General features: G+C 38.2%; 1 pseudogene; it reads right to left on the bottom strand.

The window, feature by feature from the left end:
• Positions 1-14,916: 14,916 nt before the first annotated feature.
• Positions 14,917-53,755, bottom strand: LOC122478791 (annotated as a pseudogene).
• Between the last annotated feature and the right edge of the window lie 18,334 nt (positions 53,756-72,089).

Below are 72,089 nucleotides of genomic sequence, written 5' to 3' on the forward strand. Positions count from 1 at the left end.
CTACCTTGTGGTTAAGCTAGGGCCATATGATTAGGTCTGGCCAACTGGTTACAATCAGAAAAGGTGATACTTTCAGGCTCAAGGCAATGAGGAGGGTTTGGGTCTTGTCCTCTTCTGTAGTAACTAAATATTCCAGACTGTGTGCTGAAAGATGTCAGGTCTCTATCAGCCACAGTTCTAGGAGGGCGGAAGGAAGCAGAGTCCCTGTAATCCACATGTACCATGAATAAAAGTGCACTTTGGTAGTATTATCTCAAAGTTATTATATTCAGAGTACAGGGTTTTACTGTTTTGGAGTAATCTGATATTATTATAAGAAATTAGACAAAAACTCTTGGAAAAGGCATGAAAAATATTAAAACTTCCTGGTATCCTAAACACCATATTGAACTTAAAACACTTTCTTTCATTTTGTTAGGACTTTTGGAGGAGGAGAGCAGAACTTGCAGTTTGGTGTATATATTATCAATACTGGGTGAATAGACAGCCGGAACTAAGAGAAATGGAGTAAATGCTAAGAGAGTGAAATATATGCAGCAATTGAGGCATTTGGAAGCCCCGAGAGGCATAGTATTGTGGACTTGGGGTTTGTACGGGACATTTTAATTGAAGCCAGCCAGACATAGGCTTTTATAGTTACACAGTTGTTTGTAATTCTGAAGCCTGAACTATGGTGGAAGAAAACACGGCTCCCCACACCCAAAGCTATCACGTCCTAATCCCTAGAACCTGTATGTTACACTACATGACAAGGAGGAATTAAGGTTGCAAATGGTCAATCTGATCAGCTGACTTTTAGATGGGGCGAGTAGCCTGGATTACCAGGGTGGATCCAATGTAAGTAATCACAAGCGTCCCTATAAATTGAAGAGAGAGGCAGCCAGGAAACCCCAACACAGAAGCAGAAGTCGGAGTGGGGCGGTTGCCGGTTTCCAGATGGATGTGCTAACCCACACGGAGGAACGAACGCAGGTAGCCTCTGGAGGCTGGGAAACCTCAGGCGAGGGCTTCTCCCCCTGAGCCTCCTGAAAGAATGCAGCCCTGCTGATGCCTTGATTCTAGCCCAGTGTGACCTACTGCGGACTTCTGATCTCCGGAACTGTAAGCGAGTAAATTTCATTTGTTATAAGCCACTAACTTACTGGAAACTTGTAGCAACAGTTTGTAGCAACTGTAGCAACAGTAGGAAGCTCATTCACAAAGTCTTTAAGCCCGCTCTGTACAATAGCTTAATTTTGCAGTTGGCGAAAGCTCGTAGGGTTTTGGTTTTGCCGGCAGGGGTGTTCTTATAACCTGCAACAGGGGCCCCTTGTGGTCTTCTAAGCCTAAGGCTGCAGGAAGGCCTCGCCTGGGGCTAGGAGAGTACCCTGAGGCTTTAGTAAGGTCTCACAGCTGAGTCACTGATTTGGGGTGGGGGATGAAGACCTTAAAATAGCTAGCTAACTGGGGCACCTGGGTGGTTCAGTCCTTAAGTGTCTGATTTTGGCTCAGGTCATGATCTCAGTTCCTGAGCCCAAGCCCCATGTTGGGCTCTGAACTGACAGCAAGGAACCTGCTTGAGATTCTCTTTCTCTCTCCCTTCCCTCCTCCCCCACCCACCCACCACCCCATGGCACTCTCAAAATTTTTTTTAAAAAATAGCTATGTTCCTAGCAAAACATGGGGTTTTGTAGGCATAGCAGAGAATTGCAAATCAGACCTGCAAGTCCGAAGTGCCTGAAGGAAGGTCAGCTCTTACTAAGCTCTAACAGGAAATGGGGGGGGGGGGGTGGGGGGAGAGGGTAAGGGGTTGAACAGAAGTTTATTGGAGAACAAGAGTTTGAGGCTGTGGAAGTTTCTCACTGGTGGCAAGTAGTGACTAGTGTGTTGCTGCTGGGGAAGGGAGCGGTCTTCCTTTTTTTCCTTCAAGGTAAGGGATAAATTCCTGCATGAGAAGTGACTTCCTTTGTCAAGGTAAGAATGGTTTTCCTTCTCTGAGCTGGTTATACACGCTGCCCAGGAGTACATGTGTGAGAACTCTCCTTTCAGAGCTTCTGGACTCCAAATGAGGCTTTATTTTTTACTGGCTTTCATGGTTGGTTGGGGGGCGGGGGGAGGTGGGTAGAAAATAAAACCATCATTCCCCCATCCCCAGAGCTTCTGACTTACGTGGTTGTGGAACTGCTTCTTAAAAACCCGATAATCCTGTTCAGATGAGGTCAAAGGATGGAACCAAAGAACCAGGTTAAGAGCAGCACAGACACCAGGTTTGTTAGGGTGAGAATGAAGAGACTCCCGCTACCCGGGAGGGGCTCCTTAAGAAGGCTGCTAATTGGGGTGCCTGGGTGGCTCAGTCGGTTAAGCGTCCGACTTCAGCCAGGTCACGATCTCGCGGTCCGGGAGTTCGAGCCCCGCGTCAGGCTCTGGGCTGATGGCTCAGAGCCTGGAACCTGTTTCCGATTCTGTGTCTCCCTCTCTCTCTCTGCCCCTCCCCCGTTCATGCTCTGTCTCTCTGTCCCCCAAAAAAATAAACGTGGAAAAAATTAAAAAAAAAAAAACTGCTAAGTGGAGGGAAGGCTTATGTGGGTTACAGTGGCGGGACCTTTTGACGGGGAGTTACTGTGTAGCTGCTAAACCAAGATAGGGTCCAGGGCGTTTGTTCCAGGGAGCAGGTGTGTCAGAAGGTCTGGTACTTTCTGCTTTATTGTTAATAAGGGGCCGTTCCTCCCTATCTGCCCAAGGTCAGTCTGTCTCCTCAGTTGCAGTGTAGCTGGGGCGTGAAGGTATTTAAGAACTCCAGGTGATGCTAATGTGCAGGCTAAATTGAATATTCCTGATTTAGAGGGTACAACGGTCTGTAGGTCTCTTAGGAAAGCCAGGTCGAAAACCACGAACTATTGCTTGACAGCCAAGATGGTATCAGATCCACAGTACCAGGGGCTTCCTGAGCTGTAAACTGCTAGTTTGAGACCTAAAGAGAAGCATTAGCTCAGCTGACCCTCTACCTCAAATCTGAGGAGAGTGGGTCATAATGAACCTGGGATTTCCTTGGCTGGAGATGGAGTGTAAGAGGGGTGGAAAAATGTTACTGTGAGTTCAATGTGACCCAGGTTTTACAAGTATGTGTATAGGTTTTTCCTGTTCAGGCAAATATACCCGAAAACATGGAATTCAATAATGGTGGAGCAAGTGCCTTAGAGAAGTACGTATCCTCTCTAGTCTGAAGAGACTTGAGAAGTACCAGCAACTTCATCTTGAGGAAGGAACCCATTGAGAGTAAATTCCCAGGTGAAATCAATGCCTGAAGCAAAGAACACTAGGGCAGGTTTTAATAAGACCAACCTGTGGCTGTTTTGTGTGCATATGAGTCACCTGGGGCATTCTAGGACCAGGCACTAAGCCAACCCAGCTGAGCTTGCTTGGAGTTGGTCTTTAGGTGCCTCCAGTGACTTTGAGGTGATCTCCATGCACAATTGAGGTGGAGATCCCCCTGCCCAGACTGCCAGAGCAAAGCCTGCTAGCAGTAGGCTCTGTGGCACAGAACCAGTAAGGTCTAATCACAAGATACTGTGAGGCTGTTTTTATTCCACAAACAACTTCCCAAGGATCTAAAGCAAAATCTTAACAAAAGCTGCTTTATATAATGAGTTAGGAAAGCCATATCTCCAATTGTCCTGGAGACCAGGCTTCCCTCTGCCAGTTCACAAACTGCAAGAAGAACACTATGTCAAAGCCACTTATTAAATAGTGGGTTTGATAGGTTTTATCATATTCCAAGCTCCTCACCCCCGGGATATGGGAGTAATGCCAGAGTACCTTGGCCCAAAGATTCTTCTATGGGAGTTGATTCTGCACACATGCATAGGCTGGGCATTCCAGTGAGGTTCAAAACAAGATGACTTTTTCCTACTATGTGCTTGGATGGGGCGATGTGCTGGGTATTACGGAAACCTAATTTAACCTGAGATCACCCCAGTAAGAACTTCACATTTACTTTTCTAAATTAGATGAAAATGGAGTCTGTATAGTCATTCCTTTCACCGTTTGGACTCTAAAAGGAGGCTATAAGGTGTTAATCTAGATTCTGACATTAAAGGAGCTACTCCTGCAAAAGACCATATATGGTGGCTGAAAATAGCTTCAATCTACACTAAACCACAAGAACTTCTCTAGCTGAAATTTCTAGAGAATAAGATGGAGGACTTTGATTTTATTTATTTTTGGATTCCTGATACCCAAGGATAATAACTACTTTCAAGGGTGCTTGTTTGAACTTTACTACTGGGAGTAGGACAATGGAAAGATTTTTAGGACCTGTTTTATCTTGGAGGGTTTTTATATGTTCAGGCACTTTATTTCAATCCCTTGATGTCTTGACTTTCTAGAAGATCTCTGACTTTAATTATATTGAACAATGACCACCTAATTATGATGGAAAATAAGGAAAGAAGTTGGTTATATAGTACCTTTGTGTAGATGTCATGTATTCTACTGACCCGTAACCGTTCACTGAGAAAAACCTAAGCTGCTCACCAGTCCTTTTCCTAAAAGCCAGTGAATAGCACATATTTCCCGATGTGAGGAGTTCTGTCCCATTTTTACAACCACCTTAGGACTTGATAGCGGAGTCTAATGAAGTTGTCATTCTTGCACACCTAAGACTATATCCTCTATTCTAACTTTAAGAATACTTCCCATACTTTAGACCTCTATGTGCTATTCTTGCATTATTCCTTCCAAACATGGGAGATGATATGATTGAGCTTTCCCCTAAATGTTCAACATGTCTTAATGAACTGTTAAAGGAGCAATGATTTATGTATCCTGGTAGACCTCTTCTGTATACTAAGGATTTTTCTGGATGATTCCATTAGCCCCAATAGTAGCATTACTTCTGTTAAGTAGAACTTGTTAGAATATTTCCATGTAAACAAATCCAGCAGAATTACTTGAGACTACATAGTTGACCATACTTTCAGAACTTGATCAAACTTGCTCAAAATATTGATAAGTCAAAAGTACAAAATAGTAGAATATAATTCTGATAAAGAAATCCCTGAAATCCTTACATCTTCAAAAGATAGCTGGTAATCTACAAGGAGAATTCTAAATTGATTTCCTCTGTGAATTGCAGTGTATATATATATATATTTTTTTACTAGTACCTTGATATTCAGCTTTTTTAGAAAACTTCAAAGTAATTTGAAGGTTAATGCTTAGGCATGCATTATCTTTATGGAATTTGACCCTCAAAATCTTCTACATAGCATTTCTAAAAGATTTGAGGATATGTAAAATACCTAATTCATCTAGATCCTTAATAAAATCCAGCGCAAAACCTTCAAATAGGGATAAATTGCCACTGAAGTTTTACACTGAGGTAGTACAAATTCCAACATAAAGTGTGCTTGAATGTTAGCCTAGTGGAAGTAACTTATGTCCCTTACAATGTCTGGAGCATCTGCTGTTTTACAGATATTTTTGTACTTGATAGCAGTGTTCTGATACCTGGAAAACCTATCACAACTTCTAGTCTTAGGTCAATTTTCATAAAGCTAGATATTGAATTATCACTTAACACTTGGTTTTGACTGTAACAATTCTTGAAATAGTGGGAAGGAACTTTTAAAAACCTATTTTACAAGTGACAACAGTGATTTACTGAAACCAAGATTTCTTAGACCAATAAGGGGATAGATCTGCAAAGGGACATTTCTCATAGTATTGACCTCTAGATTGAAATTAGAACTAAATCTGGGTCATTGTGCTTCTAAAACTTTAAAGTGCTTCAATAAAAATAAGTAGAAATACTTAGACTTTTGAGGCCTTTGTTTATCTCCACTTCATATGTGTGACCTTACCAAGTTTTAAAGAATGAACTAGAGCACTTTCTGGTTTAAAAAAAAACCTCTGCTTTATCAGTACTACTTTAGTAATGTTTTGTTTCACCCATAGAATGGATCTGAAACTTCGGGTCTTAAGTGAGAGAACTGTTGTAAAATTCTTGTCATTCTAAACTCTTTCCCCCATGGAAAGTAAAGTGGTAAGGAAATAACCTTCATGCCAAGTCTGCGGCGATGTTCAACAGATTCATGTTGGTGGCAAAGACGATGCCTGAATGGAGTAAAATGTTGGTAGCTTTCAGAATGGAGTCCTGAGCCCATCCCCATTGCCGAGAGAAAGCTGGATTATGTATGTGAAGATTCCGTGAAAAAATTAGCTCACTAAAACTCCCTATGTGTACCAATTTTCTTCCTTGTAAATTCTACATTTAAGGATAGGCAATATTTGTTAGAAATACCTGTTCTGACCTAGTACTTCACAACAAGATATAAAGGAAATGCAAAAACATAACTTATATGAATATTTCAATGAATAACTTGAAATATCTAAATATTAAAACTAGTGAACTATGGTTCATACAAATATCGGCCATTACTATTCTCTAAACTTCATAGTGTTCTTGTGGTACATCAAAGGGAATCTTGTTGGAAAGGGTGTTAAAACTATACTTCATGTACTATCTGGTAATAGGTTTCATTTTCTAAGTTTTTATAGTCCGGAGGTCTGTGAGATCTAGTATTTGCCTGGTGATAATGAAGAATGGGTAACTGTAGGAAACATGAACAGAAAAGACCAAAGGTTCAGACATCTCCAGGTTGAGGGTGAAGACCACCCCAACCTAGAAATTATGTAGACCAGAAAAGGTAGAAGAGAAGAATTAACTCAAATTAATAGCATTGAGTTGGTTGCAGAGGTACTGATGTAGCTTACAGTTTGGATTGCATTTTGACTAAGTTTGAAGTCAGCCTTAATATCAAAGACTGATAAAGTGAACACAACTGTATCTGCATAGAAAAATGGAATGTAGAGAACCCTACTAACACCCCAGGTTCTTGCTCTCAACCCCATCTGTTATCAGATCTTAGACCATTTCTTTCAAGCTCAGAAAGAGCTTGAAAGAAGAGCCTCCTTCCACCTCCTACATTGACCATCTTTTGCTGGGTTTTAACTTTTGCTGAGGAGCTAATTACCTGCTGGATCTGTACACAAACACAACCCTAAAGTGTTAGGGATTTACTGCTCCCAGAGTTAGACAACACCCGCTGTATTCCACCTGGCTGTTCTATACCCAGATTTCTAGGAGTCACTGTCAATACTTTCAGAGGGCCTAGAGCAGGGTTGGTCCCCATTTTCCACATCAGTAGCTTTGAAACACTTCTTTGGCTTACTTCCCTAGGTTTCCCTACTCTTGAATCTCTTGCCAAATACACTACTTAGGCTCTCCTTGGGGAACTCCAAATAAGTCACTAACACTAATCTTAGGTGGTTACTATGATCTTAATTCTATAGTCCTACCTATACTGAGATGTTACAACTAAATGAAATACTAATTAAAGTACATTAAAAAGACTTTATCCTGGAGTGCTCTCAGGAATAGATACTAAATGCTGAAGTCCCATTTTTTTTAAAAAATGCTTGTCCTCCCTGCATAGAAAATCAAATACAATGAAGACCAAGGTTTTCAAACAAACTAGTTCAGGAAGATTGCTACATTAAGTCCTAGTAGTCTTTGTATACAACTAGTATTAGAAAACATAACTTAAGGACCACTCTTATGTCTATAGTAACTAAGTTAACCAAAGCAGAAAGGGACCATGTTTATTAAAAACATAACCAACTTAAAATCTTAATGAACAGTATTAAGACCTGAATTTTGTCCATAAATTCTATCAAATCCTATTCTAAATTTTAGCAAGTATTTTAAAAAGTCTCAAACTGAACATAAAACTTAAAAATGCAAATAACCTGAGTGGCTTAGTTGGTTTAGCATCTAAATTCAGCTCAGATCCTGATCTCCTGGTTCATGAGTTTAAGTCCCGTGTCTGGCTCTGGGCTGACAGTTCAGAGTCTGAAGCCTCCTTTGGATTCTGTCTCCTGTGTCTGCCCCTCTCCTCACACTTGGTCTGTCTCAATCTTCAAAATAAACTTAAAAAATTCAAAGAACCAACAACAAATAGGAGGGACCTGTCCTTCCAGGTAGGACATGAAAAGTTGAGTGATACACTGTATCATGTAAACACAGGAAGGTTCGAACAGGAGCTGGAAAGATCCTGGAACAGAAGTGTATGTATGGGCGCTATTAAGCGGGACCTCAGGCAAGGATGGACTAGTGGAGACCAAAAATTGGCTCCATGTATGGGGAAGAAGGTCAGAAAATCCTAGAAAAAGTTATACGGAGTTGAGTTATGGTAATAGAAACTTAAATAGCTAATAAGAGATGTTCTACCTCACAAGTAGAGAAATGGAAACGAAAACCACCAACTTCACACACTTCCATTTTGTGATACCTAGGTCTACAGTGTTGCCAAGGAGATGGACGAACAATCCAGCTATGCTATTTAAGTACAAGATGTTCACTCTAACCTTTAAAATATTTGATTACTATGCAGTATGATAGAAAAAACTAATAGTTACTGAGCCAGATACTAACATAAGCATTTAAATGCTTTATCAGCCTACCAATCCTTTGAAGCACATACTGTTCTATAAGTAAGGCTTAGAGAAGAAAAGGCTTCAAATTATGTACCTGGTAAATGGCAGTATCAGGACTGTAGCCTAGGATTGTCTTGGAATTGACATTTTACGGTGTGAGGCTCTAGGCTGATGCTGGTCCTTCTGGTTTATTGCTACTGTGCAGAGGATTTTAATGTGTGATCAACTTAGAGGTCTCTGATCAACTTTTAAGGATTTCCTGTTGCAATAAATGACTATAGTGTAGGCTGCACAATAGCAAATGTAGTTATCCACAACTAGCTCTCCCCTGCCAAGTGTTTAGCACCCTGTAGCAAAAATGCTGAATACTTTTGAATGGAAATGTAAGGGAGCTTTGTGAAAATATACCTATCAAAATTGCTTCCACTGCTCCTGTGCTACCACCTACATCTATACATCTGATCAGAAAAAGTAGGTAAAATATCCCCAAGTACTATCACTGTGATTATTTTTTAGTGTTCTACGTTACATGGCTCTTTTCATACAGTGGGTTTGGACTCTGGGCAAATATGGAAAAGATGTTTCTAAATTCTCTGATCTTAAGGCTTTCTGTACTGGCTATATAAACACAACTGGTATTCTGAATTTTGTATATGCATGAGCTGGTTTGGCCTTTGAAAAAATACTTTGTATATTAAGGATGGTGATAGGTGGTTCTCAACATTCACAGTAGGTATGTAATTTGTTAGGTTGACATCTTATCCCTATTGTCACTGTATAACATCTAATCACTAAGAAGATACTGAGCTAGCTGATTAAAATCAAAGAATAAATCTGGATTGACAAGGTATCCAGAAAAGAAAGTAGAAATTCAACCCTCTAAATGGACCTTAATTTATTGTTGGCATGGGTACTAAATAGAGGAAACTGGATTCTTCCTATCTTCTTGGTAGCCTTTTAGAGATCTTTCAATACCTGAGCTTTCATGGGGAAATATTTTTATGCTGGGAAAACCTATTCTTCCTGCCATCATCTCCCATATGAAAGTCGAGAACTATTATTTTTCTTTACTTTTCTGCATTAAAAGGTGGAACTCCTCTTGATAAGCAGTAACCAACCCACTAAGGTGGTTAGAGATCATCTCTAATGAGACTAGGGTCAGAGAGTAAAGCAGCATACATGCCAATTAGCTTGATGCACAGAAATACATCATCCCATGACTGCCCACTGGGTTTCTACCTAGGCCAAAACTTATAAGGTGGAGTTAATTAGGATGCGATAAGTCAGCCGAAACCTTCCACCATTAGATGAAGCAGTGGGGTGAGGGGGGATTTCAAGTTCATGTTGTCTTGTATGTTGGCCAGTTTTCTTAAGTAAAAGAAACCTTGAAGAGGTCAGGCATTTGCTTTTGTGCTGGATAGGTGTAAATTGGAAAATGTAAGAGCTAAAACACTTTGAAAAAATACAGTGCAATTGTTTTCCCAATCAGCCTCTGCACTGCTTCAATAAATGTGTACTTATGTTATGGAACAAAACTCCAGTTTCCAAAGAGCATACGTGAAAATTATTTCACCCTTTCTTTCCTATTGCCTGCACAGTTCCCTCTGTGTGTAAATTTAACAGCTCTACCAGCTTCTTGTTCATTCTTCTAGAGAAACTGAGTATAAAAATGTAGGTTATCTCATAACCAATTCATCCTTTGAAATATTCATATGATGGTGTCGGGGAAACTACCTTCCCCACATCATTGTCAAATAATCTTTATAAAGGTTATTCCATGTAAAAAGTGCTGAATCAAAATCTGTGTTGCTGAGGAATCCATCACCAGTTCAGTCCTCTAGCACTAACTTAACACTTAACATATACATCAAATACTTGACTATATATTTACTTTGCATTTCCTAGTAATCTATGTGCTACACAGATTGGTGTAATGACTCTTACTAAAATCTCACGTCAGTTAAGTCCTACGTTACATTGCCACTTGAATGTTTTATAAAATCTAACACTTTTAATTATTGCAGTTCACACTGGAATACCTTCCAGTGATGTACTTCAAACATGTAAAGAGAACTTGACACCTAATGCGTATAGATAATATTACTCCAAATACTTGACGAGCACAAAATCTAGTTTATTATCAGCTTCTTTGTACCCAGATGCTTTTATGGTAGTCATCTTGTTCTCTAGTTATCCTCGTGAAAATATCTGAACACTATCCATGAAGACTTTAGGAATTAAGACTTTTAGTAACATGCCAATCCATCAAATACAGTTGTGCAGGTTGTACGTTGAATGAATCTGTCCAGCCAAGAAGACATCCAGAACTGCAGCTTTCTCCCCTCTACTTTTCATTCTTCTACCTTGCTGTACAGCTGGGTACACTTGGAGGAAGGCGCATCATTTTCTGAAGTGAACAATAGTTCCCAATGCTGTGTCAGCCTCGAGGAGTTTGGTTACAAATCTAAAAGTGGGGCAGCGTAATTTTGCTGTTCTTTCCAAAGGTAGAGTTTGTTTCCCTAACCTTGAATCTTGGCTTTCCTTGTGTATTGACTTGACCAATCTAGAATGTGGCGGAAGGGACATCTTGTGAGTTATAAAATCAGGCTTTAAGAGGCTTTGTAGCTTTTCCCCTTGGCCTCTTGAATCATTACCTTAAGATCCCCATGTAAAGAAAATAGTCTAGGCTCTGAGAGATGAGAGACTCACATGAAGATGTGAAGGTGCCCTCAGCAACATCCAGCACTTAGTAGTAGACAGGTGTGAGAGACTAGCTGATCTGCCAGTTAGATGCAGTCTCAAGGGAAGGCAAAGTAAACCACATAAGGAACTGCCCAGCCAACCCACAGAATCAGGGTAGGGTGGGTTGGTGATTGCTGTAAGCCATAGCTTTTGGGTGGTTTAAAAGTAATAACAGATATGTGTCTTAATCCTTTCAAGCCCAATATCCAAAGACACAAGCATGGGGCTTTTCTCCATTCTCAGAAAGCCTCCATGTGTGCTAGCACTGATACTATAATGAAAACCATATGCAAAGTGTTAAAACATATTCAGATAGTATGAAGCCCAGCTAAGAGCATCAGAGGGAGTTGTTCATGGGTGACCGCATTCCTTCTGATATCTTGTAGAGGGATAGTGGTCTTCCCTCCTAATTAAGTCATAATCATTCACTTGCCAAATAAAAGTTGTAAGTTTAGTCATTATAAGGAATAAGTTGGAATACACACTAATGGAATTGAGTAACAAATACTGCTGGGGTGCCTACGTGGCTCAGTTGGTGAGGTGTCCAACTTTGGCTCAGGTCATGATCTCGTGGTTCATGAGTTTGAGCCCCGTGTCAGGCTCTGTGCTGACAGCTCAGACCCTGGAATCTGCTTTGGATTCTGTGTGTGTCCCTCTCTCTCTGCCCTTCCCCTGCTCATGGTCTGTCTCTCGAGAAACAAAAATCAAAAACATTAATTTAAAAAATGATGCCAAAATTTATATCCAACATCTACCCTTGGACTCAGACAAAACACTTTTTTAGGTCTTGGTAATTTGGCTTCTGTCCAAAGTTGTTTTGATTTGGGAAAGAGAATATTCTGTTTGTTTCTGTAATGGAATAGACCATCCAATGAATGAGCTGATTTTCATTATAGGCTAAGAAAATGCTACGGTGTTTTTGAATGTAAGTAGAATGATCATGTTCAATGAGTAATTCACATAAACTTAAGATGATAGAGTAGTAACCTTACTGTATTAAACTTACAGCATGTGTGTGAAAACAGAACACCTTATTTTTCATATTCTAAAACCTCTACTTCTTTTTTTTTTTTTAATTTTTTTTTTCAACGTTTATTTATTTTTGGGACAGAGAGAGACAGAGCATGAACAGGGGAGGGGCAGAGAGAGAGGGAGACACAGAATCGGAAACAGGCTCCAGGCTCCGAGCCATCAGCCCAGAGCCCGACGTGGGGCTCGAACTCACGGACCGCGAGATCGTGACCTGGCTGAAGTCGGACGCTTAACCGACTGCGCCACCCAGGCGCCCCTAAAACCTCTACTTCTATCTGCCTATAAAACTAAACGAACAAGTTAAAACAGCTTACATATTATGTGCTTGTGATAGTTATGTGATTTGATATTCTGATATTCATATAGAAATGTCTATAACTGGGCAGTGTTGCTTTTAAACCTACCTTAAATACTTGCCTTGAATATTTTCACTGAAGTTGACCTATGATATGTGTCAAGAATGTGATTCAACAACTCTATACATTGCTCAATGCCCACCAGAGTAAGAGCAGTCCCCATCTGTCAGTCACCATATGTTACGTCACACAATGTTACAATACTGACCATGTTTCCTATGCTGTACACCTTCGTCTCTTGTAACTGAAAGTTTGGACTTTTTAATCTACTTCATCTGTTTTGTCCATTACCCCATCCCCCCTCTGTCAACCACCAGTTCTCTTTAGTTGTGCTTTACATTTTATACCTAAGTAAAATCCTAAGGTATTTATCTTCGACTTCTTTCACTTATCCTAATACCCTCTATGTTCCATCCATCTTATCACAAATGGCAAGACCTTGTTCTCTTTCATGGCTAATCTACCATTTGTGTGTGTGTGTGTGTGTGTGTGTGTGTGTGTGTATAATCTATCTTTATTCATTTATGGGTGGATACTTGGGTTGCTTCCGTAATCTGGCTGTTGTAATTAATGCTGCCCTAAACACACGGGTACACGTATCTTTTTCAAATTAGTGTTTTTGTTTGGGTAAATATACAGTAGTGTAGTTATTGGATAATATGGTATTTCTCTGAAACCTTGAAGAAATTCCATATTTTCTTGTGGTTGCACCAATTTACATTCCCACCAGCAGTCCATGAGGGTTCCTCTTTTTCTCCACATCCTCAACACTTGTTCTTGTCTTTTTGATACCTCATACCTCTTGATCCCATTCTGACTGAGGGGTGATCCCTCATTGTGGTTTTGATATGCATTGTGAAGCATTAGTGATGTGCAACATCTTTTCATATGCCTTTTGGTAATCTGTATGTCTTTAGAAAAATGTCTATTCAGGTCCTCTGCCTGTGTTTTAATCAGACTTTTATTGGCATTGAGTTTTATAGATTCTTGACGTATTAGATATCAACCCCCTATTGGATAGATCATGTACAAATCCCTTCTCTCAGAAAGTTGCTTTTTCATTTTGTCGGTTTCCTTTCATGGCAAAGTTTTCATTTTTGTGTAGTCATAATGTATCTTTGCTCTTGTTTCCCTTGCCTGAGGAGACTTACCTAGAAAAACATGTTGCTTAGGCTTTAGAGATTGCTGCCTGTTTCCCCCCTGCCACCCGAGTTTTATGGTGTCAGGTCTCCTATTTAGGTCACTAATATATTTTGAGTTTATTTTTGTGTGTGGTGTAAGAAAGCAGTCATTCCATCCTTTTTCAGGTAGTTGTCCAGTTTTCTCAACACCATTTGAGATGTTTTTCCTCATTGTATAGTCTTGCCTCCTTTGCTGTAGATTAATTGACCATCAATCTACTTTTGGAGTAAGGATGCTAAAGAAAGTATGGATAAAACTTGGAATAAATGAGATCTTTAAAAGCAGAAAAAAGTATATAATCGTTTTTGTAAACTTGAATAACAAATTTAGAAAACCTATTTTATTCAAAGTATGTCTTACAGATTCTTTAAAATTTTCACACCAAAACTAATTAGGAATGCTGAACTACTGATTCTGCTTAACAGCACATACATATGAAATGAAAGGCTCTTGATACATCTAGTTTCCTTGCTCAAAATAAAAATAAGCCTTTCACATAAGATTAAAGACCTGTAACAAAGTTTCCTGAAAGCCCAACATAATGACAGCATTATCCACATAGAAACATCTAGTCTGATTTTTAGGGAAAAAAGAATATATGGTTATTAGTAATACTGAATTGCCAAAATCAAGGGTCCTTACCTAGTTTGGACTTAAAACCATGCTGGCTTAAAACGATGCTCAGAATTGCAAATTAAAATTTTAAAAAATTAAAATAAAAATACCTAAAGCCATTTCAATAAGTATATAACTGGTTCATGCTCACAAAGAGGGTTTCTGTGCTAGTTTTAGAATTAGTTGTGTACTTTTTGGTATACTCCGGAAGTACCGGTCACAATATAACTATCGACTCTACTGGTCTTTTTTTTTTTTTTTTTTTTTTTTTTTTTTTTTTTTTTTTTTTTTGACACTTATTCAACATGATCAGACCACTACATTTAGCAATCAACAGCTTAGGTACAAAAAAACTACATTAAAACCTTTTCTTGGAATACTTTATACTTTCCACAGAACAGAAACTAAGATAACCTATAAAACCATCACAAATACAGTTCTCCAGGTTTTTCCCAGGCACCTAGGTATTGCCTAAAACATGGCATCTTCGTAGCAGCTGGGCCCTGCCATCACTGTGCTCAGCTGAGTTCACAAATCTGTTGTAATCTGTATCTTCCCTGTCACTTCTCTGGCTCTCCTCTCCTGCTAAGCTTTGTTTCCTGGCAGTAATTAAAACCTTCTGCCACTGCCGTAGCTACAGCTGTTGTTGCTGGAACCGCCATAGCCACCTTGGTTTTGTGGTTTGGCAAAGTACTAGCTTCTATCACTATAGGGACTAGAGCTTCTGCCTCTAAATTTCCACCTTTCATGGGTCCAAGATTTCACGATTGATTGTTGTCATTGCCGAAATCATCATAGCTTCGGCCACCTCCCAAATTGCTTCCATTGTTACCAAATCTGCTACAGCCAGCCGCACTCCCACTATATCCACCACCATCTCAACTGCCGCCAAAGCCACCCCACCTACCTCAGTTTCCTTCCTGATGAAAGTTGTCATTCCCATCAAAACCACAACCACTTCCATGACGGCCACCGAAGTTTCCAGAACGACTTCTGAGAAGGAAGAAGTGCTTGTCATCTCTTGCTTAACTAGGACTCTCCTTCACAGATGTGGCCATTCAGTGTGGCATTTTTGAATGACGATCTTGCCTGCGGAGTCACTGTCCTCAAGTTATAAAACCAAAGCCTGTCGTCTTGCCACTTGTCCTCTCAATCACTTCAATTTTCCCATACTGCTCAAAATTATCTCTTAGATGATGGTCTTCAGGGTCATCTTTAGGGCCACCAACAACCTTTTTCACGGTTAAGTGGGCACCAGGTCTTTGAGAATCTTTTGAGACTGCCCTCTTTGGTTCTACAACCCTTCCATCTACCTTGTGTGGTCTTGTATTCGTGGCTGCACCTACCTCCTCCACAGTGAGTTTGGGTGACAAACCCAAAGCCTTTGGGGGCACTTGCTGTTTGGATCTCTCATAACCACACAGTCCATGAGCGTTCCCTATTGCTCAAAATGGCTCCTCAGACTCATTAGTTGTTTCAAAGCTCAAACCTTTGATGAAGAGCTTCTTCAGCTGTTCAAGCTCTTTGGGAGACCCTGACTTAGACAATGATGGGGAGTGGGTGGGGAGACCATGCTTCCTCAGGCAGCCAGTGGCGTCTGTGGGCAGAAAAGCTACCTGATCCTTTGGATACAATCAATATGCCACTACCTAAACAAAGCTATGTGATTCGTTTTTGTCGTCTTGGTTGTGACATGTTTTAGCACACAGGAAGGCACTGTGATTTTTTTTTCTATTAAAATGAGCTATAATGGAGAGATAACATTGCATTAATTTCAGGTGTACAACATAATGACTTGATATTTGTAAATACTGCTAAAAGATCGCCACAAAGTCTACTTAACCTCTATCCCTGCTTGTTGTTTATTTTCTTGGGATCAGAATTTTCACATCTACCTTTAGTAACTTTTGATTATACAATACAGTACTAACTATAGTCACTATGTTCTTTATTACATCCCTTGGACTAGTTTTATAACAAAGACTGTACTTTATTTTTCTACCTTCACCCCAACCTCCAGCAACCACTAAAGTGTTCTATGTTTATGAGCTCTTTTTTATTCTGCATGTGAGATCCTACAGTAATTCTTTCTCTGACTTCTTTCACTTAGTGTTATTTCCTCAAGGTCTACCCATATTAGAAATGGCAGGATTTCCTTTTATGGCTTAATATTCTGTATGGATCACATTTTCTTTATCCATTAGTGGGCACTTAGATTGCTTCCATCTCCTGGTTGTTATAACCAAGGACATACAGGTCTATTTTCCATTTAGTGTTCATTTCCTTCAGAAAAATAACCAGAAGTAGATTACTGGATCCTATAATAGTACTAATTTTTAAGGAACTTTCATAAAGTTTCCGATAGTGGCTGTGCCCACTTATGTTCCCATCAGCATTGTAGAAGTGTTCCCATTCTTCCACATCCTCACCAACACTTGTTTTCTGATAATAGCCGTTCTAACAGGTGTACAGTGATCTCATTGCAGTTATGATTTGCATTTCCCTGGTTAGTGATGTTGAGCCTCATTTCACATACCTGTTTGCCATCCGTATGTCTTTGGAAAAATGTCTATTCAGATTTTCTCATTTTTTAACTGTATTTTTGAGTTGGAGTTCTTTATATATTTGGGGTATTAGATACAAGATTTGCAGACACTTTCTCCCATTTGGGGGTTGCCTTTTAATTTTCTTGGCTTTCATTGTGTGAAACTTTAGTTTGGGGTCCTACTTTTAGTTTCATTTGCTGGTAGCATAAATCCAAAAACCTTAATCTTTAGTTTTATACCATTGTGCTTAGTAAAAGATGCCTGATGTATTTCAACCTTAAACTTCTTAAGGCTTGTTTTATGGCCTAACATTTCTGTCCTGGAGAATGGCCAATGTGCACTTAAGAAGAATGTGTTTTTGGCTGGAATGTTCTGTGTATGTCTGTTAAGGTTATGTGCTACAATGTGTCAGTTAAGGCCAATATTTCCTAATTTTTAAATTTTTCTGTCTGGATGCTATATCCATTGACTTGAGGTACTTAAGTTTTCTACTATTCTCTATTTCTCCTGTTGGTGCATTAATATTTGCTGTATAGATCTAAGGGCTTTTGTTGGGTACTTCACAAATGTTACCCTCTGGATTGACTCCTTTATTATAGAATGACCTTGCTGCCTCTTACAGTCTTTGTTTCAAAGTCTGTTTTTTCTGGTATAAGTATAGCTACCCACTGTTCTTGTTTCTCTTTGCATGGGATAACTTTCCATCCATTGATTTTTTTTTTTTCTTCTATTTCTCACCTGAAGCAAGTCTTCTGCAGACCGCACATAGAGAGGATAATACATTCAGCCACTATCTTTGAAGAACTTAATCCATTTACATTTAAAGCAGTAAGCACATAATTATTGCTCTTACACTCTGGCTATTTGTAATTTCTTTATTCCTTTCATGTTCTCTTATTCTGCCTTTTAGAGTGATTTTTCTGTAGCAGTCTGCTTAAATTCCTTTATCATTCATGTATCCACTATAGGGTTTGCTTTGTGGTTACCATGAGGCTTCTGTAAAACAACTTCTATGTAACAGTGTATTACAGTTGATTACAGTATTAAGTTGATTACAACTTAACTTTGAGTGCATTATAAAGATCTGTATTTTTATTGACTTCTCCCACCACGTTTATTTTTGTCACAATTACATCTTTTTATCTTGTGTAACCACTAACCAGTTATTACAGCTATAGTTATTTTTGCTAAAATCTTCAAATGTCATGCTAGCTTTATAATTAACCCATTGAATTGACAACATTTTAAATTTAACTATATCTTTACCACTAAGGATTACAATTTTTGTTCTAATTAGTGCTCTTTTCAGCGAAACAAAGTCCCTCCACCATTTCTCACAAGACTGGTCTAGTGGTGAACTTATTTAACTTGTCTGCAAAACTATCTCAATTCTGAAGGGCAAGTTTGTTGGGAAGTTTTGTTTGGCAGGTTTTTTTGGTTTTTTTATTCCCCAGCATTTTGAATACTTGTGCCACTCTCTTCTGGGCCTGCACAATTTCCCTGAAAAATCTAATAGACTTATGGGGGTCCTCTTGTATGTAACAAGTTTTTCTTTTGCTGCTTTTGATCCCTTGTCTCTTAAACCTACAAGGCGGGGGGGGGGGGGGGGGAGAGGAGCACCTGGGTGGCTCAGTCAGTTAGGCTTCTGACTTCAGGTTATGATCTCCTGGTTTTGTGAGTTTGAGCCTCATGTTGGGGTCTGTGCTAACAGCTCAGAGCCTGGAGCCTGCTTCAGATTCTGTGTCTCCCTCTTCCTCTCTCTCTCTGCCCCTCCCCCCCCCCCCCCCCCCCCCCCCCCCCCCCCCCCCCCTCTAAACTTAAAAAATAATTCCTTGTCTTTACCTTTTGGCACTTTAATGATGTGTCTCTGTGAGGGTCTCTTTGGGTTCACCTTATTGGGAGCTTTCTGGCCTTCTTGGATCTGGATGTCTTTCTCCAGATAAGGGAAGATTTCAGAAATTATTTCTTGACATTTTCTGCCCTGTCTTCTCTCTCTCTGGGATCTTGATAATATGAATGTTAATCTGCTTGATGTTTTCCTGTAAATCCCTATATTTTTATCTTATTTTATTTTTTATTATATTTCAAATTTATTCTCCAATCCCTGACCCCGACCCCCCACCAAAATGTCTCTTCCTCTTCTCCCTTATCCTTTTTCTCTTCTATTTTTTAGCTGTTATGTTATTTGTTCATTAGTTATAATCTATATTAATCTTCAATAAAATGTTTTATTTATTTTACGTTGTGCAATTCCTGAGCACTGGGTACACTCACAGCGCTGTGAACCTCGCCACAGAATTTTGCTGCAGAATATCTCGATCCCCAAGGGTCACTGTGTAGTAAATCCCTATTAAGCTACCTTCTCTTTACTCTGATTGGGCAAGTTCCATTGCCCTGTGTTGGAGTTCAATGATGCTTTTTCCCCCTTGCTGCATCTAGTCTGTTTTTTTGATCTATTGAATGTATTCAATTCAGTGAATTTATTCAGTTTGGGACTTCTATTTGATATTTCTATATTCTGGTTAATTCTTCTTTACCTGAGCTTTAGGGAGCACCTGAGTGCTATTTTTAACTCCAGTAGATTCCTTATCTCTCTTGCATTAAAGTCTTTTTCTTGGGTTTTATCTTGTTCTTAAAGTTGGAACCTATTCCTCTTCATTTTGCTTGATGGTGTTGGTTTCTATGCATCAGGTAAAACAACCAAATCTCCTGGTCTTGAAGGAGTGGCCATGTGTAGGAGATGGACTTGTCAACTCTGCCTTAGCTCTTGACTCTCAAACATTTTTCATTGCCTAAGAAGTCTACCTGATTCTTAGTGTCTCCCAGTAGTTGATGATGTGCCAATACCTGTCAGTGTCCCAAAGGGGAGGACCTCTGAGTTCTAGACACTCAGGCAGTAGCTCTTAAAGTATGCTAATCTACATCTTTCAGAGGAAGACCGGTTGATGGTGTGTGTTTGCTGCCTCTGCTTGAAGTTCTGGAGTAGTACCCAGTTAACTGTTTTCCACTGTCCCATTGAACCTGTGAATACAAGCCCTGTGCCTCCATAGACACCAGAGCCAGACTGTTAGGGGATGTGTCCTTTGGGCAGTAGCCACAAAAGCCAGGGCACCTGATGTGTATGCATGCTCCTTTCTCAAACACCCTGCCACCTGCGGTAGGGCAGAGGGAGACTGCCAGGGTGGTGTTACCTATTCATGTCTCTGATCCCTGAAGAGTTGAGTCATTTTTGAGATGTGTTTAATAAGCCTGATCCTCCAGAGGACAGCTATGAAAGTAAGCTGATCAACCTTTTTAATAGCATGCCTGGGGGCACATTTCAATCTGCTGTGACTGTGCTGGGCCCTGAGGGTGGGCTTCCTCCGTTTGATGCAGTGCTGTGGGGTCCACAGATGTAAGCCCTACTTGGCCATCAGAGCTAGGTGATCAAGTTGTGACCATGTGGCAAACAGTGGAGTATCACATGTCTACTAGGTCATCTTCAGAAGATAATGGTGACCTGGAGCAAGGCAGAGGAAGAGTAATCACAGTGCCTGCCCTCTAAGGTCTCTGGGGAGGATTAGTCCCCTGTGTTAAATTAGATGCCTGCCCCTGAGGCCAAGCCTTGAAGATGGGCAATTAAGTGTCACAAAAAGGGGAGGCACTTTCAGTGGTTGCCTCTACGCTGGGCCCTTGGGTGGGTGAGTTCACATGAGCCTTGTTACAACATTTTCTCCGTTTGTTTTAACCTTGTGGGTCTCATGGGTGCAAGCCTTGTTTGCTTTCAAAACTAGCTGTTTTGGGGTCTCATTTCCCCAGTTCAAGTCTTAGAAGTTAGAGTGACAGATGTGAGGTTCAAATTTTATCTTCCCAGGGAGAAGCCTGAAGTTAAGTCCCCTACCAATTGTGGCCTGCCGTGTAGGGGGCTCAGGGGGCGAGGTTGATCCTGAGATTGTGTCTTAGCCTCTCCTACCCACTTGGATGTGTTTCCCTCATTTGCCTAGTAGAAGAGTGGCTCAGCTAGTTACTGGATTTCTTTCAGAAGAAATTTGTTTCCTATATTGTTGTACATTTGGTCTCCCTGATACAGGAAACAAAGGCAGAAGGAAATGGCAGATAAAATTAAGTTCCCTTATAACTGGCAGTCCATTGACAAACATGAGGCTGGCAGAGTAAAAACGTTTCTCCAGGAACTCTGTCTTAATGCTAATGCTTTGCTAGAGGAAAAACCACCTTAGCTTGACAATAGCTAGGCCTCCAGTATCCTGTGAGTCTTCTTTAGCATACGAAAATCTCTTTGGAAACTTCCCCTGGATTTTCCCTCCCTCAAGTCCCAACTATATAGGCAGTCTCTCCACAGGGTCCTGCAGAGAGTTCTTTCTGCCCCCCCCCCCTTCTTGTCCCCATACTTTAATCACTTTTTCCACCAAAGACCTCTTCAAGGATTCTTTCATGGCCATCAGCTCCAGACACCACGAACCCCAATATCACCCCAAAGCTGCCTCATGTCCATGAGAGCAAGTGATTTCAGGATTCTCTCCTGTCACCACTTTGAACCAGAAGCACTAGTAAAAGTCTGAATTATTATGATGGCACTATAGTCATCACTGCCCATTTAACACCAACAAAGACATCCCAATTTCTACTACATCAGTGAGCCACCTAGTGGCATTACCCTATGCTAAAGCCACATAGTGGGGGGGGAAAAAGAATACCGTGCCTGAATTTCCCAGAAACCATAAGCCTGAGGAAAAGTTTTCTGTGCTTTTGTGAATTGCAGAAAGCAAGGCACATAAGAGTGAGCCAGATACGAAGAGGAACAGATTTAATAGCTTGTTACTTAACCGGCCACACTTTACTATCAAGACTGTATGCTATTGCCAGACTGTCTTTTGAAAGACAACAGCTTTCCAGGATAGCTTATCTGGTCGAGGAAGGAGGAAAAATTAGAATTCCCTTGCACTTTCCAGTTGTATATGTAAGCAAGTGTTGCATATTAAAACTTTAATAACTGGGGTAGGAAGCAAGTCTGCATGGTTGGTCTGTGAGGCAAAGCATTGTTAGGTCTACTTGCAGATAACTGGCTGGTATCCCTGCAGGGTTCAGTGCTTGCAGAAGCTACTGGAATTCAATACTGTGTCCTCTATCCTGCAGCCTCCCATCCCATTTCTAATGCACTCTTGCGTGTATTTTTCTGGTTTGTTCCATTAATCCTTAAACTTGATCAGAAAAGACTGATCCCAGAACAATATATCCTCCTAAAAACACTTAGCTCCATATATCCCCATCATATTTATAACCCTACCTTTGATATCCATATCCCCTGTTGGCTCCTGCCCTGAGAGCTTACCGTCCCTGTCTACCTTATTACTCTTCATGCTAGCACAGTACTGAGTACAGAAAAGTCTGACACACATGCAAATCTACAAACCTGCACAGGAAAACTACATGCACAAACACACAGGATTGCTTACACAATCCAGTAAACGTATATGGTTCTTCCAGAGTGTGGTTTGACAGATGAAATAGTCCACTGGAAGACAAATGAGGATAAACCTTAATTGGGTATCAGTTAATGAGATGTTTTATTAAACTAACATAAAATCAGCTTTGTAGAGTGTGTCTTGTCATAATTCTTAAATATCTTATTGTCTGAAAGTTGTTCCTGTATATTCAGGATCCTTCTAATTGCGAGTATAGCACTGAGTTCTCTCAGCCACCTGTGAATCCCCCTATGTTGATATGTATTAAAGTAGATCTGTTTTAATAAACTTCTGACCTACTTTAAATCTAAAACATCTTAAATGAGCAACACTTAATTTTCTACATTAACTAAAACTTCTGTTGGCATCCAAGATCCAACTTTTTCATTTGGCACTGAAAAGTATGATTTTCTTAGCATCTGAAAGGAACTCTTTATTGCATGCTAAAGAAAGTATAAAAAATGTATGAAAGTGTAGTTTTCACATATTAAAATGAGAATACTTTGAAGTAAACACAATTATCTCAATATTGTTGCTAAATATCTTAATGGTATTCCATTGGTATGAATTCTAAGTATTGTAATCAGAAGATTAATTATGTAAAGAATCTGGATTTAACATTACACTTTAAAAAAATGAGTGTAGGTAATTCCAAGAAAACAACTTCCCCCTCAGTCTACATATAATGATAAAAAGAACAAATCCATTGCACAAAACTTTAATTTGGCCTTATTCTCTGTTCATTCAATATAGCATGCTGTGATTTCTTGGGAAAAATACATCTTAAAATAGTGACTTCTGAATTTTGAATACATAATGTGTGTCTTAGATAAGTGATTTTTTTTTTTAGGAATTGTAATTTTAAGTGCTCCCTGAAAAAGTATTTAAACATGAAATTTTTAACTCCATCTTTGTGATAACACCAATTGCTTTTAAATGCAACTATTAAACATTCTATAAAATTGCCCTTTTCCACCCCATCTCTATGTCCTGATATTTGACTACATTAACAATTTGCTTTTTTTTCTTTTATTTTTAAGTTTTTAAATGTTCATTTTTTGAGAGAGCATGAATGGTGAAGTGGGGGGGGGGGGGGCGGGAGAGAATCCGAAGCATGCTCCAGGCTCTGAGCTGTCAGCACAGAGACCAATGCAGGGCTTGAACTCATGGGCCATGAGTCATGGACCACCCCCCCCCCCCCCAACCATCATTCTGTATAGTTGAGTCTGTTTCTTGTCCTCCCACCCCTGCCATTGCTCCTTTTGTTTCTTAAATTCCACATAGGAGTGAAATCCTATGGTATTTGTCTTTCTCTGACTGATTTTGCTTAGCATTATAAGCTCCAGCTTTATGTTGTTGAAAATGGCAAGATTTCATTCTTTTTCATCATTAAATAATTGTGTGTGTGTGTGTGTGTGTGTGTGTGTGTGTGTGTGTGTGTGTGTGTGTGTGTGTGTACACACACCGCATCTTCTTTATCAATTATTCAAGGACACTTGGGCTGCTTCCATACCTTAAGCATTGTAAATCAAGTGCCTTTAAGCATAGGGGTGCATGTATCCCTTTGAATTAGTGTTTTTGTATTCTGGGAGTAAATACCCAGTAGTGTGATTGCAGATCATAGGGTAGTTCTAATTAAAATTTTTGAGAAACTTCCATACTGTTTTCCACAGTGGCTGCACCAGTTTGCATTCCCATCGTCAGTGTACAAGGATTCCTTTTTCTCCACATCCTTGCCACCTCCTGGTTCTTGTTAATTTTAGCCATTCTAACAGGTGTGAGATTGGGGTTTTCATTTGCATTTCCCCTGATAAGTGAGGAGCATCTTTTCACATCTGTTTGTCATCTATAGGTCCTCTTTGGAGAAATTTTCTGTCCATGCCTTCTGCCCATTTTTAAATTTTGGGGGGGTGTTGAGTTTTATGTTCTTCCTTGCTGATTTTTCTTGACACAAGTATTTTGAATCCTTTCTAGTCCCCACTTGGACTGTCTACAGTGCAATCTTGACCATGTCACTTCAAGTATTTAATCTAGTGATTCCTGTATGGTTATAGTAGAAAGTTTAAACTTTTTAATGTGGCCTGAGAAGTGTTTCATATGCTTTTCACTCTGAACGTAGCTTGTCAGGAACTTTCTACAACCTTGGTGAAAATGAGATAGCCCAGCAGTGGTGAATCTTCAGGCTTCCAGGGTTATGGCCAAAATGGCCAAATCACATTTTTTTTTTTTTTGGACCACCTAAAGGAAGAACATATGGTTTCTTGCAGGTCTCTCCTTATGGAGTGGGGGAGGGAGAGCATGGTGTGTTTTTTTTTTTCTTTTTTTTTTTTCTTTTTTTTTTTTTTTAATGGAAGCCACATTCCTTATGTTCCCAGTAGAATGGCTCTTAAGTTTCATTGATCAGGACAGGGAAGTATACTCACTCCAAAAACCAGTTACTGGAAGTGATTAGTTTAAACACTAAACTCTGATCAGTTTTGACTCACTGATTCATTTACTGGAGCTCTAGAGAAGCCTTCCTCTCCTGAATATATTGCCACCGCCACAAAATTGGGGTTGAATCTATTTGTCAATAATGAGGAATGGATGCTGGTATGCAAATAGTGGTGTTTCCCAAATCCTCTTAAACTTCGTGAAGGTTTGCCAACTGGCTCATCTGTCCTCAGTTCTCTCCCCTTTGTTGTGTTTCTCCTCTTCCATTCCTTCAAATCTACAATGTCCAGTGTTCTCATTTTAAGCATTCTCAAATGTAAAGCAAATATGGAGGTCTTCAATTGCATATCACTACTCAATTTTGAATAAGCACATCTTGGGTATTAACTCTAATGAACAAGAGAAAAAGATCATTATAAACTTGTCTGTCCCATCACATTAAAACTCTGAACATATAGGTTACTGTCAAAACTATACCTGCCGTATCTATATACGTATATACTTTTCTACATCCCACTTCTATTGCTGCATTGACAGCTGCCAGATTGTCTCTAAATAGTCTTCTCTGACTTTACTGGCGTTTGGTCTCCCTACTCCATGCTTTCAAAACACACTGGACATATTTTTATCATTGTCAAAATGACCTTCATAAAATCAAATGACATGTACTGTCCTAGGATACAGTTCTGTTAATTTTGAAAATGTAATATAAAAGTTTTGACATTTATATAAACTGCATTAGCTCCAGCTCTCTTGACTGCACAACTTAACCAAAAACATCTGTTACTTTTTGTTAGAATTTTGTTCATCTGTGTTGCCTAAACAAACTGTATACCAGTATTTGCCAATGCTAAAAATAGTGATTTGAAAAGGATTGTTGACTAATTCATGTCTCTCCCATTAAGAACATTAAACTCATTTTTATACTAGCTGTACCAGGTTATTGCAATCCTAACAGTAGAGGTAAGCTGTTGTAAGTGTTGACTTGTTAATGGCAATTACTAGAATTCCTTACCCTATATGCCATAATTTCTCCTATTACTTTTTTTCAGGTGTTTTAGATCTTTTTTTGAAATGTAACAAGATAATTATACTAAATATAAAACTGATTAAGAATAAAAGTACACACTACATAGTACAAAATAACACGAATATGTCAAGACATATTGTCACCACTCTGTACATACTAGCTTATTTGATTTTCATACAACACTCTCAAACTAGGTATTATCCACATTTTAAAGAGAACTGAGGCAACTTATCTGAAGTCCTACAAATCAGTTTAATCAGGATTCAAACCAGAGCATAATAAATGCCTCAAGAACTAAGTTATATATTTTCCCCCTGCCCCCCCAAAAAAACCCCATGAAAAAAATGTCAGTGTCCCCCAAATAAAGAATGGGAAGCTTGGAAGACAACACCTTTCTCTCTTGAACTTTGGTACTTAATAAAGGCAATTTATTTGATCCTTCCAAATTCATATACCTTCAGTGACTCCATATTACTTTGAAGTTAAAATGTAAATTCTTAAAAGGCATTCAAGATGACCTATAATATGACCCCATCCAACTTTCTCACAATTATCTCCAGTTGTCTTTTTTAGGGTAATGTAAAGTAAAATGAAGCATATACTTTAGCTTTTGATCTGAAGTGAATTATAAACTGTTCCTTAGTTCTGTTATACTGATTATCTCCAGCTTTATCCCCACCATGTTCTCATCTGTGAAGGAAAATGATCCCTACTACATCTTGGGTAACTGGGAAGGTTATATACAAGAACTTCCTTCTTTTCCTGATCCCTTCCAAGCAATTGATGCCAAGCAGTATTCTTGAGGCAGAGTGCACTTTCATCATTTAGGCCCCATTTCTAAGATCACTAATCTATCTCCCATAGTGTCCCCTAAAGCACTCTGGCAACCTCTTAATGTCATAGATCTCTTAATAAGCACTGCTGTCTTTTATCTGAACTACTTAAGGACAACGACTTGTCCTAGGTCTCTGTAAATCTTTAATTTGTCTTACTGCCAAACTTTTCACTTTTTTTTCGTTAATATATACTGTAATCCTAGAGGTCTGCATATTGAATGATTGAACTGTTAAGCATGCTGACAATGATAAATTGACAGTGTTTTGCTTCTTGTACATCTTTTGTTATATTCTTGCCTTTAAAATACATCAAATTTGGGGCATATGAGTGGCTAGTTTGGTTAAGTGTCTGACTCTTGATTTTGGCTCAGGTCATGATCTCCTGGCTCATGGGGTTAGGTCCTGCATCAAGATCTACACTGACAACATGGAGTCTGCTTGAGATTCTCTCCCTTCCTCCACCACCCCCCAACTCATGCTCAGTCCCACCCCCCCCCCCAAAAAAAAAACCTTAAAAACAAAATTTGCACTCTTGTTTACCAGGTAATTGTAGGTGGGAGTGGGGGGCCTACTTCATATTTGGGGGAGAAAATTAGCCCAGTACCTCTGAATCACTTGCCTAATGTTTCAGTATAAATTCTTTAATTCTGCATAACAGACCAATACTAAAAAGTACATATCAAATAACCCTTATTTGCAGGCATGGTTCTGAAATATTAGACTGTTAAAAATCATGCAGGTTAGAATAAGACATGGCTTTTCTCTGAAATTTTAGCTAATGTAATCAGTCTTATCACTAAAAGACTGTCTAAGTCTGAAAGGGTAATTGAAAATTGTAGAATCTCAAATCTAAAAGTATCCTAAAAGAACTGGTATTCTAAACAAGTAAGCAGGTTCATTTTTCTTTCAAAAGGTTTATGGCTATAGAAAAATAGGCCTTTGTCATATGCTCTAATGTTCAAGGTGAGCTGACAGGACCTTCGAGGCCATCAGGAGGAACCTGAAGACAGGTGTCAATATACCTGTACTTCATGATTTTTTAGTCCCTTCTTGCCTCTGATGCTTCTTGTATTTCTTAGATTCTTGCCCTAATTAGGTCAGGAACCATCAATCGACTTATGACTATTCATGTATGAATAAAAAGGTGGTCAAGTTTATTCTGGGGGGTCAAGTTTATTCTGACCTCAAGATCTCAAGATACACGCTAATCTGAGATGCCTATAAAGACTTCATCTCTATCTGTAAAGATGCTGTTCTGAATCTCATGTTTTGAAAATTGGTAAATTGGAGCATAGAACTTGGAAAACATCAAGAACCTCCTTCTTACTTTACTAACAGCAACTTGAAACTTATGAAGTATTACTTTGCCATTTATTTAGATCGAAGAAAAACCATTTATTATCTAACCTAGAAGAGTCACCCTGTATCTCTTTTTCTTGCAATCTTTGAAATTCCTGAGAGGTATGGCTGTCCGTGATCTAAAGCACCTTCCTAATGGAAGGAATGTGCATTTTAAACGAACAAGAGAGGAGACAGAATTTGAGAAGGGTGGAGAAGATTGGAGAGTTCCCAGGCAAAAGCCTACAGGCCAAAAAGGATTATTTGCTTAAAGCCTCTCTCTAGACCTCTCCGAGTTCTTCCTCAAATGCTCAGAATCCAGTCCTCATGTGTCATGGTAGTGTTGGTAGGTTCCATGCCCAGAAGTTTTACCTGCAAAGACTGTGAATTCTGGTCATTGAGAAACACTGACTACAGAGGAGCCAGAGCAGGTGAGAGCCCCCAAAGACCTACATCCTGCCCATTTGGCCTCAAGTTTTGAGTTACCTGGTATGTGAGACCTCAGGGGAGTTTGTGCCAATTCTACCCTTTCTTTATGGAATTGATGCTTGGCTCCTTTCTTCTTAACTGTTTGCATCATTTTTTTACTAAGTGAATTTTCTACCTATATATACAGATATGTATATTATACATATGTATAGTCCTAAGATATAAAGGAAAGTTTAATTTCTAAATTTTAAAATGGTATCTGACTTGCAAATGATTATGCACATCAGTTAAAGATACGATGTCAAGGTGACTTGTGATTGCCTGCCATAGTTAAGATTTACACAAGAGGCCAGTGATTTTCTGTAATGTGTCCCCACTGGTCATAGGGGAGGAATGGTGTCCTCTGTCATGTGGTAAGACCCAGAGGAGGCTGAGAATACTTAGTGCATGACCAAAATTAATGCAAGGTTTTCCCAGTCACCTGGTTGGGGGGTGAACTCTAGGGGGAGGTAACTTTATACTTTAGTGAACAATGGCATTTCTGAGGGATAGAGGACTGTGATTACAATAAGTCAAGCAATAAGGTCCATGGCTATTGCTGTGTAGGGGCTTTCAATAAATACAAATCATTTTGAAGACTAAAACTAAAAGAGAGAAGTCCACATAGAGGCTATTTGATACTAGCCCTTTACTGTTGGCTTACAGCCCCTCAGGCTGCTCCCAAGGTTCTGTGATCTCGTTACAGATCCCTTGTGCTACCTCTCTGTGGTTCCTGCAAAGCAGAATCTGTGAAATGCCCAATGAGAAGGACTATTTTACAAGGAAAACTGAGTGTGCTCATTTGAGACTGCATCAATCGTTAGGTTTTATTCTTCTGCACACTGTTGACAGAATTTATAGGAAAAGAGAACTAAAAATACAGGGGAGGGACACTAAAGCTGAGGTTCTCCTCTACCTTACTTTATCAGACTGTAACAGGAGCCATGAATATTTACCCTGACTCGTTTTATATGTGGCTTCATACCTCCCACGTTATACTCAGGCAACAGTGCTCTTGGCTGTTCTTGGAACACACTAAGGCCTGGTCATCCACATGTTCCCCTCTTCCAGGAATGCTCACAGGAGTGACTTCATCTTCCTAAATTCAGTTCATTATTTTGGCATTAGCTTAATTGATGCTTCTCCAGAGAAATCTGTTTGACATCCATCCCCAAACCTATTATAAGCTACCCATCACACTCTTTTATACTTGATATTAAATTTTGTCGCTATGTTTTTGCTTTGACTAGATCATCAGTCTTACTAATGGACTGGAAGATGATCTGATGTTAGCTTCACAGGAAGTTATCAGGGGTCTTTACAAAAATTCATGCCAATTCTAGTTAATCCTGATTCTGTATAATCAGATGTGATTATGTTGAGATGGGTCTGGCTCTCAAGTATTTAAGAGCTTTCCAGATGATTCTGATATGTGGTTAAAGCTGAGACTCGATAGTCTTTGGGACAAGAGCCTTTGAGGTTAAGGACTGTATCTCTTTAGTTTTCTATCCCCTGTACAGTAGAGTGCCTACCACATACCAGAAAATCTCAAACAAGAAAAGCGTTCTGACATTGAGTAGCTCAAGGATGTCCTTCAGAATGGGCATATTGTCCAGTTATGATTGATAGGCTTATGGGTATTTGTCCTAAAGTAAGGGTGGGAAGATCATTTTGATGGAAATCAAGGGATATTCAGAGCAAGATGGTCTGAGGGGGTTCAAGAGATAGGGTTTCCAGATATAGGTACAGATGGCTGAAATCTTCAACCACTCACTAGGTGTGTAACCTCTGGCAAATTTTTACCTTGTCTGTGCCTCTTTCCCCCATGTGAAAAATGGCAATGATCCCTACCTCAGTGTTGTGAAAATCCAATAAATGAGTGGAAGTATACAATAAATGCTAAGCAGTTGCTGATTATTTGGTGTCCTTATCAAGCAGCTGGGTATCTTCCTCTGGGTTTATAAGTAGTGTTTTCAAAGGGCATGACAAAGAAAACCTATCTGCCTCTATTGCTCTGAAAGATGAGTGGTTGTATCAACATTTTGAAAACGCTCTGAACACTGGTAAAGTCTGAGGTCATGGTTGTACATCAGAATACTGGAATGAGGCCCAGACACACAATTCATGAAAGCACTGAGAATTTCCAAGGAAACCCTTAGATTTATTCTTTTCCTTTGCTTTCTGTGTTCTGCTGACATCAATTTTTCTTCATGATGTAAATTACCTGAGTAAACACATACATATGAAAGTTAGTGAAATACAAAAAAAGTAGCTGAAAAGAGGCTTGGGACTAACGGAGATTTGAAAAGAATAATAATAATAAAAAAGACTCCAGAATTGTATTGAGGACAATATTGAGAGATCTTTACACCAAAGCTCTCAAAGCCCATTTGTGAGGATATTCTGGTTATTAATCTCATCCTTTCAAATGTATGTTGCCAAGGACTGCAAATTTATAAAACAGATCTAAATAATGTATTGGTGTCCTTCATTTTCCTTTCTGAAGGAACCTGTTGGAGAAGCTATCCAGCAGCTTGAAACTTCTTAAACCTATACTCTGGTCCTATAGACGACTTTGGTTCAAACTCCTTCTCTTGATGCTCAGGAGAACATAACCAAGGCCAGGATTGCTGACAGTGATGAATTTTTCTCAAAGCATGCTTGAGAATGTGGCCCTCTATGGCCCATAATTACTGCCACTGTTATTTACTAACAAGGGGAATTGGTGCATTCGAAAGGCTGCCTTTTATCAGTCCACAATTCTTAACACCATTTTTGCTGCAATGAGTGCTCACTTTCCAATAGAACGGAATGGTGTAAGTCACAAGGATGAGTCTGGTCTTCACAGTGTATTAGTTCTAATTTGGGAGTATAATTAGAAATGCTGCTGGGGAAGGTCATATTTCAGAAATAATGATGCTAAATCTCTTCTGGAAAGGTCTTCAAGCCAGAGACTTTTCCTCCAGACATAGCTAACTGGTAATTCTTTACCATCATTACAAATACACGAACATTGCCAGGGTAACACAAAAGTTTCAAAGCTGTTGGCATCAAGAATTTTAAGTACTTCCATTCTATTGTAAAACATGAAGGCGATGAATGTCAGCTCTTTAATTTTTAGTTTCAACAAAACTGGTAGAAGCAGGGTAACAAAGCCGTGAAGTTTAGTTGGCTGTTAAAAAGTGCCTCCTGTAACTTGGAATTCAATTTAATAGACAGCCAATCCTTAGACGAGTGAGGCTTTCTATTGGGCAGGAATGTCAACAGAAACCTAAGGCATGTGCTTCACTTAAATCTCCTTTACTGAAATACTTCTGAAAAGCATCTTCTCCATATTCCCATCCAATGCCTGTTACCTCAGAGGTAGGCTTTTTGTCTGTCAGAGAAGTCTGATCAAAAAATTGCTTAATTACTTTCTGAATGGAGAAAAAAATGTTTTCTTTGAACGTTTTAGAACACAAGGATTGGCTTAATCCAGGTTCCATTCTTCCTCGCAAAATTGCCAGGAAACTGAGGACCGTAAGGTTTTTCATACAGTCAGAACATTCACACACCACACACAGCTTAATTGCAGCAACATAAACTACTTTAGTGGGTCGTGGGTCGTTTTGAGTCGTAAACAGGTGGCAACTGATCAGTTTGATCTAAACTGAGAACTGTTTGTGCTAGCTTAGTAACTAGTCATTTCAGTTAGGTATCTAGACATTGATTCAGCAGATTTTATCAGCACAACTGTTGTGTGACGACTGCGACCATCATAGTAGCATTGCAATTTTGAAAACCAAGGTAAAGGACCTTAGTCCAAATTATAGCTGCTTATATTTGCAAACTGCTTGATAAAATTTCTTCTACAATACATAACGTTAAATTCTCCAATAGTAACTCTGCTAAATCATAACCTATTTTGACTTTCTCTAATAACACTTTGGTTTTAGAAACACTAACATGTTCATTGAAGGAATATAGTGAACAAATTCAGACAATAGTCCTTATCCTTCCCACAGAAACATCCAAATGGCTTTTACAGAATACCGTTTAATACTATCCCATGACGTATTTTAACTTTCTCTGTAAAAATAGTGATTCCAGTTCTGGAAATGTAGCATTTGTCATTATTCAGGATACGGACTCCCTTAATAATTGCCTGAAGGAAGTCTCCATGTTATGCGAAATATGAACTCAGTGTGTAGTTTTGGAAGTGAGAATGGCCACAGGCTTTGATCTATACTTAAAAGCCTATAAGAATAAGAACAATTTAGCAGTAGGTTTCTTAGATTGGCATCTCCGAGATCGTACTGGTAATGTTTTTCACTGCATAACTGACTGGAATGGGTCAAAGGACAAAAGCCTATTAGAAGGGCTGTAATGGCTTAGATTTAGAATGACACCATATCTGACACTTTTTTTTTTTGGAAACCCATTGAGTGGATAGAAGTAGGGTTCTGATTTTTCTCTTAGGCACTCAGAGTTGCCTGAAAAAAGTACTACTTTAAAGTTCATTGTGGCTGTCTACATCACTGGAAAACTTAATTTTCTAAAGCCAAATTTGGGGCAGAGAGTTCAGAGCAAAGAATAGCATGTGTATTGCCTGGAGTCTGTTGGAAGCCTAAATTACAGATTTTGAATATAAAACCATCTTGTTTCAAATAAAACTGGATGTTTTTGATGCTCTAAACCTTGAAATGAAAATAGCTATTCTTTTAGTTTGAATTAGAATTGAAAGAGAATAGGGAGGGGAAAAAACTTATCAATGGTAAACTATAAAAGTGAGAACAGTCAACATCATAGGATTTTTTTTTTTTCAGACAGCCATCATTTGTCATCAGTTACTCTATTTTCGGAATTTTACAGGCTTTTTCCCTGGTATTCCAGCCTATATATACATTCCTTACAATGCTAGGCGATAATAGAAATGAAGTTTATTTTGACTTTCATTTCTCTATTTGATCTATGATAACCTCAGGGAAAATGGTAACAATATGGCTTTTAAATTTTTAGGAAAAAGCACATCTGATTCTATTTTAGAAAAGCTGATCCAGTTGACAGTTGATATTACATGTGACAACGAAAACTCCAATATAAACTGCCAGAGCTAGAATAGACCATTTTCTATGCTTTTCTCCTCCCTTTGCTTTAAAGTGAAAACTTTTGTCTGAAGGTAAAGCCCCCATATTTAGGCTTTGTGTGCAAAAGTTGTTTTTAGCAAGTGTAAGTTTCCCTCAGGATGGATGGCTACTTTGAGAAATGGAAAAAGGTGATGTGTGAGTGTGTGTGCGTGCCCGCGTGCATGTGTAGTACGGCTTGGAAGGCCAGCTCCTCCGTAGTAGAATTTCTGTAGCTATCCTACTTTGAGGTAGACAGATCTTCCTCAGACCTTGATAATCCCCTAGGTCTTGGCCTTTGGGGATAGAGGCTGGGGGAAGCCTAAGAGCAGAAAAGGAGCAATGGTCAGTTCTATCCCTCGTCAAGGCTGGACTAGGTAATCCCACTCCTTCCCCCTGGGACTGGTGAAAGGAAGGACTGAATTATTGTAATAAAACTTATCCTAATTTCTGAGTAGTATTTACAGATTCATCCTGAGTATTCTGTGAACCCCAAAAGTGGCAGTCTTCTTGAAAACAAAGATATCTAATGTACTTCAGCTAATACTAATCAGTTAGAACAAAATCCTAAAATCTTGACTCCTCTACTTTGTGAACTGGAGTGACCTGCCTCGATTTCCTTATCTGTAAAATTGCCAATAATTATAGCTTCCTAATGTAACTGCAAGGATTCAATTAAAATACATGCAGAGGACTTGGAACAGTAAGTCACAACTTCTGTTTGCTCCGTAACTTCTATTAATCATTACTAGAACTACAAGGCCTAGAGATTTGCACACAGACTTAGGACAAATTTTACATGCGTGTTTGAATAGCCTTGAGATTTTGCTGTTTGGGGCACCTGGGTTGCTCAGCTCTGCTGCTTGAGTGTCTGACTTCGGCTCAGGTCATGATCTCAGTTTGAGAGTCTGAATCCCATACTGGGCTCTGTGCTGACAGCTCAGCCTGGAGACTGCTTCAGATTCTGTGTGTCTCTCCCCCTCGCCCCCTTGTGTGTGTGTGCATGTGTGTGCTCTCTCTCAAAAAAAAAAAAAAATTCTGTTGTTGTGACCTTAGTTGGTCTTTGCATTTAGTTCCTTTAAAAATGATCTTTGCACTTCCTGAAGTATGTAACTTATGGTACTCCAATAAAATTGTAAACATACAGAAGAATAAAAATTTTTATTTACTGCTTCATGGTCACTAAAAACCTAACATTGTTCTACATGTTTGGTGTGGTATCACTTTTTATCACTTAAGAAAGAAAGAAAAAAAAAAGACCAGGATCTTAGAATAAGCAAAGTTCATACACAGGTCTAGTAAATATGCTTGTAATGTTGGGATGTTTTGTTGTAGTAAATTGAAAAAATGCCATGTGGTATATGTTACTACCTCAAGCTCTTAACACTTCTAGGATTTTTTGAGAAATCATTGTTAAATTTTGTGTGTTCCTTGAACATCTACAGACCCAATCTGGAACATATGTAGGAGATATCAAGAATCTAATACATGTTAAGTGAAGATGAAAATTTCTATTTTCTTAAATACCTGAAACAAATGGTTTATCTTCCCATATTCTCTCAGCATCTCATGATGAACTTTCTCTCCTATAGGTCTTATCTCTTGATTTCTATATGCCCGTTACCTTGACTCTCCTCAATTTTGATGCTTCTTGCTGTAGCAGAATAGCCCCACAAAACCCTTTCCTTCCACCTTTAATGGTATCTCCTTTCACTTAATCTCACCATGAAATCTTTCATCCTGTGGCTTCTACTCATCAAATTATTTAAAAATCTTACTTTTGGGGTGCCTGGGTGGCGCAGTTGGTTAAGCGTCCGACTTCAGCCAGGTCACGATCTCGTGGTCCGTGAGTTCGAGCCCCACATTGGGCTCTGGGCTGATGGCTCAGAGCCTGGAGCCTGTTTCCGATTCTGTGTCTCCCTCTCTCTCTGCCCCTCCCCCGTTCATGCTCTGTCTCTCTCTGTCCCAAAAATAAATAAACGTTGAAAAAAAAATTAAAAAAAAAATCTTACTTTTAATCATGAACTTGGCTATTTCTGGTGCTGTTTGAAACAGTGTATATTTGAGCATAGAGCCATCCTCTCAGGGTCAATATGCTTGCTTATAACTAGGCTCTTTGTCTTCAAAACTGGATTATAATGGAGCTCGTCAGGTCTTTTTAAGGTGCTGACCATCTTCTAATCAACCAGGTTGAAAACCAGGAAGATGCTGATAACGTGCTCCAACTTGGCTAAAGACCAGATGTCCCAATTCCAATGGTTTCTTTTTGGAGCAAGTCTTGTTGATGTTTCAGTCTCCTCTGGTTCCACAGTTTACCACTGAAGTAGAGAGTTCTCAACTTGCATTACGGAAAAGACCTTCTAGTTTTCCTACCTTTGGCACTTCCACAATCTTGTGTAACCTACACATCACCCCAAAATGATCTTTGAGACACCAGTTTTCTCATGTCACTCTCTAGCTCTTCTCTGTGTACAGTGCCTCATAAGATCTTGAAAGTACCCAATAAATCCTCCCTACTCCTTCTTTTCAAATGCACTTGTCCACAACATACACCCTCTGTCCAAATCAGTTTTGGAAACTTATATGTCTGGGTTCAGACTAAAATCCCTAACACTGTCCTTCCTCCACTGCCTGTGTTCATATCCTGGTCATCCTTCAAAGCCCAGGTCACACTCTTTGTTATCTAGAGCCTCTGAAACAAAATTATTTCAGTCCTTAATATTTTTCTTCTACTTCCACACTGCATTGAGAGTGAACACTGCATAGTTAGGCACTTGTGACTTTTATAGAGAGATGGTTTATTCTGGTCAAATCATGAATTAGTCAAGACTTGGGCTCTTTGGATCTTTGTATCTTTACAGTATTAGAGTTTTAAACATGCCAGAGGTTCAGTACAAGCTTGCATGCTTGTTTTGAATTGAGTCCTGTTATGATTATGCAGTCCCCATTATCCTACTGATTTATGGTGTGACTGCTATCCTATGCTAAAATTACTTATTTTCAAGAGTCTGATCCTAGGTTGTATTAAGTACCATGTATTGAAAATTATAACTTGGTACTAAGTGTCAAATAGTATCAGAGTTTAGCTGAAGCTCATGGGTCTGTAGAAAACACTTTAAAATTCTTTTTAAGAGTTCCTTCTCATCCCTTTACATGTATGCATGCATTTTAAGTGCTTTCACTGAATATGGATGAGTATAGTTCATTAGGGACACCTGTGTGGCTCATTCGGTTGAGCGTCTGACTCTTGATTTCAGCTCAGGTCATGACCTCGTGGTTCATGAGATCAAATCTCACATCTGGCTGTGCGCAGACAGTATGGAGCCTACTTAGGATATCCTTTCTGTCTCTGTCTCTCTCTGTCTCTCTCTGTCTCTCTCTGTCTCTCTCTGTCTCTCTCTGTCTCTCTCTGTCTCTCTCTGTCTCTCTCTGTCTCTCTCTGTCTCTCTCTGTCTCTCTCTGTCTCTCTCTGTCTCTCTCTGTCTCTCTCTGTCTCTCTCTGTCTCTCTCTGTCTCTCTCTGTCTCTCTCTGTCTCTCTCTGTCTCTGTGTGTGTGTGTCTCTGTCTCTGTGTGTGTGTGTGTGTGTGTGTGTCTGTCTGTCTCTGTCTCTGTGTGTGTCTGTCTGTCTCTGTGTCTGTCTCTCTCTCAAAATGAATATTTAAAAGAGTAAAGCTCCTTAAAATTTCATACAATGACCCTAAATTCATACAACAAATGCTAAAAATGGCTTTCAAAATTGCTGCCAGTGCTTTACATGGCCTATATCCTCTCTAGGGATTGTTTTATTCCTGTAATTAGGATGTTACATCACAATGGACTTTAAGAAGGCCAAAGCCATATATGAGCCTGACCTAATCAGAATAGTTCTTAAAAGGGACTGGGTTCTTTGTGAAGACTCATTCTGAAGTGAGAGATTTGGGCTAAGTGTAAGGGTGAAAGGGAGATGATTGTTGTCTTTTAAAATGAAGTGGGGCAGGGGGACATGGCAAGGAAGGCAATTTTATTCCTACCTACTTGAATAGAATTCTGTCAAAACCCTGTGAGCTTGGAAAAGAACCCCTAGCTCTAGAGGAGAATACAGTCCAGCCAATACCTTGACTTGTATTTTTTTTAAGCTTTGGGAGACTCCAGGCAGAGGACCCACATACACACCATACTTTTGACCTACAAAATTGAGATAACAGGTGTTTCAAGGTGGTAAATAGGAATCTAACATGCCACTCAACATATAACACCCCCCAATGCCTTCTCAACCCAGAAACCCATTATTTAGTCCATTAAAATGAGCCAGATTCTTTAAGTTCTTACCATAGTTATGCCTTCTACCTCTCAAATTTCCTTTCTGATGCTTCCTAGATCTATGTAACTTGGTTTACTCTCCAAGAGCACATTTATTTCTGGAGACAGAGGAATGCCAATAATGATGGAAGAAAGTGTATGTTCTCATTCACCCAGTTGCCTATCAGTATCTCATGACAATGAGCAATGCATTAGAAAAGATAACACCTTATGAAAGACCATCATGATAAAAGTTGATACAGGTGCCTCAGTAAATGATTAGGTCTCAGGACAAAAAGAATGTACAGCCGGGTACAGTCTAGAGCCCCTTGAGTAGTTTCAGGCTTTCAACTTCCTCTGCTCAAAATTGAAAACACTGTGACAGTAAAACTCTGCAGTCCAAGGTGGACTCTACTTTAGCTTCTGTTCACCATTTAAATAGGTGGTATTGAACAGTGCAGAAAACAGGCTATCTTGAGCATATTACATCATGGGACTAAAACTTGTCATATACAGTGTGATAAACATACACGAATCTTATTCCTTGCTAATACAGCTCCTTCACATAAAGCAGTACAGTTGAGTTAATTTATGTTTCATACTTTTAAACTCTTAATGGCAGTATCACCCGGACATTGAAGCTCTGTGTTAAGTGATGAAAACCTGAAAAAGACATTGTATTTTTGCACATCCAGGTACTATTTTAATCTTTCCTGAACTGCCAAGCAAATGTTCAGGTACTAAATAAGTTTCAAGGATAATTAAAAGAAAAAGCCTTTAAAATAAACCTGTCAGCTTATTTTTCATAAGAAAATAAAAGGTTCTAATCCCTTCATAATGAATAGCAACAAAATTCTATTCAGCTCAATCTAATTTCTAAAAAGGTAAAAGAAAATATTAGAAAGAAATGTTTTTCCAAGGCCCATGAGCTTCAGCTAAACTAAACACTACCTTTCTAGCATATTTCTAATTAAATATGCAATTAAAATTTTCACTACACCCCAAGGCCTCCCATCCTATTTAAATCACTTTTTGTCCTACTTTAAAAGGCAAGTTATAACTTCCTAAGTAATTAAAAAAAATCCTTTAGATTTTCTGTGATTTCTCTAACAAATCTATTTCTAATTTAAATGTACTACTTTAGACATATGAACAACTTCTTAAATGTTTAATAAGCATAAATTGGATGTCTAAGTAGAGGTCAAAGCAGAAAATTCTGTAAAACTAGTGTCTTTGAAGAAAATTTAGGTATGATTCAAATAACTACATACATGTTTCTGACTTTAAGTACCAGTGGAAAACTATGAAATGAAACGTTCCAACTTACTGAATATCAGGTATTTAATAGAAATTTTTACATCTTTCTGATTTTAAGTAATTTTTTTCTGCTATACCTATAAATCCTATTATAATCCTAGTTTTTAGCACACTAAGATGTTCTAACTAAAATAACATGTTACAGGCATCTGGAAAAAGTTAATTTCAGTTTATTAGCAGATTATGTGAGGACTCGGGTTCAACATATAACAAAGGAAAAAGTACTTGCCTAATTATGTATTTGAGCTTTACAGTTTATTGCATTTACCCAAGAATAAAAGAATGACAAAGTCTAGTAAAATTTCATTTAGATGTATTACTTACATGTGTTCTTAACAGATTGATTAAAAAGTGCATATAAATCTGTGGTAGTTTCCAGAAAGACCTCAAACTAGTGGATTTTTGGCCTCCTCATTAGAAGGCCACCCTAGTGATTATACTAAGCATATCTAGGTTTTTTGATTTCTTCTAAAAAATGAGAAATACTTAAAGATGCTTTGGTTTTATGATCCCCCCCCCCCCCCCCCGGCACACAATTTTCCTGGTAGTCAATGTGATACTTTATGAGCTAAAGGACACCATTGTGATTGTGAGGCATCTAGGAGCTAATGTCAAGCAATGATGAAATGTTTGAAGAAAGACGATAAGAGCATCACACAGATAAGTCAGCTAGGATTCTGTCACATATCACCCCATGTGAGTAAAATTGTTATGTCATTATAAGAAAATTGGGAATCCCTGTTATGAGAACCTCAACATATTTATAAGGTATATGGAAATGACTGATGTTTACAACATCCTACAGTCCTTAATGTCTAGAAGTATATGAAGAAATTGCTGCACATAGAAAAAGGCAGGAAATCCAAAATGGAGGGAGTTAATAGACAATATGCAGCTAAATCCAAAAGACTAAAACTTAGGAAAATGCTAAGTCAGACCACATAAACTACCATATTAAAACTGTAAAATGGACAAAATTTAAAAGTCAACAGCAAATAATCTGGAGGAATATCTGTTGGGAGTTTCCATTGCATCACCTTTTCTACAGAGCAATCGGTCAGTATTTAGTGAAATTAGAAATGTGCAGATCTTGAGGCCCAGCTATCTTCTATTGTGGCTGCAGAGAATAACTCACGAAGGTCACATGCAAGGATCTTCACTGCAGTGGCACTTGGGTAGCTTGGGCCCACTTGTTTCCATCACTAGAGACTGAATATGGTAGATGCATATTTCTAATCATGGGATAATGAGAAGAAATAGACCAGCTGTGAATGAATAAATATGGATACACCTTAAAAACACATTATTGAATAAAATATAAAAATAGAACAAGATTTATAGCCTAAATGTAAGACCTATATTAGACACACTATATATGACTTCAAAAGCTTAGTAGATGCCTGTGAGGGAGCATAAAGTAGCATTGGGGTGCAAGAGAAACCCTTTTATACATCATATTGGATGATGTGACATGGATTGAAGACTCAGTCTCTGCACCCGAGGTTTAGAATAAAACCTGATAATATAAAGCACAATATTGAATATACTTATGCCTATTCAAGAGAATAAATTAAGCACTTGACAATCTATATAAACAGTATGCCAGTTGTGAATGTCAAACTATTTCCTCCCAACTTCACAACCTTTCTTTACAAGGTGAATTACTGTATGGAAATTGAAAGCTTCCAAACTTATTCTGTAATTCAGTCTTTTTACTAAGCAAATGTTTTTCAAAGTTACACCATTTTCCCCCCAAATTTTGCTTTTTATTTCATTCTTGCATGATGTTACTGTGTAGGGTTTGAGGGGTTTCCTTGTTTCTAAAAAGCCAAAGTTAGATCTATCCCAAAAATGGCAGTAATTCATTAACAATAGGAAAGACCAGAAAAGTCACACCAAATAAATCAAGCCTGTAACTATGTAGAGACTATATTCTAGTAAACACTGAAATGTGAGCAATTCAATATTGAAATCTACAATCATAAAATCTTTAGTGAAAACAACTTGATAATTTTCCTCTTAAAAATAGCATTTTTGATTTTAGCTGCTATAACATAGAACAGGTACTGTAAAGGGAAAAACCTCAAAGTATGAAATATTCTCTATTTTTCTACTTTTGAGTTTAAAATTCTGCAATTCTTTCCATAATATCACCTTTTATATTAGATGCAGACAATTTTCTACTTGATTTCATGTATAGGACTACGTTGACAAAGTGTACACAATATCCGAAGGATTTCCAGCTTAAAAAGAGTGTTAGAGGATTTGGTGTAAGCCTAGAAAACAGGAAAAGAATAGTGTGCTCATAATGTATCCTTAGTTTTACTTTCACCTTCAACATGAATCACTACCGGTGATGTGGTAAGAGACTGAACCTGGAACTCAATATTAGGTCTAGATGATTTGTCTTGATCAGAAATGCATGAAAAGCCTTGGTATGTGCCCGCTCACATTATTCAAGTTGGCAGGAGCTCATCTGAAAGGCAGAATTCCATGGCCAACAAAGTGTCTAGTGAGGAACAGGAGATGTTCAAGAAGCCACACACACTAAACTTCCTGGCTATTCTTCAGTCCTAATTGTTGAAAGTCCATCCATTTGGCGAATTACAGCCAAATGTAACTTGCACAAGATTTTGGGCTAAATGTTTGTTTTTACCATGGTTCTGAGGCCACTTCAACTTCCTTATAGGAATTACATATGGTTTGAGGTAAGCTTTGAAAACTGGATAGGAAAAATTGGCAGGAAAAGATGGACATGAAGACAAATCAAGCTGAGCGAACAGCTTTAGGGAAACCACAGAAGTTTTAAATTGTAGCATGTGTTCAGACATGCAAGGAATTCATCCAGGAGATTAGAGATCAGATTAAAAACAGGCTTAGGTTCCTTCATGTATCATTTACATTTAGCACTGGAAATTCTGGCATAAACATTCACATCCACAGATGAAATTCCTACTGAGTGTATCCCCAAATGTATACATTATGTGTATTCATATGTGAACATATATGTATGTCTATAGTAAAACCAAAGTTTTAAAGAATTCTCTAAAAATACATAGAAATCCTAAAATTAAGAAGCCAAATGGATCATGTGACACCCTTCTAGGGTGCATGTACTCCAATTCAGACTAAAGTTATGAGTATTAATAAAGACTAATACAGGTATAGTATAGTGATCCTAAATATACATGTTGTCAGCAACTTAATTGTGGTCTGCTAGAAATTTGAAAATTTGATATATCAGTTGAAGAAACTAAAATGTAAGAAATGGACAAAGATCACCTCTACTCTCTAGGTGTACCATATAGCTTTGTATTTCTTTAGAAACTCTTAAGATAATTCCACTTGCACCAGTTCTCAAACTTTCCTAGACCTCTTTTGTATAGCTATGGGAATGACAAAGGATTGGAGAAGATTGATGTGTATGTCTGGAACGCTCTTTCGACCATAGCATCTTTGATCATTGAATTTATACACTGAAACTTCAGAAAGATTGCATTTGATAAAGCATTCCCCTGCTTTCAAAATGAAAACCACTGGTTAAGCAGATTATAATGCCAAGAGGAAGGAGCATTTCCTTATAGTTTCAAACTTTGCTTCCTGAGATCCCTTTCTGTTGGCTACATATGGTTGTAATCTTGATTCTCAATAGAAATTTACTTTTTTCAACTAGGTTACTTGGACAAATAGCATTGAAACATAGCTTACTCTGCTAACATGGTCCAGTAATGGAAATTCAGAAACTGGCGGTTACACTACAATGCAAAACTCTTATGCTAAAGGAAAAAAGAACAAGAGAATAAAATATCCTGGTATGGTGTAGAAGTAACTGCTTTTGTCCATTGAAGGAAGCATGTTAATCCAGTCACTTCAGAGAAATACTTAATGGAGTTTCATACTGGCACCAGAAAATTCACTTTTATTCTTTGGCAAAAACATCACATTTGGATCATGATTGTTTGTAGAGAAAGGACATAATTAACAGCATGAGGGTACTTTTTGATTACATCTTATCAGCTAACATTTAGGAGATCTTTTTCCTTCTGAAATACTAACGTTTACAATGCTGTGAAGCTGGCCATATAATTGTGATGAAGATATAAATGCTATAGTTAATACAGAAACAATTACTATAATGTGGCTGCCATAATAGTTCTTGATTGAATTTTGGGAAGATGTGGATAACAACTAATACCAGAAGTTCTTGGAAATCTATTCATTTGCTATAAATAAATATGCATGTGACTTGGTGGCAATCCATCAGTTCCACAGCAATTATCTTTGTGTTCTTTTTGACAGAAGATACATCCTATAAATTTTTTACTTGATGTGTGAAATTCAAGACTCTTGTGAATCATTAATATCTAAACTCAAAAGTAATTTAAAATCATGAAAACTAGTTTTGCAACCTTATTTTCCCTTTTCTTTCCCTGTACTTAACACTTTAAGCAATAATCAGTTTATAAGTTCATTGAAGAAAGATTGAGCAGATACTTTATCTTACTGTCAGGGTTATTGACAAATGATACCAAGTAACTTTTTAAGTTTATTTACTTATTTGGAGGCAGCATGACACATATATAACTGGGAAGGAGCAGAGAGGGAGGAGAGACCATCTCAAACAAGCTGTGTGCTATCAGCATAGAGCCTGACACAGGGCTTGATCCCACGAACTGAATCGTGAGATCATACCTGAGCTGAAATCTCAAGTCCACTGCTTAACCAACTGAGCCACCCAGCACCCCTTGGATGATTTTAAATCCTCTCAAATTTTATCCGTTTTAGGGTTTGTGCTCTGTAAACTGAGATTTTAGTCCATGGTGTGTCAATAAATGTTTAACTAAAACATATTCTTAGGCCACAAAGAGAAATACGTAATACCTTTTGAAGGTGGTTGTTGTTGTTGTTGTTGTTGTTGTTGTTGTTTGTGGTCTTCGGGGAGGTTTTTTTCAGTGTTAACTAGAGGGAAACACCTTTTTCCATAATACCAACTTCCAAGTCAAAGAGGTCTGGTCTTTAGAGTATCCTGTTGAAATGACTTATCCTTATGCTATACTTCTGTATGAATTCATTAAAACAATTAGATCTGTACTCTTGAGTGAATATTTTTCATGCCACAACACACACGTTGTAAATTTTCTATAAGACAATATTTAAATTATAAATTAAAAACTTAAATTCCATTTAATATCCAAATAGTTATATGGTATTTCTCAACCTCTGATAGTACTGTCAACATTTGGAACCAACTTTGTAGAGTTTACCTGTACACTTGACATTTAGCAGCTTCCCTGGTCTCTATGGACTAGATGTCAGCACATACATACACCTATGTGTACAGTTATGCAATATAAACACATTCAGATATTGCCAAATGTCCCCTGGTGAGAAAAATTGCCCCAATTGAGAATCACTGTTCTAATCCATTACTTCATTAAAAAATGTTTTAGGCTACAAGTTACATCCCATTTAGGTGGACTGAAACTACCAAAATTCCCTATTTTAGCAAATAGAATTCTTAAAAAGTTAAGGTCAATATCATATGTTTGGTTAAAAAAAAATAATTTACTGATAGAAAACCATTCAAGGTAAACAAATTTCAAGATACTAGAATGGGTAGTAGGTCTTCATGGATCCACATAGAAGTTATGTATAATTTCAATAAATTAATGCATATGAAAATTCCTCTAATATATATCTACTGGAAACTTCATATCTACCTTTGAAACATTAGCTAGGACTTTTTTATTTTTAATGTAATTATTCATATATATTAAAATATTTATTAAAATATTATTCAAGTAAGTTAATAATCAGTGTAGTATTGGTTTCAGAAGTAGAACCCAGTGATTCATCACTTAAATGGGAATACCCAGTACTCATCCCAACAAGTGCCCTTCAGTACCCATCACTCATTTGGCTTATCCTTCCACCCACCGCCTCTCCAGTAACCCTTAGGCTATTCTCTGTATTTGAGTCTCTCTGGTTTTCCTCCCTCTTTTTTAAATCTTATTTTCCTTTTTCTTATGTTCATCTGTTGTTTAAATTCCACATATAAGTGAAATCATGACATTTGTCTTCCTCTGACTTTGTTTAGCATAATACGCTCTAGTTCCATTCACATTGTTGGCAAATGGCAATCAAAAAGAATGAAATCTTGCCAAGTAGTATTTCATTGTGTGTGTGTGTGTGTGTGTGTGTGTGTGTGTGTGTGTGTGTGTGCGCGCGCACCACACACACCACCTCTTCATCAGTCAATGGACATTTGGGCTCTTTCCATAATTTGGCTATTGTTGATAGCACTGCTGTAAACACTGGGGTGCATGTGCTCCTTTGAATAAGCATTTTTGTATCCTTTGGATAAATACCTAGTTCAATTTCTGGGTCATGGGGTAGTTCTATTCTTAATTTTTTGAGAAACCTCCATCCTGTTTTCCATAATAGCTGTACCAGTTTTCATTCCTGCCAACAGTGAAGGAAGGTTCCTCTCTCAGCATCCTCACTAACGTGTTTCTTGTGGTGTTAATTTTAGACATTCTGGGAGGGGTGAGCTGGTACCTCATTGTGCTTTTGATTCTTAAGTTCTTCTACTATACTACTATGGTAAAAAGAGGGAAGGGGGCCTATAAACAAAACTCAAACATATACACAAAAACTTGAAGCAAAAAACTGAAGGAGTTTTTCCAGAGAACTTCATCCTCATTTCTTGTTTTCCAGAAGATTCATGTCTGCTTGAGATTGCAGGTCAATATGAATAGGAGCTCCTAGAAGGAAACCGAAGTTAGTTACTTTCTGGAAAACAAAAATTCTTGATGGTCTCTTTCCTTGAACTTCATTGATGTGTTATAGTGTGTTTGAAGTTTAATAGACTAAAAAGTTATTTTTAAGTGTATTCCTCCTAATTGGGACAAATAGTATCATGAACAAATACAGGGGGGAAATTAAAACATAACTGAGCTAGTTGTAACAACCCTGGCAGCACTTACTCCAGGAGCAATGGGAGCCACAGCAATGGTAATGGTTATGGTCTCAAGTACAAGTATAGAAATTTTAGCGAATTTCTACAGATAGCACTTTTTAAACAGTACTAACATGTAAAAGAAAACTGACCCAGTAGCATAGCATGGGATTTAACAACATGAGCAACCGAGAACATGGCTGGCACTACTTTTAAGCATGGTTAAAACAACAACAACGAGATCAGTGCCTCAATGAAGAATGGATGCTTGATACAACACTGTTCTGGAGAGTTAGCAAGTAGCATTCTTAGAAACCTCTTTATGCAATGCATGTGGAAGTAAGACCATTTACGTTAATCTATATAACTTCCATTCACTGATACATCATGGTATTCATACCAAAGAGCAACTTAAAAACAGAATACTATATATGCATGTATAGAATTAACACTTGGAATAGATGTTTATAAGAGCACTACAACAATGACTAAGGAAAACTGTGCTTAGACGCTTATAAAAGACTTAACCATTGCTTTACAGGGGTAACCAGCATATTTGTGTAGTTCCATACACCCACATGTAGTTGAACATGAAGGTGCAATGTCTTTTCCTGCAATACCACTTGACTATTACCTTGCCAAACCTAACTGCTAAATGAGTGCAGAAGTTCACCTTTGGTTATTTTTCATTTTTTGACTTGCAAAGTAATGCAATGAAATAGTACTCCAGTTTGAAAATTAGGAAAACATTCAGAAGCCCAGAAGGCTTATTCTACCAATGCTTACCTGCCGAAGCATAGACAGAACATCCATCAACATACATATTTACGAAATGTTTTTCTTGTGACAAATTAAGATGTACTCTGAGCAACTTTCAAATATGCAATACAGTGTTAACAATACGTGCAATACATTTTTATGACTTCATAAATTGGAAGTTTGTACTTTTAACCCCTTTACCCATTTCTCCCCCCTCCATCCTCCTTGCCTCTTGCAAACAATGATCTGTTCTTTAGATCTGAGATTTTACCTTTTAGATTCTATGTATGAGATTATATGGTATGTGTCTGACCGACTTTACTTAGCATGATGCTTTTGATGTCCATCCATGTCACAGATGGCAATATTTCCTTAAGGTTGAATAGTTTATTGTATATATACATTTTCTCTTGTCACCTATCACTGGACAGACTGTTTCCATATGTTGGCTATTTTCAATACTACAATGAACATGGGATGCATATGTTTTCTAGTTAGTGTTTTCATTTTCTTCAAATACCCAGAAGTGGAATTGCTGGATCATGTAGTGGTTCTATTTTTGGCTTTTTGAGACCCCTCCATGCTGACCATAATAGCTATGCCAATTTACATTCCCACTGATTATATACAAGGGTTTTTTTTTTTCTTTATCCATGTCTTTTTTTTTTTTTAACATACAGTCAAAAGGTACAGAGTTTTTATAAATGTGTGGCAAATTTCCTACAAAAGATGGGAATAAAACCTACCTATGCATGAAGAGCTCCTCTGTCCTCAAGTATTAGTGTTACTTGCCAGGAGCCTAGTCTTAGCCAAACAGTTACAGGGCTTCCCAGGAAAGACAGGAATGCTTTGGGACCAGATGAGTGCTTTACCATCTTCTGGGAGAGCAGAGGTGACTAGATCAACTGTTGCTCAGGACCTGAGAATGATTAAATGGTTTCTTCCCCAAACTTGGTCATTTTTGTCAAGCTGCTGATGAAGCAGTTGCTTTCCTGGTAGTTGCCTACAGAAAGGAAAGGAAACTACAATAGTGTGAAGAAATAAAACTCACGAAAACATGCTATGGTGTCTTACACAAATAAAGATCTTATTTTGTCACTTAAAAGAAGTCCAATAGTCTACTGCTTGTGCAAAATATCCCCAAATCACTAGACCCTATCTGTTCAATTGTTAGAACATGGCTTTCATCCTGAAGGTAATAGGATGGATGCTTAATCTATCTCCATGTAAGGAATAGCAAGGGTGAAAAGATACCTTCCTGGTCAAGTCGTCATCTCAAAGACATTCTCTGGGTTCCTGAACCTGTGACATCTGTGCAATCAAACTGGTATTCATAGCTACAAACAGCAATAAGAAATACGATATTTTACTCGAAGATGATGTCTTGGATAAAATCAACTGTTATTAAGCAGGGATAATGAATACTTGGGAAGTTGATAGAAGTCCTAACCATAACATCCTAGACTTCAGGCTGCTTTAACACAGCAGGGATTGTTTGTTACTCAGCAACCAGCTCCACATATGGCATATTAAAGATGCTCAGTAACTGGTAGAAGGAACCCTGAGTAAATGAGTGGAGTTTTCTTTACACTGGCAATAATTACTCTCGTTATTTGAAATGGAATAATCCGAAATTAAGTAGTCCAAGTATCATGCAGGGGCTTGTGGCCATTGTTGAGTCCACAAAGACAGAGCAAAGTCTTTTAGAAGGACTTTAGAATCTATTACAATCTCTAAACTAATACATGATCTAACCTAGAATATTGTGTCCATATCACTTGATCTAAGCAGAAGCAAACTGACTCATTGTCAAGTCTGCAACATGTACATGTTTATATTCTATACTATTGCAGTTTTATAATATGAAATGCTACCAACCTTACAAGTTGTGTGTCATTTGAAAGAATTCCAAATAATACCTTAGAGAATCTAAACTCATAAAGCTAGAAGTATTTTCCAACATAAGGCAAACATTCCAGACGTACTCTGTAAGAGCTTTGTTTTCTATTTTTCTAGAGTGTCAATATTTAACAAAGGGTCTACAGAGAACCAATACTTATGTTATAGCTCTTACAGCTATGTGAATCTTGAGGCTTAATTTTTTTGATTATGTGTCTCAGAAAAGGACAAGTACGATCATCTGAGGGTATCTTTGGTAATCTCATGAGACCTTGTCCCTTACTAAAATTTTAAAGCTCTCATGATTAGCTTGCTGTTGGGGAAAAAAAAAAAAAACTTCTGTGTACGTATATATGAAGAACAAACACCAACACACAACAACTGAAGAAATGTCTTTCCTAACACGGTTTCCATGGAGTGGTCATGGTCAAGCTTTGTTTCAAGATGTTAAATAAACATCACAATTGCCTTTTAAATCTAAAGAAAAACAGTGAAAAATCTCATAAGGTGGAAAATCGTAGATTAAGAAATGAAGAGGTCAGCATTTATAGACTCTGAAGTATGCAGAGAAACTCAGAAGTTGTAATTAGCTGAAACAGATTATACACCCATAATGTAATTTTTGAGAAACTGTGGAAAACTCAAAATTCCTCTTAAGATTACCGGAGTTTCAAATGTGAAAATTCGGTGCATGTGTGTGCACACATGCATGTGCTTTCAAGCCCTAGAGTCCTCACACATGATTAGGACTTATCTTCTCACAAAGAATAAGAGTTTTGCAAAAGAAGCCTAGAAACCACTTACGCGTGATTATGCACATGCGCAAGAGTGTGCATATTGCCTGATGTGCATGTAGATATTTACAGATTAAAAAAAAAATGGCCAGATTTGATCTGTATGTTCTTGAAAATCAAACCTCTTAAGTAACCACACCAACAATGGTGAAAGTGAAAGAAAAGTACCACTGTGATCCGGGTTTGTCTATGTAAGCTGTCTTGGAAAGGGAGGGTACCACAGACTACTGTTGAGATAAAATGTCTCATCCTAGTTTCCAAAATAATGCTTACTGTTTGATTGTAGCGCTAAACAGAATGTGGCCTTCTACAAGTTTGCTTTCCCTCAGTATAAAAAATAAATCCCAGAATTTCTATCCTGCATCAGAACCCCTTTGTTTACCTGCAGTGTGGCTGCAGGTAGTACAGGGGAAAAGGCAGGATAGGACCAGTTATTTTAGCTTGAAACAGTTAGAAGTATCTTAAATTTCACCTGACTTACCGCCTTGCTGCCATATATATTTAGAAAAAATTTTTTGCGGAATAAATGATTAAATATACATCAAATCTAAAATGTGTAGACAAGTTATGCAAGCCCTCTTAAATCTTATGGGAACTTAAGAGAAATATTTTCTCAGGAACCACATAAGGAACCAATGCTATCTATCCATAATATCCCCCAGGTTAATTATAAGAGTGTGTTTTATAAGGCTATGTTTCTATCCCCCGTCAACAGAAACAGATGATACCTAGTCAATTATCTGTATCAGTACAGCAGAAGTACACGAAGGCTAAAGACAGCAATCCCAGTGTGCAGCTTTGTCATCTAATTTGATCTAAGGACAGAATTTGGATTACCCAAGGCAGGAACTTCCAAAATTTAATATGCATAAGAATTACATGAAATGATTATAAAAAAGTGATACTTCTAGTATTTGATCCCTGCATCTCTGATTCAGTCAGGCTAGGGCTGGCTGGTTGCCTAAATCTTTAAATTGTTGCTGTTAACACTGGATAAAACTGATCTGTAGAAACAAGGTTGACTGTATTATTTCTCAGATGTCAGTTTTTGACAAATGTCTGCCAGAAACCTTGAAATCATATTCAACTGTAATAAATGAGTGAAGGGATACCATTTTGCTGATTAATTTATAAAACCTGCACATTAAACAAGTCATTTGAGTTAAATTATGTAGGAACTAACAAGGATATTTGGCTAAAGAGGAACAGTGTACAATTTTAAGCTAAGGTTTTCCTTATGAGCCTATCTGGTCATCAGTTTAAAACTGGATGGGTCACAAAGGTGTGCTATGAAGTGTGGGCACAATAGTTTGTGTCTTTAAAACTTTAAAAACGGGTGATTGCCTAATATGGCCATAAAATGTAAAATAAAGTTTCAATGGAGACTACACAACCAGAGCAATCATAGTGGGTTCATACGCACATTTAAGTGAATGAATTAACCTGATACATTACAATTATTAAAAGATCAATAACTTTTGGGAGGACTGTGCAAATAACTTTAAAATACTTGATAATAAAATGTTCCTACAAAAACTTAAAATGGTCACCAATGATCCCATCTTTAAGTCTTAAAAAACCAGAAAGGCATAAAAATAATTTTTTTGATTTTTGCCAGCCCTCAAAATAGAGAAATGTATACATATATGTACATATACATTCTATATGTGCATGTATGGGTGGCATGTTTATATCAAGACTATCTAAAATTATCAAATCATGAAGGTACAAGTTAAAACGTTTTGGCCTCTCAAATTTATCTGGCTTCCAGGAGATTGTTGCTATTAACCTCGAACACCATGGTGGTTTTAAGGTTTTTATTGGCATCATTTTCGTGTCTCTGTTGACACCAAACAACTTAGGTATTGGTTGTCTCTCAGGGTCAGGTCTACGGAAAGATCAATAAAAGCTGCAGAGCCTCTCATGTTCTGACAGAATTCATAAGATGAGAGAAAATAAAAAGCACATCTCCTCTGTTGACTTCTGTATCTGGATTCATGGTTCCAAAACGTCAACATAAGGTCAATACTTAATAATTCTGATGGTTTTCATCTTAACTTCCACTTCTAAGGACAATTAGGAGAAATTGTGATGCACTTGGATCTCAACCACATTTTTTTTTAGTTTTAGTTTTTCCAGCATTGAGATGCAAACGAAAAAACATTGTGTAGATTTAAGGTATACAATGTGGTGGTTTTTAACGTAAGTATACCTTTAGTGATTAGTACAAACTAACCTACCCTTTACCACATAGTTACTATTTGTGTGGTGAGAATACTTAGGTTGGCAAGGATGTGGAGAAAAGGGAACCCTTGAACACTTTATTGGGAATGTAAATTTTGACAGCTGTTATGGAAAACTGGAGTTTGCTCAAAAAATTAAATAGAACTGCCTTATGATCAAAGGAATTGAAATCCATATCTCAAATAGCTGTATTCCCCTCTATATTGCAGCATTATTCAAAATATGCAATATATGGAAACAACCTAAATGTCAGTGGCTAAATGGGTGAAGAAATTGTTCTGTGTCCACAACGGAATATTAGCCTTAAAAAAGAAATCCTATTTGTGATAATAGATGCATTTGGACTGCATTATCTAGGTGAAATATAACAGACACATGAAAGATAAATATTGAGAACACTTATGTAGAATCTAAAACAATCGAACTTAGAGAAACAAAAAGGTGGTTTCCAGGGGCTGGCGGTGGTGGAGGAAATGGGGAAGATGTTGGTCAGGGGATAGAAACTCTCTCCGCTCTAAGTTTTAGAGATGTAATGTACAGCATGGTGACTACAGTAAAGTGTACTTTAAAATTTGCTAAGAGAATAGATCCTAAGTGTTCTCAACTACCTTCTTGATACAACTGGGATATCTGACATTAGCTCCAGTTAGCTCTGCACCTGTATGATGTGATACAGCTACAGTGGGCTGCCTGGTTTCACTCTCAGTTCTAACAGACATGCTTACAAAGAGAGGTACTAGGTTTCTCAGGATGCCATCTTAAATTGGGACAAACCAAATTCTTAATTTCCCCCCTAAAGTTATTCCTCCTTAGACTTTCGTATTTTGAAAGTAAACTATCAACAGATGATTCAGTTTGAGATGATAAACAGGTTGAGTCATTGGGAATAAATGGAAATTGAAAATCCTTTTCTACTGTTGCTTACATTACTTTGTTGATACTCTTGAAATAGAAAAGTGTTTACATATGCAAAAAGATTGAATATTGAAAATAGGGAAAGGGGGAATGTAAGAATGAATTGAGGTACTTGCTTAGAAAATAGGACTTTGATAATGCTCAGAACACTAAAAGATAAATTGGGGTGACTGAGTGGCTCAGCCAGATGAGCTTCTGATTCTTGATTTCAGCTCAGGTCATGATTTCATGGTCATGGGATTGAGGCCTCACATTAGGCTCTGTCCTGAGTAGGGAGCCTACTTAAGATTGTCTCTCTCCCTCCACACCTCCCCTACTTGTTCTCTCTCTCAAAATAATTAACAAAATCAAAGACCAATTTAAAAAAAATGGAGCAAAGAGGAAAAATAATCACTAAAGTTTATACCACACTAAGAATTAAAACACGTGAAATTATGGGACATAATATAAAAACCTTGAACTGAAGGATACTCCATTTTGCATTGAGAGTGCTCACCAGGCCACAGTAAAACCAGGAAGGAAGACTCCACACCAAAGTACACAAACTGTAAAAACCTGAGAACAGGGGAACAATGGAGCAAGGTCTTTTTTTTTTTTTTTTTTTTTTTTTTTTTAAAAACTGCCCAAAGAATTGAGAACCAGAGAGGCACCGATTATGAAGTGACACAGTGGAAGCTTAAAGACCCTGTGAAGGTACTTTGAAGAGAAAGAGAATTTATCTACAAAACCGAATTAATGAAAATTTAAGACAGTAAAATGACATTTTCAAAAATACAAATACACCAGAGTACCTCCAGATTACTGTTTCTCAGTTTACTACTTGAGGCGAGGGTGCCCGGAGAGAATCATGGGATCCAAACCAGGAGCAAGACAGGTTCTGCAGGGTGAAAGCAGGCAGGAGGCCTCCAGTGCAAGCATCCAGATCAGAATGGAAGATAAGACCCTCAAGGGAAGAACTGACATATGCCAACATGGAGAAGGATGTTCCAGACTTCCTTCAGAAATCAGGACCATTAGTGGTAAATTACCATGACAACTGAGCTGATAAAGAAGTCCAAGAAAACCTTTCCAACCTAAACATCTTAGCTGTTACAATTGGAATATTAACAAAATATTGTGAACTATTAGAAGATTAAGAACAGAGGCATGTATATGTGCACGTGCTTAAGGAGTGGGGAGGGTGTGTGCTGTGGTGAGCATGAAGGGCCAGAGACTTAAAGCTTCATTTACCAGGGTAAGAAATCAAGTAATAGTGTGAGTGGTATAAACATATTAATGGGAGATAGGGATACTTGATATATTTACTTCCATAAGAGATTATAGTAGTCTGAGTACTGAAAATTTGGAGTAAAGTTGTGGTAAGATAGGGACTGCTTATGTGTATTTAACTTTTGTTTTTATTTTGAGAGCACAAGCAGGGAGGGGCGAGGAGAGAGATAATCCCAAGTAGGCTTCATGGTCAGCATGGAGCCGAGGTGGGGCTCACTCTCCCAACCACCCAAGGTCATGACCTGAGCCAAAAACAAGAGTTAGACACTTAACCAACTGAGCTACTCAAGGGCCCAATGCTTATTTAACTTTTAAAACTGTGCATCTATATTTCCTTATAAACATGACTGAGTAAAACCATATAATGCTTAAATTTTTTTAATGCTTTAAAATCTTCAATGCCATGCATGTCCATAAAAAAAGAATTGTACTGTTGTTTGAAATAGCAAGACTGGAAGTGGTTTAAATATTCATTAAGAGCATGGGGGAAAAAACTACAATTTTTACATGGGGATATAATATGCGTTTGTCAACAAAAATGCAAATATTGATCTGGAACTCCCTCTAAAAGTACTAAGCCAAAAGATCAGAATGTTTTTAGGTTACACCATTTGTAGTAAAATGTCTGTGGTGTGTGCATGGAGGGCAATCTATATAATGGGATATGAATTATATATAAAACCTATTCATAGTTATGTATATAACATACCTACGTACATGTAGATGTGTATGTTTGTAGTATTTTATATGTACAGTAAAAACAAATGTGGTTCAGTCTTCACCTTGGCTCCACCAGTTCCTTGCTCTGTCACTAAGGAAAGAGCTACTATTCTGTGCCTCAGTCCTCACGTCAACACTGAATACACCTATTTTCAGTTGATCATTATTTACTTACACCGGTTGCCAGAGTGTTTCAAGTTTAAAAGCAGACTGTTGGTCAAAATCTTGTCTATATTAAATATTTAAAAATGTAACTAGTTTTCCTAGTAACTTCATTGCTGTGATTTTTTTTTAAAACAATTTTTTAATGTTTATTTTTGAGAGAGCAGGAGCAGGGGAAGGGCAGAGAGAGGAAAACACAGAATCCGAAGCAGGCTCCGAGCTGTCAGCACAGAGCCTGGAGCAGGGCTCGAACCCACAAACCATGAGGTCCTGACCTGAGCCGAAGTGGGATGCTTAACTGACTGAGCCCCCAGGTGCCCCTCATTGCTGTGATATTCTAAGGAATAGTCGCAAATGTCTAAAAACCTATCCCTAAACTTTTCATCACAGCATTAAAACATTAGAAACATTAAACTTCCAATAATAGGCTGCTATTTAAATCAGATGAAATCTACAAAATAAAACACTTCTACTACAACTATCTTTAAATGCTGATATGTTGAAACTAAAAACAAGGCAAAGCTATATCTTCCACATCAAAATGAGAATGGTGTCCACTTACGTACCTATTGGTCTGCCTTCCTCTTTGTGGATATAAAGACACTAAAATAATAGTGGTTACCTGTGGTTGCTGACAGTATTTGTTTTCTGCCTTTTACTTAATATCTACCTCCTCCTCCACATTTCTAGGTATGCTTTCTTGCTTGAAGTGTTGCCTGAACAAGGCATGTTCATAGGGTAGTAGAGCCACATGGTTACGCTTGCATTCACTTTGACAGATGTTTTTCCCTTGTGTCCTCCTGGGTGCGTCTACTTCTGACCAGCTCTATGCTTACCTGGAAGGAGAGGTGGCTTGGGTGTGACGCACTAGCACACGAACTGCTTTCAGTTCTTGATCACATACCTAAACCTACACCTTGGTCATTAGCAAAAAATAAGCCAGTATTCTGAATGTTTTCCGGTTAATGAGAATCAACTGTTAGTAAAAGCTTATAGTGGAATCTCCTCTGGATAAAATCATTCTATAGCAAAGCAAATGTTTGGTATAAATCAATGGCAAGGCAGCCTGAAGGCCTAGGGCTGAGCTTTATAACTATTCTTATTTTGGGACCAATTAGCTACTGATTCAAATTGTGACAAATTATGGTGCTTTCTAGCAACTGCTTTTGGAAAGGTAATTCATCACTTCAATATTAAACTTCTGTTTCTTAAAACCTCCCACTTTAGGGGTGCCTGGGTGGCTCAGTCGGTTGAGTGTCCGACTTCGGCTCAGGTCATGATCTCACAGTTCGTGGGTTCGAGCCCCGCATCAGGCTCTGTGCTGACCGCTTGCTCAGAGCCTGGAGCCTGCTTCAGATTCTGTGTCTCCTACTCTCTCTGCCCCTCCCCCATTCACGCTTTGTCTCACTCTGTTTCTCAAAAATAAATGTAAAAAAAAAATTAAAAAAAAAAAAAAAACCTCCCACTTTATAACCACTAACCTGAAGTTACTGCTAACGTAGGGGGGTTTGATACCAGCCAGTACAATCAAGTTTGCTATTCTGATTGGGTTTAAAACATTTTTACATAATTAAAAATTGTCTATGTATCTTGTAGATAAAAGCTACCTTCCTACCTCACTGGAGGGAGTAAAAAGTTAAGTGTCCTTCCTGATGCGGGAAATCTTTTTGTTTCTACAATCTCCATTCTAAAGCTCATTGTACACTAATCTTGTTTCTATAGTTACTTTGGAAAAGAAGAATGCATGTTATTACACACTCACTATTTTAAGAATGACCAAAAAGGGTAAGAACCCACACATTGCCATTATTTTTAACCTAGGTCCTCACAAGATTAGATAAAGATTAGAGAGGGAAGTGAATATCAAAACATAAAAAATGCATGGAAATCTTTGAACACAATATTATTCCCTCCAAGGACATAAAGCACACTGTGTATGTGTGACTTCTAAATCACGACAATGGATGGGAAGGAGTAAGTTTGACGGAAAGATCATGAGTTTAAAGGAAGATGGTCTGCAGTATTTTAAAGTCGGGGAAAAAAATTTTATTTCTCTGTGCAACCATTAGGATAAAACTGAATTCCTGATAACTTATTTCAAAGCTGGTGAGCAATTACATGAAGAGAAAAGATGATAGAACTTCTTAATGTATCGTTAAGTGGTGTGGGTAAAAAAAAAAAATCCATAATATGTAGTTTCAATCCTAAGGAAGATTGTGTGTATATTTGGCAAACGAAGAGAAAATTATGTGATACATTAGATGTTAAAATGCAAGGGTGTGAAAGAGGTACAATCGAAGTAGACCAGAAAGATCTGAGGAGTGAGGTTGCAATAGATGTATGCCACAGAATGTTAAAATTTTTAAGCATGTGCTAAGAATGGTGTTTACAAAACATTGTCAAGCATGTGGGGAAATAGGAATCTTCATTTCCTTCTGACAGGCATATGAACCAAGTAGCCATTCCAGATTGTAGTCTGCTATTGCTTAATGGAAGTGAGGGACTGCATTCCCTATAACCCAGCAATCCACATCGGAAAGAATGTAAAGACAGCACAATTTATAGCAATGAAGAATTGGAATGAAGTGGTCTTTCAGGACATGAAAGTGTTACACAGAATTCTATGAAATCCTCTTCAGCAATTTGATACGTAAAAAGACACATTGAGCTTGACGAAAAATCTTCGTACAAACTAGGGAAAGGAATGACAGATTCAAGATCATTTATATAAAACAATACAAATGGACACCTATCTACGGGTATTTGTTAAACTTGTTATAGAAGAAACCTAAATGGGAAAGGAAATGAGGAGTGGGGAGAAAGAAGTAGGATAGGGAGGACCTGACTCTTGATGATGAAAAAGGATAGGTCAATCAACTTCCTAGCTCTCTTCACTGGGAAAATTGGAATAATTATGTCTCTGATTTCTTGGGGGGGGGGGGGTACTCAATTGCTGTAAAGTATTCCAATTCAACTAAGTAGCTTTCAGTATGAGTGAGAAGGGTTGACAGAGCTTTCAGGCATCCCTATTAAGGAACTTAGCTATTTAGATATTTGCACTTCTCTTACCAAACGTTTACTTGTTTAATGTATTCATCTTTTTACAAGTTACATCCATTCATTCTGTAGTTGTGGCATTTGTTTCTGTAAGGAACCATAGAATTTAAAGGACATGAAGTCCTACCCTCAACCTGGCTGATATCATTATAGGATTTTTTTCACATGTTAAGATACAATGTAAAACAATTACCTATATCTCTATTTATTGAAAAGCTCCCATTGTTTTCTAAGATCTGACTTCCTGGAAGGAAATCATGTTCTAGTCTAGAACATTTTTATTTAAGTACAAAACCTAACGGTGTTTAGATATAAGGGGATTTGACTGTTTCCATCCATCCTGTAGGTAAATTATTCCCACAGTTTGAGTACTGCTTTGAATTTCACTGAGACCAAAGAAAAATGTGCATGTACAGAAATAATGAACGTCAAGAAGGTAGTTAAATAGCAAAGTACAAATCCTGCTTTCAAGGACTTCATTACCTAATGTAGAAGGCCAGCTGGAAAGCAGCTATTTTTAACCCTGAGTGAAAATTGAGGGTTTTCTACCATGATGAAGACCTAATGCAGAATGCTACATAAGAGGTTAGTGTTAGGTTATCTTCACTTTGAGAGGAAGGTACTATATCAAGACTTGAACATGTTCAACATATCCAGGTAATGGGAGAGACATGTCTAAGTATATATCGATGAGATAGAATACAGCTTATTCTGTAAACTATAAGTACTTTAGTATTGCAGGAATAGAATAGGCAAGCTGGTAAATTGTGTGAAATGAAGGAAGGTAATCAGGGGCCAGATACAAAAGCTATAGATCTGCTAATGGGGACTGGAGGCAATGAGAAGTCATTTAAATATGACAGTGGTATGATCAACTTGTACATCAGATCAACCTTCTTTATGGAAAACTTGTAACAGGAGGGAAGATTTGATAGGAGAGGTGGAGATCTGTTAAAACGGGCGTTACATATCCCGAGTGAAAAGAAAAAGCAAACCTGGAGGCAGTAAAAAGATTAGTGTTTGCCAGGGATTAAGGGAGAGGGACTAAAAAGCAGAGCACAGGATTTTTGGGCCAGTGGAACTTGTGTATGATACCGTAATGGTAGATAAATGTCCTTACACATTTGTCAAAATCCATTTAATTTTAAAACCTGAGTGAACCCTAACATAAACTGTGGAGTTTGGGTGATGATAATGTGCCAATGTAGGTTCATCAATCATAATCAGTGTCCCACTGTGGTTATAGAATGTCCATAGTGAGGGAGGTTGTGGGTATCTAGGGACAAGAGATATGAGAACTCTTCCCATTCAATTTTGCTATGACCCAATCTTGCTCTGAAACTGCTCTGTAAAAAGGTTTTTAATTAGAAAAAAAATTGACGCAGTAGAAATGGGAAGAAATACTCAGGAGTTATTAAGAATGAGGACTGTAAATGGAATAGAGGAGGGGAAATGTGTGAGCAATGTTTATTTCGGGTAGTACTCAATCTCTGCGACGCACTGTATACTGCAGTAGAGATAGCTGGAAAATGATGGCAGAGGCCAACCACTTGAGACGATGGCCCCAGAAAAGCAAGCTCTAAATATGGGTATAATAACTGTGTCTGGACTTGATGTTATATGATGTAGTCCCATAACACAGCTTTGTGTTAAGATTATAGTATCAGTAATAGTAATAGCATTCCTTTTTGGATATCCTAATGACCACCTTATATATATGGAAAGAAGAGAACAATTTGCTACTTAGATGGTTACCTTTAATAAGGCGTGCTTATTACTAGAATCCTTGTGATAACTAAGGGTAAGGCAAGATGGAGGAAAGGTTTATGGTAAGTACATACAAAATCTACCCTGTTTTTCATCAGAGGGAGGTTAAAATAAAACTATTCTCCATCCCCATGGCAATAAAAAGATGGCCATTGAAAACTGCCTTGTGTGTAGATGTATCCTGAACTGACTATCGGGGATCTATTCATTGTAAAGGGTTATCCAGCACCTATTAATTCTATAAATGGTCTTCTTAATATAGAAATAGGCTATATCCTTTTGACCAAAAAAAAAAAAAAAAAAAGTATTTGGAAAGATGTGTTTTCAGAAAAGGTTACTTACTAAAAGGACTGGCATGTTCAGAGCTCTTACTAAGAAGAATGAATTAGAATTAAATGACCCACTTTCAAACTTGCTCATGGCTTGGAACTCAGTATCCTTCTGGAGCCTTGTAAAAGGAGTTGAAGACCTTTGAAGTCATTAACCCAGGAGAGACCCAAGAAATGAAGTCCCCCCAACCCTTTTTTTTTTTTAAACAAAAGAGCCAGTTATTGGCTATCTAAGCCTAACTATAAGTGACATCCTGTCTGCAGTAAGGAAGGTAAATCCATACAAAGGACCAAATCTTCACTTGCCTCATGTAGAAAAGTGGACCTAGTTGCATTAAAACTATAAACAAAATTATGTGTGCATAATTCTGAAATCATGTGGATGTATTAGGGTTCTCCACTGACACCGAGCCAGTAAGAGATGTATATATGCATGTGTACCAACTTATTTTAAGGAAATGACTCACACAAATATGGAGGTTGGCAATTTCGAAATCGGCATGGTAGGCCAGCTGGCTAGAAAGTCAGGAATGAACCAATGTTGCAGTTTCAGTATAAAGGCAGACTTAAATTCTGCTAAAGATGGACAGAATTTCCTCTTTTTCCAAGGAGGTCAGTCTTTCTATTCCTACAATTAGAAATTGCCCACCCATATTAGGAAAAGTAATTTGTTTTACTCAGTCTACTGATTTCAATGTTAATCTCATCTAAAAATATCTTTATTTTGGGTCGTGTATTTCTTTATAGAGATACTTATAGTAATGTTTGACCAAATATTGGATAATATGGTCTACCCAAGTTGACATATAAAATTATGTATTTTTGCCCCAAAACTTGTTTATCTCATTCTCAGTATAATAGTATAATTGATCTCCAGTGGTGGGTACGAGATGGTGACCAAGGAAGGATGAATATGGTCTGCCAGGTTTGCTTTTGCACTCTTGCTGAGACATGGAATGGGTCTAATCAGAATGGATGAGACAGCAAGAAAATGCAGACTGCCCACATGCTGGAGATGATAAAAACAAGTTTTCTGATTTCCCTGTGAATTTTGAAATGTGAGAAGTCTCATCTCTCATTTGACAGGAAGAGACCTTTTGCTCCTAAAAGTACTTTGGGTATCTCTAAGTTCAGACAAACACCTCTCCCTTTAGGGTATCCATAAGATCTGTAGAAGTAGTATCAGATCTTAATGAAATATCAAAAATACTTGTACACTCATGGGAGCCCAGTGGTGCAATTTCTAAGAAAATTTCCATCTGTTAATGTCAATACCCTGGTCTCCAAGAACCTTTGTACTTAGACTTTGGACTTATAAGCACAGTATTCCATAATGCCTAGAGATGCTATTATTTTTTTTTTTAATTTTTTTTTCAACGTTTATTTATTTTTGGGACAGAGACAGAGCATGAACGGGGGAGGGGCAGAGAGAGAGGGAGACACAGAATCTGAAACAGGCTCCAGGCTCTGAGCCATCAGCCCAGAGCCTGACGCGGGGCTCGAACCCACGGACCGCGAGATCGTGACCTGGCTGAAGTCGGACGCTTAACCGACTGCGCCACCCAGGCGCCCCTAGAGATGCTATTATTACAGTCAGTTCTAGAGGCATCCAAACATGGCTATCTGAAACCAATTCCAGAGAAGATGCTTTTATGTTGAGGTACTCAGTCACTGAAAATCTGGCTCACTGGGTTTTTGAGTAGCTCAGGTATTTGAGTCCAAAGATCATTTCTCAGTCAGACCTTACATTGTAAGGTATATTATAGTAATGGCTTTCCTGTCTTCAAATAAGTTTAAAGACTTGCTGAAAACTTTTTTTGTGAATCTTTTCTTGCAGCCTACACTGGATAATGAGCTATGAAACCTGAGCCAGCAGAAATTCCTCATCAGCATTTTGGACCATGATAGTCTTAGCACAAGATAAACTCCCTGTTCTTATATTTTCCAGGGCATGGCAGGTGAGGTTGAAAAGTTGAAAACACATTACCAGAGGATATAGGCGTGTTGATCTAAAAACCACTGTGCCTTCCCTGAGAACCAAGCATGAAGTCAGTTGCATAGTTACAATCCCATGACACAGGGGATCCCCTGTCTCTTGTTTCTAAGGAATTTGCAGGGCCACCTATGGGTAAGCTCTAGGGCGGGGTAAGTAATTCTAGTCAATGACCAATAGGTGAAGCACATGAACCTATTTCTATCTGACTTCCATTCCTAGGATCTGTTATATCATAGACACACTTAGCATCGGCCACCATCATTCATGACCTGCCACTCAAGTTGGAGCCAGATATTTTTGTAGCAGGACCTTTTAAGTTATCCTGAATCACTAAAGGCTTTAGAAATGGACTCGAGAGAGGGAGAAGAGCTAGGTCATCTGCATAAAAACCCTGCTATGTGTATCATTGGCAAAATTCCATTTTTTCTCAGTGAATGTTGTAAATATTTAGTGTTGTAAGGTACGTAAGTTCTGACAACGTTGCTACCCCATAGCTAATGTAACATTTTCAAGAGCAATAGTCAAATATGGAAATGTAGCTGGAGAGGGTTGGAGGCACTAGAAGTCTGGAATAATGCACAGTGAGGTATGTTTCTTGGCCTGGTTTTCCAGGGACCCAGTAGGATAAGGTAATCAAAAAGGGTATCAAGCTTCTGATCAGTTACAATAGGGTTAAGTTTTTTCAGACATGGAATTCCTACAACAACCATAACCAATTTCTTAAACAATTTCATTAATATCACCTATGGGCCTTGTATAACTCAGTAAATTTACACCATATGGCTAAAAACAAGATCTGGGAACATGGTGCATTGTCAAATATAGAGAAATCATTTAGTGAAACTTGTGCTGAGCAGAGAAAAACCTATTTAATGACCAATATCTATGTCCCCAAACAACTCATAGACGACAGGTAAATTTGGGCAGATGTAAAGCAGCCTACAAAAAAACTTTAGAAACACAGGTGGAAGGACCACAGTGGATGTGGTGTGGTTGTGGGATGCTGGGGGATAAAAATGAACACCTAATCAGCTTGAAGTAATTGCAGTAAGAGGAATGACTCATTTTGAGCAAGGACAGCCTTTGGGGAAAAAAAGTCATAAACAGAGTTGGCAATGATTATTAACTTTCATTTGTATGCTGCACGATACATTGCAAAAACACTTGTACATGTTTTATCTCCATCTAATTGGAAAACAATCCTGAAAGTTAGAAAAGGCAGGTATTGTTCTGCCTGTTTTATATGCAAGGAAAGAAATACAGACAGGTTAATTGAGCTGGCTGAGGTCACATTGTTACTTAGCAGAACCAGCAAGGAATAGAACCTGGGTTTCTAGAATCTCAGTGTAATATATTTTAACCACCCCTGACTGCACACAGTTTTGCTGAACAAAGAAATTCTTGCAGTCCTGTACAGTTTAGAGAACATTGGTTGTTTATCCAGTCTTACCCTACCAATAACGATGTTAGTTTCACCCTTCTCCAGCCATGAAATCAGAGGTCTTCTGGTTCATCCATCATTTGTGCCACAATGTTCACCAGTCTGAGATCACACGAAACTTTGTCAGCCTCATCAAAATGCCTATTGATCTTAATGCTGAACATGTGCTTTAGAGAAATGCATGATGCACACAATAACTTAGTTTTACTTCTGAAAATAAGATCTTCCCTTGGGATGCCCCAGGTGGCTCAGTTAAATTTCAACTCTTGATTTTGGATTGGGTCATGATCTCATGGTTAATGAGTTCGAGCCGTGAGTCAGGCTCCCGGATGACGGTGTGGAGCCTGCTAAGGATTTGTATTCTCCCTCTCCCTCTCAAAATAAACTTACAAAATAGATATTTCCTAAAGAACATATTGTAACTGCTTTGACTCCGGGGCGGGTGAGAAGAATGCAAGGTACTTGAGATGTGTATTATCTTGGCCTACGGATGTTTAAAAACCACCTTGACATACAAAAGGGTTCGTGTTTATTTTCCAACCTGACAGTTTTCCTTATTCTAAAAATCAAATTACACAGCAATCAGTGCTGGAGAGGGAGGAGAAAAACTTCAGTTGGATATCTAATGACAAGTTGTCAGTATCTGCTGTTGATCAGCAGTGGGCTCCTCTTACAATTGTCAAACAATTTTTTACCCAGGCAATATGGGTAAAATGGAGGGGAAAATCTCTTGTTTGCATCCAAAACAATTCCTCCTGTTTAGGAGAACTGAATCCCAAACCAAAATAATTTTGCTTCACATCCTACTTATGTCACTTCTCAATGTCTCCAGAATCACAGATATCTCCTTCCAGTTGAGTATCTCAAGCACACAAATATATAATCTAAGATTGAGAAGCATGATCTGTATCAAGAAAGCTGTTTTGCATAAGGCAAAGCTCCATTTTACTTTCATTGGAATATACTTCAGCTTTTAAAGATCTACATTTCTCTTCCTGCAATGGTATTATCATTGATTGCACAACTTGTATGAATAAATGAGGCTTAAAAGGCAACTACATGACTTAAGGTCTTTTTGCCAGTGAGAATACTTGTAATTTGTCCTCCAGTTGGAGACTCAAAATACTACTGGCAAAACCTAAATTTAATGTTCTGCCTTTTTCCTCAATGGCTGCCTAATGTTTTCGATCTAGTCAATTCAGCCCATTTCTGATTGATGAGCACCATGACAATCTAGTGGCCTGTGCTGCTTCCCTGCAATAAATAGCAATGGGGCATTGCATCATGTTATATATAAAAATGCTCTGTTCCTTTGCTATGCTTTAATGAGTCACCTTTCCTTTTTTTAAAAAATCAATTACAAATGCTTGAGTTTGAAAGTAATGACAAGTCACTACCTATGGGGAGTAAAAGGAATGCAAGATATGGTCATTGATCTCAAAGAATGAGGTAACGATTGAACCCTTAAAATCCAGGCTATACGAGGCCTTCTAAATGAAGAGATGGATATCCTCATTCTTTTAAGTAAGACACCGAGACTCAAAGATATTTAATCATTGGCTGAAGGTCACTCAGCAAGTACGGTGGTATGTTTCTGGTTCCCAAACCGGTGCTTTTTGCATCACATTGCAGTCTTCCAAAATGCGGGCTGTGATCTAGTTGAGAGATAAGACACAGACTTGATCCATGTTACACAAGAATAATGAATGAAATAATGGCGTCTTTGTGGTCCTTAGAGACACTCGGTACTGAAGTAATGGTTGGATACTAAAGCTGGAAATTATTTTAGGTACAGAGATTTTTTAAAAAGGCTTTGAGGTTTGAGATCATGAAACTCTCTTGCATAGAATTTGAATGGATGAGAATCCTGGGTACTTGCAAGGGAATGGTATGAGCAATCACTCAGACGTTTAAAGCAATTTTCCCAGGTGTTTGAATAGCGTTCAGAGGGGCGCCTGGGTGGCGCAGTCGGTTAAGCGTCCGACTTCAGCCAGGTCATGATCTCGCGGTCCGGGAGTTCGAGCCCCGCGTCGGGCTCTGGGCTGATGGCTCAGAGCCTGGAGCCTGTTTCCGATTCTGTGTCTCCCTCTCTCTCTGCCCCTCCCCCGTTCAAGCTCTGTCTCTCTCTGTCCCAAAAATAAACGTTGAATAGCGTTCAGAGCTTACCGTGCATGCTTTTCTTGGTCTTAAGGAGCAGACTGGCTGGAACATGGTGGCATTAAACATACTGAGAGCAGATATCTACCTGAAGGTTGGCAGTGGAAGTGAAGCTCAGCAGTTGGTTTACTCAAAAATATCTGCCTCAAATGGCTATGTGATTAAATTCTCAGGAGTAGGCAAAGAGGTGGTAGAAAGTGCTTCAGAAAAGGCTAAGGATACACTGGTAACACACAAGGATATTTTTAGTGATGGTAATGTAAAAAAGTCCGTGAGCTTGGTTACTATTTATTTCTTGGAAGTCTCTGGATTTATTTCAGTAGTCCCTACATTTGGGGAAAGAGTTGCACCTGGGAACAAACTGCTCTTCACAGTCCTAAATGTTTTGAAATGTTGAATTAGAGAAAACTGGAATTTATTTACAAAATGTCAGTATTTTACATTGTATTACATCTTGGACCACAATAAAGTACATCTGTATTTTAAATAGGGATTGTTTGAGATATATATTAGTTTTAGATGTACGATGATTTTATATTTGTACGTATTACGAAGTGATTACCACAGTTAAGTGTAGTTAACATGGGTGACCATACACATTGTTATTTTCTTTTGTGAGGACTGTCAACACCTATTCTTAGCAAACTTCAGTATTACAATAGAGTATTAACTGTAGTCATCACACTATATATTACATTCTTAGTATTGTTAGGACTGGAATTTTATACATTTTGACCATCTTCAACTATTTCACCCGTTTCACCCACTTCCTACCACCGGTCTCTAGAAGCCACCAATCTGTTCTCTGTATCTATGACTTTTTTTTTCCCCTCTGAGAATCCATGTGTGAGACCATAGGATATTTGTCTTTCTCTGACTTAGCTTATTTAACATAATGCCCTCAAGGTTTATGTTGGTACAGATGGCAAGATTTCCTTTATTGTTGAATGATACTCCTGTCTATACATTTTTATCTCTTTATCAATAGACACTTAGGTGGCCTCCTTGTCTAAGCTATTATAAGTAACACCACAGTATCATGGGGGTACAGATGTCTTTTCAAGTTAATGTTCTCATTTCCTTCAGAAAAATACCCAGAAACACAAATCCTGGATCATGTGGTAGTTTTATTTTTAATGTTTGAGTAAACTCCATACTCTACCCTCCCCCTCCCCCACCCCCCATCATGGCTGCATCAATTTACATTCCTACAGATGGTGCAAAAGGGTTCCCTTTTCTCCACCTCCAAGACTGATTTGTCTTTTTGGAAATAGCCATTGTAACAGGTGTTAGGTGATAGCTCCTTGTGGTTTTGATTTTTTTTCCTGCTTTCCTGATTTTCCCTTATGCATGATGATGGGCGACTTTTCATGTAGCTGCTGGCCATCTGAGTGTCATCTTTGGGGAAAAAAGTATATTCAGTAATTCTGTCCATCATTAATCAGGTTTTTTATTGAGTCGTGTGAGCTTTTCAATACTTTATATATCCTTTATCACATATGACTTGCAAACATTTTCTCATTCAACGTGTTGCCTTTTCATTTTGCTGAGTTCTTATTTTTCTCTGTAGAAGCTTTTTACTTTGCAGCCCCACATTTTCTTGTCTTGACTGTGAAAACCGAAAAATCAAGTTTTATGGCTTCAGGTCTGCTATTCAAAGTCTTTAATCCATTTTGAGTTTATTTTTACATGTGGTATAAGATAGTCCAATTTGATTCTTATGTGTTTGGTTGTCCAATTTTCCCAGTACCATTTAAAGATCTGTTCTTTTCCAATTATATTTTTGATAGCTTTGTCATAAATTGGTCATACATGCAGTTTTATTTTTGGATTCTGTGTTCCATTGATCTGTGTTTATTTTTACCCCATTACCATACTGTTTTGATTATTATTGCTTTGTAATATAAAGTCAGATTGTGGTGCCTCCAGCCTTCTTTCTCAAAATTATATTGGCTACTTGGGGTTTTTTTGTGGTTCCATACAAATCTTAGAATGATTCCATTTCTGTGAAAAATCCTACTGGAATTTTGATAAGAATTGCATTGAATCTGTAGATCACTTTGGATAGTATGGACATTTTAACAATATTCTTTCAACTCCTCAGCAATGGATATCTTTCCATTTCTTTGTTCAATCTCTCTAATCGTGTGTTAGAATTTTCAGTGTATAGGTCTTTTGCCTCCTAGGTTAAATTTATTCCTAGGTGTGTGTATTATTTTGGGAAATGCAACTGAATACAAGATTGTTTCCTTAATTTCTCTGATATTACATTATTAGTGTATAGATGCAAGAGATCTTTATATATTGATTTTTGTATCCTGCAACTTCACAAAATTTTTTGATTAATTCTAACAGTTTTGGTAGAGTCTTTAGAGTTTTCTCTATAATATCTCAGATAACATGACTTTGCTACTGAATGCAAAGGACTCGTTGCTTGGGGTGCATTAGCCAATAGATCAGCCCCAGTTTTCTGGTTTGAGCAAATCGTTTTCATTACTTGAAGCAAGTAAAACCAAGAGATCTCAAAGCACTGTCTCCTTGGGTTTAGTGCAGGAAGCTTTTATTCAGTGTATTAGGGGGAACTGGGTAGGGAGCTTTTTACATTAAGGAACTTACATGTTTTCTGTTAGGCACTTTAGCTCAACCGTGCATTCTTAACATATCAGCATACTAGTGCACATGTCATGTTTTCAACAAACAGTGGAAAAATCCACCTATAGGAAGGGATCTTACTACTATCTACTACTGCTAACGTTAGGGTAACTTTGATGCTCATTGCCAATCAGACTCAAGCTGGCTCCTACAAGGAGTATCTGACAACATCTGACTGTACATCTTCTTGGTGAGAGCTACATGTCCTGTAAGACACCTTCTTTCCCTGCTTTTGTCTCTTCCGCCTCCTTCTGATACCCTTTGGCCCTCTGATCTGAGTAACTCCCTGTTACTTCATAGCTAACAGGTTCAGTTCCACACCACTGCAATAAAGTGTGTCAAATTAATTTTTTTGGTTTCCCAGTACATACAAAAGTTTTACACTATGCTGCAGTCTATTAGGCATGCAATAGCAATATGCTTAAAAACAATGCACATACCCTAATTTCAAAATACTTTATTGGGGTGCCTGGGTGTTTCAGTTGGTTAAGTGTCCAGTTCTTTGTTTGAGCTCAGATCATGATCTCGAGGTTTTCCATGAATTCAAGCTACATGTTGGGCCCCAGCTGGCAGGGTGGAGCCTTCTTGGGATTCTCTCTTGCTCCCTCTGCCCACTCACACTGTCTCAGTCTCTCAAAAATTCTAGCCATGAAATCTTGCTGGTGGAGGGTCTTGCCTCAGTGCTGTTGGCTGCTGAACTGATTAGGGTGGTGGTTGCTGAAGCCTGGGGTGGCTGTGGCAGTTTCTTAAAAGACAGCATTTGCCTCATTGATTGACTCTTCCAGTAGAACTTCTTTCAAAATTGGAGCAAATCCTCTCAAACCTTGATGCTGCTTTACCAACCCCAGTTATGATACTCTAAAGCCCTTGTCATGTCAACAGTCTTCACAGCATCTTCGGCAGGAGTAGATTTCATTTAAGAAGGCACTTGCATTGCTCATCTGTAAGTAGCAGCAACTCTTCTGTTAGTTTTATCATGAGAATGCAGCAATTCAGCCACATCTTCAGGCTCCACTTCTAATTCTAGTCCTTTTTGCTACTTCCACCATATCTGCTGTTAACTTCTACACAGAAGTCCTGAACACATCTAAGTCATTGATGAAGATTGGAATCGACTTCTTTCAAACTTTCATTAATATTGATATTTTGACCTCTTCCCATAAATCACAATTCTTAATGATATTTAGGATGGTGAATCCTTTACAGGTTTTTCAGTTAACTTTGCCCAGATCCATCAGAGGAATCACTGCCTATGGCAGCTCGAGCCTAACAAAATATAATTCTTAAATAAGATTTGAAAGTCAGAATTACTCCTTGATCCATGAGCTCTGCAGAATGGATGTTGTGTAAGGCATGAAAACATTAATCTCCTTGTTCATCTCTGTCAAAGACCTTGGGTTACCAGGTGCATTGTCAATAAGCAGTAATATTTTAAAAGGAACCTTTTTACTGAGGAGATTTTATCAGTGAGGTTAAAATATTTAGTAAACCATGTTGAAAACAAATGTGCTGTCATTCAGGCTTTGTTTTATTCATAGGACATTGGCAAAGTAGATCTAGGATAATTCTTAAGGGCCATAGGATTTTCAGAATAGCACATGAGCACCGTTGGCTGCAACGTAAAGTCACCAGCTGCATTAACTCCTAACAGAGTCAGGCAGTCTGTTGGAGCTTTGAAGCCATGCATTGACGTCTCCTCTTCAGTTATGAAAGTCCTAGAAGGCATCTTCCAGCAGAAGGCTGCCTTGTCTGCATTGAAAAACTATTTAGTGTAGCCACTTTGGTTCTTAGCTAGATCTTCTGGATAACTTGCTGCAGTTCTACATCAGCACTTGCTTCTTCACCCTGCACTTTTATGTTGTGGATATGGTTTCTTCTAAAACTCATGAACCAGCTTCTGTTTCAAACTTTGCTTCTGTAGATTTGTCCTCTCTCTCAGCCTTCATAGAATTAGACTTAGGGCCTTTCTCTGGATTAGGCTTTGGCTTAAGGGAATTTTGTAGCTGATTTTATCTTCCATCCAGACCACTAACACTTTCTTATCAGCAATAAGGCTTTTTCACCTTCTCACTCATTTGTTCACTGAAATAGCACTCCTAACTTCCTTCAGAAACTTTTCCTTTGTAAGCACAATTTGGCCAACTGTTAGAGTGAAAGTTAGGCCTCTTGTGCCAATCTGAAATTTCAAGAGGTCTTCTTTACCACACTTCTAACTTTTGATTCAAGGGGAGATAGGTGCAACTCTTCCCTTTAGTTGAGCACTTAAGGGCCATCGTAGGGTTATTAATTGGCCTGCTTGCAATATTAGAAGGTCTCAGAGCACAGGGAAGGCCAAGGAGAGGGAGAGCGATGGAACCACCAGTTGGTGGAGAGTCAGGATACATATAATATTTGATTAAGTTCCCCATCTTACTGGGTACAGTTTGTGGTGCCCCCAAACGATTATAACATGAGTGAACACGGCTCATTGATCACCATAACAAATACATTAATGAAAAAGTTTAAAATGCTTCAAGAATCACGAAATGTGACAAAGAAAATGCTGTTGGAAAAACAGGGCTGCCAGACTTGCTTCATGCAGGGTTGTCACGAACCTTCAATGTGTAAAACACATAATATTAGAGTGAAGTGCAAGGAAAGGGAGTATGCCTGTAAGTCCTCTGCTAATAGTGACCATACTTCCCAATTTGGTTTCTTTTTCTTTTTCTCGCCTAATTGCTCTGGCTAGGACTTCCAGTACTATGCTAGATAAAAGTGGTGGAAGTTAGGATCCTTTTCTTCCTGATCTTAGAGAAAAAGCTTTCAGCTTTTCATGGTTAAGTATGCATTAGCTGTGTGCTTGTCATATATGGCCATTTTTATGTTGGAGTACATTCCCTCTATACATATGTTGAGAATTTTTTTTATCATGGATGGATGTTGAATTTTAGCAAATGATTTTTCTGCATCTATGGAGATCCTATCATTTTTAATCCTTCTTGTAAATGTGTATCAATTTGATTTTGTGGATCATTTTATCCCTGAAATTAATCCCATTTATTGTGTGTAATTCTTTTATTCTGTGGTTAAGTTCATTTTGATAATTGAAGATCTTTGCATGTTCATTATGGACCCTGGTTTATAATTTTCTTGTGGTGTCTTTGTCTGATTTTGGTATCAGGCTAGTACTGGCCTTGTGAAATGAATATGGAAGTGTTCCCTCTTAAATACATATTTTAAGGAACATTTAAGATTAGCATTCACCAGTGAAACCATCTGGTCCTGGACTTTTGGGATGTCTTCTATTACTGATTCAATCCCCTTATTAGTCATTAGTCTGTTCAGATTTCTATTCATGATTTAGTAGGTTATATGTTTCTAGGAATTTATCCAATTTTTTTCCAGGTTCATGGGAATCTTCACTAAAGACACAGTGGATAAGTCATTTGAAAAATGGTGAAATGAGACATAGAATCAACTAAGTCATTATTACCTTAAATACCCCTGTAGTGTGTTGCTTTCTCCCCCTTAACCTCTTTCCACATTTGCTATATTTCTATTCACTTACATGATAAACAGCAATATTTTGTTTCGCAGTACATCTTCCACATCTTTACATACCTGAAATACCTGTTTTTATACACAGCTGTCACGGTTACTTCTTAAATCTAATGTTCTCAAACATGTCTTGAAGTTCTTGAAATGTCAGAATTTTTTATACATCATTGAATGGTAGATTCACAATAACTACTTGAATGTATGAATGAAGAAAGAATAA

This window comes from Prionailurus bengalensis, chromosome A1 (genome assembly GCF_016509475.1).
Source record: "Prionailurus bengalensis isolate Pbe53 chromosome A1, Fcat_Pben_1.1_paternal_pri, whole genome shotgun sequence".
In the NCBI taxonomy this organism is placed as follows: Eukaryota; Metazoa; Chordata; class Mammalia; order Carnivora; family Felidae; genus Prionailurus; species Prionailurus bengalensis.